This window comes from Prinia subflava, chromosome 14, assembly GCF_021018805.1.
Source record: "Prinia subflava isolate CZ2003 ecotype Zambia chromosome 14, Cam_Psub_1.2, whole genome shotgun sequence".
In the NCBI taxonomy this organism is placed as follows: Eukaryota; Metazoa; Chordata; class Aves; order Passeriformes; family Cisticolidae; genus Prinia; species Prinia subflava.
In genome coordinates, this window is record NC_086260.1 from 12,158,706 (window position 1) to 12,228,897 (window position 70,192).

Sequence of the window (70,192 nt, forward strand, 5' to 3'; positions counted from 1 at the left end):
TAATATTTGGCATTGCTGGAAATGCAAACCTAATTCATAAGCAGCAGCATTTTTAAAAATGCTGGGGTTTTGCTATAATGTGATCAAGCATCGCTTTTTGAATGTGGTTTTGTTGTAGAGATGGAAATAGCAGTCCCTTATATCTGCAGTATTCCTGAGGCCTCCCTGCCAGATAATCTCACAGGAAAGAGTGCTATGGCCAGCAGCACACTGAGCTGTGTCACTGTTATATGTGGGCATGATCCTGCTCCATTTGATGTTTCCAGAAGAGCCTTAAGAGGTTTTTCAGTCTGTTTGGGTTTGGTGCACCTTGGAATTTCATCTCTCTAATCTGCTTCTGCAGACTATTTTTTCCTTCTAATCCCAGGTGAAAAAAAGGCAGGGTATAACAAGTGGAGAGAGTGTTAATAGCTGCAGTGCTTGGTCACAGGCCCCAGACTATAGGCTCAGCACCAACACGCAGAGCTTTCTTCAGCAGAGCCAGTTCTTGTTTTCCATGGACACACGGTGCAGACCATCAGAGGCCTATTTTGGATCCACTGCCAGTGCCAGCAAATCAAGGATCTCAGCAAACACTGCTGAGACTCAGATTCACTGGGGTAATGCTGCCAGGGCAGTGAGTGGCAGGGGGTGCCAGGGCCAGGATGTGATAAGCACAAAATGACACACACAGTGTGTGCAAGGTACTTGTCTTTACCAAGTAGGCTGTGCACGTTGGTGTGTGCCACCCGGCCCTGGATAGGATGATGGATCTGGGTAGCATCCAGTAGGTTTAGCTGCAGATCGCAATGAAAACAAACACGACTTTGTGGACCATAAACTGGACGTATGTGAGAGATTCTGCTCCTGGAATATAACCGTCTGAAGAGCAGTAGATTCCGTTTGCAAGACCAGACCCAAGAGAACCAGACCGGGGTACCTGAGGCTCTGCAGGCTGTGAGTACCAGCCCGGCTGCATCGGGGACTGACGGCAGGCAGTGGAGGAGGACGGAGGGCAGGCAGGAAGCAGGGCAGGCATCGGGCAGGGCGGGCAGCGGAGCACAGGCAGCTCCTGCCCGGCGCTGCCCCATCCCCGCCTGGCCGCTCGTGGGGCGCCGCGCGGGCTCGGGAAGGGCCGGGCCGACGCCCGGGACCGTCAGGGCACGGCTCTGTCCCGGTCCCCGAGGCTCCGGCGGCGGCCCGGCTCCGGCGGCGGTGGCTCCTCCTCCCGCTCCGCTGCCCCTTCTCCCCGCCCCGCGGGTGTCGCGGAGGGGCCGCGGGGCGGGCGCCCGGCGGGGCTCCCCGGGACGGGCCGAGCTGTGCCGCTCCCCCCGGGCCGGCCCCGGCGAGGGCGGGCCGAGGCGGGCGGGTGCGGCGCACCTGCCGGGCGGCTCGGCGGGGCTCGGCGGAGCCATGCCGGCAGCCACCGCGCCCGGGCTGGACGCGCCGCGCACTCCCGCGCTAGGGCGGGACGGCGGCGGGCCCCGCGGATACACAGGTACGAGCGTGGTCCCGCATCGTTCCTCGTACGAGTTCCCTCCTGCGTCGCACCGGAGGGGCGGGAGGATGTCAGCGGGGGTAGCTCCAGACCCCGGTCAGGGTGCAGGATCCCTCCTGCGCAGGGATGCGGGGTGACCGGGGCAGGATGCGATGCCCCCGGACAGCGGCGTCCCCCGAGAAGAGGCGCGGGAAGCCCCAGCCGGGGCTGCGTTACCTTCCCACCCAGCTCCGGACCCCTGCGCCGGGCAGGGGCCCCTCTCGTCCCGCTCCGAGCCGCCTCCGGCCGGTCCCTGCAGTCGCGGAGCGCGGAGGGGACCGTGGTCCGCACCCTGAAGTTCTCGGGCACGCAGTGCCTCGGGACGGGTGTCCCGGAGCCGTCCCGGAGGCAGCTCGGGTACGGGGCGTCCCTGGGACGGCTCTGCCGGGGCTGCCCTCGGGGCGCCGAGCGGGGCCAGGCCTGGGCTGCGGGTCGGGCGGAGGCGCCGAGCCCCCCCAGGGCTGCCGAGAGCAGCCCCACTCCGGAGCCGTCCGAGCCCCTCACCCGGGGGGCTGCTGGAGCCGGGGGAGGTGATTGCTCCCGGAGAGGAAGCGCTGCGGTTCAGTGATAGGAATTTGGGGTTCAGTCGCTGGGACGTCCGCGGGCAGAGAGGGCATGGAGGCAGAGGGGAATGTCTGGAAAGATGGAAGGTGCTGATTCTCGAGAGACATCGCTCCTAGGCACGTGTCGCCGGACTGGGAAGGAAACGAAGATATCAGTGTTTTAATGGAATATGGTAATACATTGAGGGGTAGAATGAGAAACCAAAGTTTTTCCCTTCTTATCTTTCTATTCCCTTGGGTTTTGTTACTCAAATCGATTGCATAGACTGTAACATCCTTACAAAACCTCTTTGGCTTAAGTGGGTTCAATAATTTGGGGGTAATGTGAGGTGACAGAGGGCCTGAACTGGTGGGACATGTGCATTGCACAGGACTGTGACTTTGGTGGGTGTCTGGGCCTGGAGGGAGCGGAGCCGTGGTCTGCATCTGCTGGCCTGGGCAGCAGGAGATGCTTGTTCCCAGCCACAGCCACCTCTGGAGTCCGGGAGCAAGGTGAGATGGAAGGATGCTGGAGCTTGGTGTCGCTGCGGTGAGTTGCTGCTTGCCAGGGTTTCTTCCTCTGTTCTTCAGATCACGGGGCAGATGGGCTTTTCCCTGGCTTCAGTGCAAGCAGGGCTTGTGAAAGGGCAGTGCTCCTGAAATCCAGGGACCTCCTTCTCATGTGCAGCCTGTCCTCTCATATCCTTGTTATTTGTTCGGCTCGTGAAGTTCTAACAGACTTTATTAATGATCTGATTTTGTTGTGCCTGTAGGAATTGGCAAATGTATTTTGGCTACTAACATAGCAATGCTTTAAATTGTATCCTCTGAATGTGCTTGACTGTTTAATTTGAATTTAATAGCGCAGTTAATTTGAAAATGCAAAACAAGTTCTGGGAAACCTGCTTAGAGAATTAGCTCAAACCCAAGTATAGACCCTGTTGCTCTAGCCTTGTAGTGTTGACTTTTCTCTCTTTTAAAATCATGTGTATTAGGCAGCTTTTATATGTTGTGTCTAAGTCTTGTGGAGCTGGGTTTGCCCACACTAAAAGGAGTTTTGGGAGCGGCATGTCCTGTGTTACACTCAGCCTTTCTGGTTCTGTATAGGTTAATCTTGCTCTGTGTAGATCTGTGACAAAACACTGGAAATGCCAATCTGCCAAAAAAATATTTGGTGTTCAAATTAGAAATCCATCCTCAGTTAACCTCTCGGAATCTATAGACCTGGCTCTGCTCGGCCATGTCTCCAGTCTGAACAAAAAAGACCATTTTTTCCAAGCAAACTACACCAAAACCGTGGAGCAGGGGTTCTCAGTAAGATGCTAAACTGGAATATGCTGGGTCAGGGCTTGGCTGTAGGACCAGCAGTGGTGCTTGAGCACACGAGGCTTTGCCATGCCTTGGCTGGGTGTCTGTTCTTCATGCTCTTCACTCTCACTGCGGTTTCATGGGGGTTTGCCATGGTGCAATTCCACCTTCACAAACACCCATTTGAAACTATGAAAGTTTTGAGTCAGGTGGACATATTGCTGGCAGCCCTAGGCAGTTTAGATAGCTAAAATGATGGCTGTTGGTATAATTTTTAATTAAACTCTTGCTCATTTAAATGTAGCCATGCTATTTATACATCAGTGTTTGCTGCCGGTTCTTGTACAGCACATATACAATATCTGTCATTGCATCGTGTCCTTATTGGTGATCCTTTTTGAAGCTGAGTGCCCCCTTACATTATTTCAGACCATAAGCAATAGGGTGATAATAAAGATTTGCACAGATAAACTCCCTCACATGTTCCTTTTGAGAGGATGAAAAAAATGTGGCAGGATTTCCATTTGAATTAACACATGAATGAGAGAGAAATTAAAGGAAGTTCCTTAGCACAGCCCCGATGCCTGTAGTACTTAGAGGCTCTTAGAGCTTCCTGAGACACAGCTGTGAGATTCGAACACCCTGTGCTTTTCCTGCTCTTGCCTTCTTTTGAAGGCCTGACAGGAGCAGGAAGAACGATCCCACCCTGTATTTGGGGAGGGTCAGCAGGGTGCTTTCCTGAGGAGCTGTGGGAGCCTGGCTTACCCCAAGGGAAGGTCGGCGAATGTGCAGGGCAGGAGCACAAAGAACGTCTGGAGCTGAGGAGAAGCCTCCTGTGCTGTGGCTGTAGCGCTGTCACAGGGGCATTTGCAGCGTTGCTGCCGTGCTGCCCTAGCGTTCTGTGAATACTCATCGACCAGCGCTTGCCAGGCTCGGTAAATTCTCTGGAAAAGCCTCTGGGATTCTGAGAGGCTTGTGTGGGTGACCTGAGCGCTGTCCCGCCCCGTGGGAATCGCCGTGGAGCAGGGCGCTGTCGTCAGCCCGTGCCGCTGAGGTACCGGTGCCTCTGCTCAGCTTATACTGGGGCTTTGGGTGAAACAGGGAAAAGAGGAAGGAGCACAAAGGCATATTGTTATTTTCAGTCCTTATGTTGCTGTAGTAGGAGGATCTGGCCCTTGGCTATCCAGGGCCAGATACCATTGGTGGTATCTTTTTTTTTTTTTCCTGTGGTTCCTCTTATTCCTCAGTATCCTCCTGTAGCTCTTTCAGACCAGGCAGCTCATGCTTCTGTCAACACAGAGATGCATCAACAGACATCAGTGCAGCCACAGACAGAGAGACAATAAATGCAGGATCCGGCAGGAACACTCATTATGACAGGCTATAAATTAATGGGTCTCAGTGCTGGGCTGTTGTCTGTAGTTGTGGTTCTCCCTTGTCCCTCCACTTTCCAGACCAGGGAAGGGGAGAGGTTTCTGAGGTGGGAAGGGCTGCAGGCTGCAGTGAATGCTCCATGCAGACCTAGTTGCGGAAGGAATTATCTAGCAGACACCACTGAAAGAATGTGACGGGGTCTCTGGCTTAGAAGAGATAAAAGTTGCAGTTTGCTGGAGGATAGGAGAGGGACAGCACATATTGGCTCAGTTGTAGTCTGGATGTTGGGGGCCATGGTGGGATGCTGGCCAGGGGGGGTGTACCTTTGGTGTGACTTAAACTGTCTGTTCTTCTGTTGTGAGCAACTTTATTTTTCTGAAGGGAGTTTCCTTGGCAGTGCAGAAACTGAAATTATGTTCCTAAGGACTTACAGTTTCTCTTCCAGGACAGCAAAAAGTTGTTCTTCAAAGCCAGGAGTGCTGCAGCTCTGCAGAACGGATGCGTGGAATTTTATCCTCAGATGTGGTTCAATTTTTAGGCTGCAGAAGAAAACAGGGATCCCAAATTTCCATTTCCACGGGGCAGACAGGGATACAACCTGGAATATATGAGCTTGCAGTTTCTCCAGGGTTATTTCTCGTTTCTTGTTCTTCCATGACCTCAACGTCAAACCTTGTATTAAGTAATGTAAAAGAAGGGACAGTTGCAGAATGACAGCTCATTAGCTTTATCTCCTGTACTGCAAGGTGTTAATCTGGATGGTTAGGCATTTGCACGAGCCATTGATACTGCTTTGAGGGAAGGATTTTTGTGCTTGTCATTAAAACCTAGAACAGTACAAAATAGAGAAGGAAGATTGGGTTTTCTGAGTCCTCCACAGTGCAAGATTGTTCCCTGTGGTATTCTCCAATGTTTCCTCCCAGCTACTCTCAAATTACCTATGTTAGAGAGGCAGATTATTAATAGACTTCTGAATTTTATCTAATGAATGAGGTGAGCTGAATGCTTTGGATCCAAAACACTGACATTTAAAAAATCACAAGTCCCCAATGACAGTGGTTAACCCAGCATTTTCTGGGCAGTGTGGTCTATTTTAAAGGTCTAAACCACTGCCAGTTTTACTGTTCCCACTGTGGCAGAGCCAGGACATCCTTGGACTTCTCCTCTGGAAAAGCAGAGCATCCCCGAGCCCCAATCTCTGCAGCTCTATAGCAAAGAGATTTGTAACTATGCTGGAATTGGCATGATTTCATTTATTAATCATGATTGCCTCTGACTTTTTATGTGCACTGTAGAGTCTTCAATATTACGATGGGGATAAGCTAACACATAGGACAATTGTTAGTTTTCATTTAGGCATTTTATTGACACACTGTCTTTGAAATGCAGCTGCAGATGAGCAAGCATGTTGTTCTAAAGAACAGTTTTGACTGGCTGAGTGGATGAGGATTGGCAGAGAGGTGATTTTGCAGTCTGCATGAACGTCTGCTTCTCGTTTGGTTGTCAGATGACACAGAGAAATACAGAAGTTGCAGAATGAGCAACTGCTCCCCAAAATAAATCAATTCCTGTGTCTGCTGAGGGTCTTAGGGATGGGGTTGAGCTGGTGCCTGGGTTACAAATGAGCCTTTGCAGCAGAGCAGAGCCCCTGTGGCCCAGCAGCATCTTTAGGGGGGTCTGTAGCTGCCTGGGGGGGCAGCACTCGCAGCTACCTCAGCCCAAATTGGAGTGGTGGTGGCTGGTAGAACCAGTGTTGGGAAAAGGATGGGTTAACTGCTTGCCTTTCCTCCAACAGACCTGGGAGAGATGATTCCGTTATTATTTCTGGAATGAAATAAAACCAGTCACAGTGCTGCTCATGTATTCCAGACTCCTAAGCACAGTAGCTTTGACTGGGAATGGATTTGAGGAGAGGTAAAAATGGGGACAGAAGCTGAGTAGGGTGAAACGATGATGTACAAAATTCCCTGAGCATATATATGGTCTGGGGACAGTGTGTGGGAGCTCAGAGAGGTGCAAAGGGCAAGTTTTGGGGTTTGATTTTTCCTGTTCAGAAGAGCAGAAATTTGTGCCTTTGTGTAAAAGCAGAATTACACCCAGGAAGGTTTCTGCTAACAGCCAGTTATTTCCAAAATCTTTGCTAGCTGGTTGGGTCAAAAGAGGCCTCTGGACTGGACACAGAGGTTCTGTTTTGTTCTAAGAAGCTGTGCCCCACAAAAGTAAGGGCAGTTTTGCACAGGCAAGAGAGCTCTGGTGTTTGGCCCATTATTGTTAATACCTGCAGAAATTTAGATTAGGACTAAGGTTTTCACTCATTTTAATCCGTTTCAGCCCAGAAGCTGAATTCTCAGGTGTAGCCCTGTGTTCCCTAGCCATGTACAAAGGAAGGGCAGGGCATAGGGCTGCCTTGCTCTGCTCTGCTCTCTCGAGCTGCTTGTCATTTGGTGCATAACTCCCCTGCAATTGTTGACTTTTTAAATGGGAAAAAGCAGAGTGCACTGGCTCCCTGTCCTGGTTCTGGCATTCCTGTCAGTCTTGGTGCCATCTTGCACCAGTTCCTGTGAGCAGGGAGCCGAAGGCAGATGCGTTTCCTGACCTGTGCTGTTAACCCTTGCCGTGCCGGCGGGTCTGGCAGGATGCTGTTGGCTCTCACTGCGCTCTGGTGGCCATGGCCAGGCTGCTGGCTGCATGTCCCTGTGCATGCAGTCCAGAATAGGATAGCTGAACTGTCAGGAAAAGAACTAGCCAGGAGAGAAGATAAATAGAAAGTGATAAAACCACGGAGAAGGGTTTTAAATCTGGCTGTTGGTTTGGCAGCCCATGAACGACTTCTATCGCCATCATAAAAGGCATACTGTTGCTAACTTTTTCAGACTGGTGTCTAAATCAATTATTCATAGAAATTCTTGCTGACAGTTGTGGATGCCAGCTCACAGCTCTGTGGTGTGCAGGTCACAGCTCAATGCAGCAAACCAAGGACAGAAGCAGCTTCAGATTGCTCTTGGGAAAGACTTAGGGAAGCCAAAGAGGGTCAGCCAGGGGCAGGGAATACAGGTATGGTCTGTAGCATTCAGGCTGGTTTTGCTAAACAGGGTAGTTGGAAATTCCCCATGAAAATTAAAAAATCTGTGTTCCATCATGCATTTTAAAACAGGCAAGTGGTTTCAAAGAGAAAAGGTTGAAAAGTTTCTATATTCTTTACATAAGTTCTTTGTGGAAATGCAATTCCTATGTTTTCAGCTTTTGGGCAAAAAATTAATATATAACCATCAAGTAGCATGCAGGTCTGGTCCACCTAAAATGTCACGTTGAGAATGGATTTTTAATGACTGAGGTGTTATTTGTCCAGTTCTGGACCCTTCCTCCTTGAGAATTTTTTTGGTCAAGGTAGGTCAGTGCAATGTGGCCCCAGCAGTGGGGATTTCTGCCATCCGCAGAGGTTGGGCCCAGGCTGGGGAGTGTGGAGCATAAGCAAGAGGCCCTTGGCCACATCGTGCAGGCACATCTGCTCTTATCAGCCCTGTTCAGTACCCCAGCGTGTGCATGTTGCTGTGCACAAGCCAGATCAAAGAGCTGGTGCAGGCAGATAACCCAGAGCCAGGCAAGGCAAACATGCAGCCAGGCTGAGCTCTGTGTCCTGCAGCACCCAGAGCACTGCAGGAGAGTGGAGCGCGTTGAGGGTGGGCAGTGACTGTGCAGGGATGCTGCCCTTCCTCCAGGGATGCTGCAGGAGGCCTCCCATGGGGCAGCACACAACCTCTGTCCTGTCCACTTTTCTGGTGGGGCATCCTTCATCCTTCCTCTGTCCATGGCTCCTAACAGACATGTACTTTCCCCGTGGAAATAAATGTGGGGTTTCTTTTGGCTTCTCCGGTGGCTGGCTTTCCAGCTAGTGGATCTCTTTGCACCCTCTGCAGAAATGTTACAATTGCTTGCACAAGGTTTAATGAATGAGTGATTATTCCTGAGTATTGGGGAAAAAATAATGGTGAAACTTGAAATTATAAACATACAGACTTCACAGGCCCAATGAAGGACACCAGCAAGGATGAGCCCACCAAAACCTGTCTGAGAACAGAGGGACCTGGTGGCAGAGAGAAAGTGCACACTTGTTCTGGGACTCCTGTGTTGCAGGTCCCGTGAGAGGGTGGGCAGGCCCTGGCACAGGGTGACCAGAGAGGCTGTGGCTGCCCCTGGATCCCTGGCAGTGCCCAAGGCCAGGTTGGACAGGGCTTAAAACAACCTGGGCTAGGTTGTTTTAAGGGAAAGTGTCCCTGCCCATGGCAGGGGGTGGAATGAGATGAGCTTTGAGGGTCCTTCCAACCCAAACCATTCTGTAATTCCATGAAAGCAATGCTGCCCAAAATGTGATGGATGTGGGAGTCTCAGCATCTGAACCCTTGCATGTTGTAAATTACATGTCTGAAAAATCAGTTTTACCTACAAAACAGATCACAGAAAAAAATGAAGGAAGTGGGAGGGGGTATCTGCTATAACAGAGTGGGAGCAGAGAGCTTATTTGAGCATGGATGTGTAAACACAGAAATAAACTCTCTTCAAATATGTTTTTGCTCTCCTTCTTAATTGCATGGAAATTACATATTAATGGGAGAACAAACTTTTCTGAAAAAGTATTTCTACAAATGTTTAATGGTGACCTGTAAGAATCATCAGATACTGGGTTACCTCTATCACACTTAAAAAAATAATTTTATCAATAGAAATACAGAATGTTTTATGGGGACTATTTTCATTTGGAAATGCTGACATGAGGCAGGTGCCAGAACCACATATTAATGAGCTGCATTTCTTTTGTCAGGTAATGTGCTGTGACAGATGTGTCCCTTAGGTACCTGCAGGTTTTACCTTGTGCAGTTGTCCAGATGTTCATCTATGCAACTGACCCAGAGGAACAGTCTTGCGGCTGCTGTTCAGTTCTTGCAGGTCTCCATCAGAATTGGGGGTGTGAAGCTCCCCAAACAGTGGTGGCCAAGCCTGGCCCTGCCTCTGAGGTGGCCCTTGCAGTGCTGGGTGTGCAGAGGGCTGTGTTTTGGTGCACGTGGTTTGTGCCACATCTGAACCTCCAAAGCTTCCCTCAGGGAGTAACTTCATAGAGCCAGGCGTGTGTGTTGGAAGGCAGACAGGTCTGTAAGAGCTTTCCAGCATCTCCCTGGGGAGCTGGGAGCTGCTTCCTGGGGAGTGCAGCACGCCTGGGGCCCTCAGTTAAGCTCTGCAGCTTCTATAGCCTGGGTCTCGCCCTGCTCTTTTACTGTAGGTCTGGTGTCATGTTTGACGCTAATTTCTTCAAAAGCTGTGCCAGCATCTGGATTTTCTCGTGGGAGGATCCAATCCTGGTGGGCATTTGTTGGTTTAAAAGCCCAGCCCTGGCAGGACTCGAGGGCAGCTCTGCAAGGAAGCAAAGGCATGGTGGCGAGGAGACCAATGCCAGGGCCAGTTTCACTCTATACAAGATGCTTTGCTACATCTGCTTTATTTCATGTTTCACTTCTAGCTGCTTCTCTTTTCTTTTTAACACAATGAGCTCTTCCCAGAGCTCTTCTGTGAGATTTCTGTGGATACTTAACAGGCCTGTGATTTCAGAGGCACCAATTTCCGAGGCGTGCTTCTGTAGGAAAAGAGACTTGCAGCAATAATATTGATGTGTTTATTTTCTACAGGGTTGATAGAGCCTAGTGCTGTCTTGCTTTCTGGCATCTAGTTATTCCAGCATATTTTAGTGATATTAAATCGCCAATAATGAGCAATGCAAAGGTGTGAGCTTTGTGTGTCTGGGAATAATGAGGTGAAGGTATGAGTCGCTGTCTTTTTGCACAGACAGCAAGTGGCAGCCTTGCTGTCATGCTTCCAGGTAACTACTTCTGTAGTTTAGATCATTTTGGTAGATACTTATGCAATGTATTTGATTTTAGTCACTGTTTTGCTGTGGAAGGAGTACAGGAAATGTTTACCAGGCAGGCATGCCTAGGTTGCTGTCTCATTTCTTTTTTCTTATCAGAAATGTAACCCAGCTTGCTGATGGTGAAACCATATGGTTCCTCTTTTGGACAGATCAGTTTTGTAATACAGATAATCCTGGCTGTACATGAGAAGAGATATTTTGGATTATTTTAATTCTTGCATTACTCTCTATTTTTCACTGCCTGGAAATTATGTATGTGTTTATTTCTGAACCTAGAGGTTGGGGTGCATTAAGAGTTTATGGAGGACACTGTGCTTTAGTGCCTGTCTTTACTTTGAGGACAGTTGTTTGTCATATGCAATAACCTGTTGTAGCCAGTGCCATTCTGCACTGCCAGGCAGCAGCGTCAGATTCAGAGATTTTCTGAGCACTGGATATCCTCTCAGCGTGAGGCCAAGCTGAGAATTGCATTTGTATAAATCAGCTCCTGCTCTACAAAAAGCTGCAGAAATAGCTGCAGAAACTGGTATCATAGAACTGTAGAATCACAGGAGATTTGGGGTTGGAAGGAAACCCACCCAGTGCCACCCCTGCCATGGCAGGGACACCTCCCACTGTCCCAGGCTGCTCCAGCCCCAGTGTCCAGCCTGGCCTTGGGCACTGCCAGGGGATCCAGGGGCAGCCACAGCTGCTCTGGGCACCCTGTGCCAGGGCCTGCCCACCCTGCCAGGGAACAATTCCTTCCTGATATCCTGTCTAAATCTACCCCGCTTCAGCCATTCCTCCTTGTCCTGTCCCTGTAGGCCCTTCCCCAGAGTCCTTCTCCAGCTCTCTTGTAGCCCCTTTAGGCACTGTAAAGGGCTTTGAGATCTCCCCAGAGCCTTCTCTTCTCCAGGCTGAACAATGCCAGTGCTTCCACCCTGTCTCCAGAGCAGAGGGCCTCCAGCTCTCTAATTAGGGCATTTATTCAATTTTACAGTTTTTCATTTTTACATTTCTGGGTGCCAACAGTTATGCAAACCAAGACATTTTCTAGATATTACTGAACATGATATTTTCTAGATATTTATAAAAGAAATACAAATCAAAATGTAAATCTGCTCAGCACAAATGTTTGTGTTTTACCAAGCAGCAATGCAGCCTCAGAGACCAGTCTCAGTTGAAAAAATAAAAATTATAAAATTACAATATTAATAAAATCATTATTCTTGATTGTAGTAGATTTAGTGTGATAAACATGCCTGAAGAGTATTCAAAAAAGAAGTCTATATGGAACATCTGCTTATGTAAGTATAAGGATGGAAACTTACTTAAACATGATTCTTTGGAGATGTAAGGGTAAAATTAACCCAGCAGAAAAGTGAATGCCATGGCTCACTACAAAAACATTACAGTTTGTAGCTAACATTACAGTCAGGTAGCTAATAGTGAAGGACACTAGAGCTAGAAGGAAAGTTTTCCAAATGTGTTTTTAGAAGACAATAATGATTAAAATTAGGGAACATTTTATGCAGAGAAGCTAAATCTCAGCTTGGATGAAATTCAAAAAATCATTCTGGCAAAACTCCATCTGGGCATTTCAATAATGGCATTTTAAAGCATTAAAAGCAAAAAGCAGTGACACATTTAAGTTTTTGGCTTTAGCGGGAAGAAATGGTGTTGAGAAGCTCCTAAAAGAAGAACAGCATTTCTCCTCTGCACAAGTGCAGGTACACAAAGTTGTTGATGAACTTTCAGCTCAGGTATAGAAGGTTTTGGACGTGTAGCTCTCATTGAGAGGCACCTCTGTGGTTCTGGCCCCAATTACATTCATATGGGAATAATCCTCTGGGAATGATCCATGATGCTGTTGCAGCCCAGGGCAAAGCATGGAAATACCCACATTTTCAGGGGTAGTAGTAGCTGGCTAGTAGACATTTCTGTAGAGCTCAAGTGGAGCAAAAATATTTTAAAGCCCACAGCTGAGGAATTGTGCTGGCAAGGTCACTGCCTTTCAGAGGCTTAACCACTTGGCAGGTACCATCGTGGGCAAGGACAGGAAGGTCCAAAACAGCAGCTGCAGCTGCACGCGTTACTCAGGATGGTCAGTTCTGGATTAAATGAAATGTATCTTGAAAGAAAGGATCCGGTGCCAAATTATTTGTTCTTTGGAGAACAGAGAGTGAACAGTGAGTCCAGGTGAACTGGCAGGTGTACTGAATGCCTCTGCTGAGGCTGCATGTGGTGCCCCAGCAGGTGTGCATCAAGTCCAGTTCAGCTCTAATTACTTTTTGCATCTTGTGCAGCTACAAGAGTCACCAATGTGAATTCTAAGAATGTGGTCTGATCTCTAAAAATAGCCTTGAAATTGTAAAATAATTTTTTTAAAGAAGTATCTATATGTAAAATCTTTATTTTGCGGTTTAGGACAATGTTTTCTCATGGTAAGCCACAGAGTGATTAAAATAAAAAGAAAAGCTCAAACTCATAACAGTCATCTGGAAGAAGGAGGAAAATTGTCCAATACATCCTGTGAGTTCCAGGAATGGGATGTGGGCAGGAAGGACAAGATGTGAGGAGAAACCAGTTGTATAGAAAATATTTGCTCTCATTGAGGCCAATTGCTGCCATAGCGAGTGGCTGAAAAAAGTGCCAAAACAAACAGAAATAATCTGCATGGAATTAAAGAGCTGTAGTTTTGAAAGCTAGTGCTTGGTGCATATTTACTCAATAGATTAGCCCAGCAATTGTCACTGGGACTTCTGTTTGGTCTTTTGCTGAGATTCCTTTGGGACAGGGAGTTTAAGAGCATGAATTGGAGATAGATAGGTGGGATGCCTGCCTGCTGTGGTATGATCTAGGGGCTTAACAACAAGTAATGACATGGGGGGAGTTTTAGCATTAAAAATAAAATAGATTTACTAACAACATGTGGTTCTGACAGGATGTTTTCATGGAGGCTTTAGTTCCTTTTTGCCTGTAGATGTGGAAAATATATTTTCCCTCGTTTAATATTTGTGTGTGTGTCATCATAGTGCTTGCATCACTAAGCCTCTGAGTTTTCTCAAGTCATTTGGAAATCTGGTGAAAAATAGGGAACTTGGGCTCTGATGCAAAGGCAGTGCTGGTATTTTGTAAATGTTAAAGAAACCAAGTTTATAGATTGTGTCAATGCACATGTACAGACCTAGAAAAAGTATTTGTTACCTTTGAAGTTATCTAGATGTTATACATTGTCTTAATGATCTGACACTGAAAGTTTTGTTTAAAATGACTGTGAACAAGGAATGTTATGACAATAAAACTTAGTGTATGAAGTTAGTGGCTGACATTAGGTGGACAAGCGGAAAACAGCTCCACATCTCAAAGAGCAGCAATATAAACAACAAAGTAATAGAAAAGCAGAATGAATAAAAATGTATTAAAAATTAATTATTTACTGTAAAGCAGAGTTTGTCTCTTGAAAAGGGAGTTAAGTGATATGTGTATGTTTTTCTATGCTCCTCCCTGTGGTTTTGTCCCCCTTGGCCCCTTTCAGCCAAGCCAAACAGAGATGCAGTGCTTGTAAAGGTAAGAAATTTCAGTCAGATCACGCCAGGATGCTACTGAGTGGGCTGAACTGCATGATCAGTCCAGCAGATCTGGGAAATTTGTGTTTCATGCGTAATGAATACTCCTAGCCAACCTCAGTAAAAAATTAATCAGAATCCAACAGCACAGGGATCCGTAGGGGACCGTGCCACTCAGAACTTACTTCTTTTAGTGTTTTAGTGCTCAGCGTGTACCAGTCTGAGCAGATAATGTCACAGCAGTAGCTTTGTGCTGGGGGTGAGGGCAGAGGAGCTGTTGAATGGCCCTGCCGGAGGGTGGCCGTGGGCTGGTGCGTGGCAGAGCAGCCAGCACCGGCCCCCCGAGCTGTGCTCTTTGTTTTGACCATCAACTGCGGCTGATTCGCGGTCTGGTGTGGGCAGAAGCTCCGTGGCCCTTGGCTGCTGTCGGCGGCGCTGCACTGAGTGTGTGTTCGCTCTGCAGGGCAGTGCAGCCGCCTCGTCCCACCCCAGCTCGGCTCGCTCCAGGTCCTGCAGGGCAGCGGCACCGATGTGGGCACCGTGGTCACCTTCCAGTGCTCGGCCGAGCACCAGCTGGAGGGAGCGGGCATCGTCACCTGCGTTTGGAACGGGAACAGCACGCAGTGGACAGCCGGAGTGCCCTCCTGCAAGCGTAAGGTTCTTCCCAAACCTGCCCCTCCCTCTGCCCTGCGCTGCCTTCGCTTTGCCCTGCCTGTCCTGCAGCCTTAGGATTCGTTCTAGATACCTGTGCAAAGAAAAGACAAAATCATTTTTCTTCAAAGTTGCCCTGCTGACGGTAATTCCACTCCGTGTGGAATGTGTGTTCTGATGTGCCATTATCAAGACACAGAGAAGACTCTGTTGGATTCATCCCTGATCTCATGTCTCTGGTAGCACCTGGAATAACTGTGGCTGCAGCTGAAGCTGGTATGCTTCTTTAGAGAATGTACGGGTGTCTCGGTTTAGAGACAAATTTAGGAGAAAGACACTCTGGAATGGGTGTTTCCTCTTAAAAAAAGGGTTCCAACAATCCCTTTTCATCAATGAGGAATTAATACTAGTGGATGAAAGTGAAAAAACCCAGCTGTTTATTGACAAACAGACTGCCCACACGGCATGGGAAAAAAGGTAAATAAATGCCAGCTATTGAACTGTCAGACCTTGAAACACCCCACCATTCCCCGGAAACAAAACAAAACAAAACAAAACAAAACAAAACCCCCAGAAACAAAAGCAGAGCAAAACAAAAAACAAAACAGAACAAAACATCCACCAACCCAAAGGCCAGGGAAAGATAACTCACAAGGGCCAGCAGCCGGGTGGGGAGAAGGATGGCCCCAGCTCCTGTCTCAGGGAAAAACCAAAAAGTTCACGCAGCAGCTCGGGCAAACAGATGGGAACCCGGTGACTCTCAGGTGTTGGTCCCTGTCCAAGCCACAGCAGGGGAAGCAGGAGTGCTCTGCCCCCGGCTCGGGACTTGTCCGAGGTCTGGGGCCGCAGCCCCTCCCTCCCGCCCCTTCTTCTCCTGCCATTTGTTCTCTCTGGTCTCGGACCAAAACCAAACCGTCCAATTCACCTCGAGAAGCTGCCAAAGGATTGCTGCTGCAGCCTCTCCAAGCCCAGGGAAAGGAAACAAACAACAAATTTCCTCTTGGGCTAACAAAGCCCCCCAGGCTAGCCAAGCAAAGCCCAGACCGCAGTGATGCTTCAAAAGAGCCCAGCAAAGGGCCCCAAGGCTCCCCTTCCCCCAGACCCACTGTAAAGATACAGCAACCATGTTGGGGCAAAAAGCAGAGGATCAGGGAATAGGCCATCATCATAAATCACCCCAACACTCTGGGAATGACCAACTGATGTGCAAGCATATTTGTGAAACTCTCATCTCCTGGCAGTCTTTTCTTTTTGCTGTAAAAGAAACACCGTGATATTTTTTGAACAGTTCTTGGTTGTTGCCTGTGGGCAGCTGCATGGAAAAGTTACCATATAGAGAAATATTGTCTGAATGGCAGCAGCAATAGCTATCTTTTAGCTATGTTCCTGCTTGTTTATTGTGAGGTTGTTACTAGGTTTAATCAGAAGTAGACCCAAGCAAAACTTGGTACCTCTGAGCTTTGAGGTGCCTCAGACCTCATGTCATTTCGAATCCCCAGTGGATACATTGCTCTTACAGACACTTTGTGCTCTCACACACTCAACTATTCTTACCTCTTGTTTGGAGATCCCATAAAAGAAAAAGTGAGAGAAATCCTTCCCCCTGAAGCTGCAGAAATATAATGCTTTGTGTGCAGCTCAGCTGAACCATTTGTGATGCTGGTCATTGTGACACTGGGAGAACTAGCTGAGTTTTGAAGCAAGGCATGCTCACTGCTCCAAGTGAGTTGGCAGAGGTCTGCGTTAGCTGTGCCACACCACATTCCCAGTCCTTCCTTTGTCTGGATAACTCACTTCTAGCACCAGATCCCTGCGAACACTCAGCCCTGCAGGTCGCTTCTTCCATCCTGCATCCTTCCCCAAACAGAGGAAGACCTGTTGTTTGCTGCCTGCCAAAGAGGATGCAATTACATGGAACTGTCCTTGCTCTATATGGCTTTTTAAAGCCCTGTTAGTATTTGTTTTAGCAGCTCCAGTCCTTGATAATAGAGTCTGCAGCTCATCTGCATTTGATCTGCCAACAGGGCTGTGCTTTTAAGCTGCTGCAGTCCTAAGAGCACTGCGTTTAATTTATTGCAGTGGTGAGATGCTTGTGAACAATTCATTAGTAACTTATAAACAGGAGATTTTTACACAGTCCAATTTGAGGCTTGCATAGGTCTAAGCTGAAGCCAAGATACTTTGGTATCTTGACACATAGTAATGTGAAAGTCCTCACTGAGCAGAAGTGTGAAGCAGGTAGATTTCAGCAGGATTTAATGAAAATGTGAAAGATAAATTTGTGGACTGATCTTAGAAACGTCTCTGTGTTTGCTTTGCTGCAGCCATATCAAAATACGAGACTTTTGGCTTTAAGGTCGCAGTGATTGCCTCCATTGTGAGCTGTGCTGTCATTCTGCTGATGTCCATGGCTTTCTTAACTTGCTGTCTGATCAAGTGTGTGAAGAAAAGTGAGAGGAGGAGAACTCAAAGGTATGTCAAGAAGACAGTTTTAATGCAGTGTAAGAGTGTACATCATATGGACCCCATTGCTGTGATAACATCTGCTTCAAAGGATTTACTGTTTGCAGCACTGCAATGATGTTAATTACTTAAAATCCTGAATTTTTAGGTCATACTTTAGGCATAGAAAGACTTGGAATTCCAGAATGTTTAAATACGTGATGCCTTTTAATATCAGATAACCTCAGAAGGCCTGGACTGATATGGATTTACCCAGGATTATGCAGAAGCTGAACACACAAATCATATTTTCTGGCACAGCATTTCTCTCCTCAATTTATTGAAGATTGGCAATGTTTCCCCTTCTCTATTTCTTTCCTTTTTTCCTTTCTTTCTTTGAACACATCTGGAGAAATGGACTCTCCATGCGTCAGAACCGTCCAAGCCCTCACCATCTGCAGAGCATCCCCCAGGCTGTCCCAGTGTGGGGCTGGAAGGATGGAGGATTTTGAGTTCTGGCTTGGAGCACAGATTGGTGGATTATAAACATGAATAGTAAGAAGTCAAATTTTCAGTCCAGCCCGTTATAAAAACTCAGTGTGGACAGTGTCAGCGGGAGCACATTTGCCTGTAGGCCGGAGCCAAGCTACTGTTGCTCACAAGAACACCCACTTACAGTCACTGCTGCAGAAAGCTTTCCTTGGGAACTTGGTTTCCCTCTCACTTTTCTTGCTGGTTATTCCCACCAGGCCCTCCAGTGGAGGGGAGGGAGAAGACAGTAGTAAAGGTTTCTGTGCTGACCTGTGCTTTATCTGAAGCTGCATGGGAACCAGCTGAAGGGGAAATTTCTGTCATTTGAAATCCAAATGTAGCCAAAATGGAGATTTTCTGTTTCTCTTGAAAGATTTTTTTGTGTCAAGAAATGAAAGTCCTTAGTGTCAGTCATAATATTAGGTACTGGTGGCATGAAATAAGTTGCTTTGAAATGAAATTTTTTGGAATTGCCACTGTTCTTTTTGATAAGACTATTCATATCACAGTCCTTGTTTTTCATTTATTTTAAATGAAGTTTTGTAAAAACTAGGCACTCTCATTCTTGTGATGGCTTGATTTTTTTTTTGCTTACAAAAGAAAAGCCCTTCACACTGGACATTATGACCTGATTCTGTCATCAGGCTGTAAGATTATTCCTTTTGCTGAGACCTCAGTTCCCTGCTGCCCCTGTCTCCTGAAGGAGCTGCTCCATCCCATTGGATGTGCCCAGCTCCAAGGGGAAACCCGGGGGCAGTGCAGGCACTGTGTGTCTTATCCCTTCTGTCAGAAAGAATTGAAGTCGTGTACAAACTGTCCATGTCATGGGAGAAAAAGTAACCTAACCCTGTGTGAAACTTGTCAGGTGCAGTGGCGACGTCTCTGTTGGTGATGGAGGTGGAAAAGTGGTTCGATTTCTGCATGCACAAAGCATTAATGTGACAAAAAGCTGCAGGCTTGATAACTTCATAAAAATGAGAACTCTTGGGGGGAAAATAATGAAACAAGTGTCTCTTAGACCATATCTGAAAGAGGAAGTAATCTGTGCCCGTGGAGCAGAGAGGATGTCCTCGCCAGTAGCTCAGGTCTGCCTGTCTGCTTCTTTTGCCTCTTAGTTGGTCACCTGAGAGATCACCTCTGCCTACAAACCTGTCTTGCATGGAGTCTAATGATCTTTGAAGTACTATCTTGTGTTTAATAGAATCATAGAATCATTAGGATTGGAAAAGACCCTTAAGTTGAACTGTCAACACAGCACTACCACCATATTCACGACTAAACTGCCACATCCACAGGGGTTTTGAAGAGAAAAGGGACAAAGGCTGCTGAAAGTCCTCACGCCATTCAGCCTCCTCGCAGGTTTTTTCCCACTGAGGGAGCATGGCTTCTGTTTTCTTTGGAAAGAGCAGGATTGTGTCCCAAGAAGACAGAAATGGCACCAAAATCAGTGTCACCAGTTCTCACAATTTGATCTTGTCCCATCAGCCAGTGAGAGTGTCTGTGTTTCTGTGAATCTTCGACTTCTTTTAAAAACAAGAAAAGAATTTTTTTTCTCGCCTCAGATTTGCAGAGAGCAGCATGAAAACAGCCCTGAGCATTTCCAGAAGAGAATTCTGACAGTGAGGGAATATGCCCTACACTTAACAAAGGCAACATTACCTGTCTCCTCCATTTTTAAGTCAGTATCTTTTCAACCTGCCTCATGACTCTGGAAACCTTAAGAATAGCAGTGATGCAAAAAGTCACAGAAAATTTTTTTTCCTGAAATTATGTATCCCATAAAATGGAGATGATCTGAAGTCTTTTCACACACAACAGAATGTGGCCTGATGTCACTGATGAAGGTCCATAAGAACGCTGACACATCATCCCACCTTATATGACTTTTCTTATTACCTGTATTCTGGAAAAACACTGAATCAAATGAAAATAATTCTTGAAGGTTATTTCCTTTGAACTATCCATTGGTGCTCATAAAAAAATTGCCCTCATTTTCTTGTTTGTTTTCTTGTTTTTAAGGAGTGCTGGACAGTACTTAAAATAGCACTATTTTACACAATAACATTTATGCTATTGAAGAACTCCCTGTCTTAGGGTGTTATTTAAATCTCTACAAGTTTGGCTTACACATGGAGTTCAGCACGTGCTTAAGTGCTTTCTTCAATAAACCTGGAATGAGATTTAAGCTCTAGAGAGTCAGGTGTGTGGTCAGATAACAGCTCAGCTGTACAGCCATGTATCATAATACTGTTTCTACTGCTTGGTATATTCACAGAGAAATGCAGCTGTGGTACCAGCTAAGGACTGAAGAACTAGAGCACATGCAAGCTGCTTACTTTGGTTTTAAGGGAAGAAACAATAACAACAACAATAAGAAACTCAGGAATACATCTGTATTTGGTGATGTGACTAACATGGCATATGATAACCAAGGCTTCTACAGGTAAGGCTGTTAAAATATAGTAGGTTTGAATGAGTTGATGGGATCCTGGTTAATCACTAACCAGAGCTAAAACCAGCTATGAGAGCAGGTATATCAGCCTGTGCACCCTTAGCCAAAAGTCTAGCTGTTTTGCATATGGAGAGTGGGCACTGCTTCTAATCAGAGATGGAAGTCAATTAAAGGTGATTCTGAATAAAACTGTCTTGGAATTGCTCTTGGAACAGATGTGACCCTACCTTGTTCTCTTTTTCCACTCAAATAAGAGCTGTTTAATCAAGTAATTAGTAAATGATGCTGATTTCTATTCTTTCATTCTGTAAAATGAATAGACATGCAAGGTGAGATGTGGGAATTCTGCTAACAGATTTTATGAAGACAAAAAATGGCCTGTCAGTTTTGTATTTCACTTGCAAGGCTTAATTTCTGTGTGTGGCAAATTAGGCTAAGTTTCCTCATCCTGTGTTCATCTGGCTTACTGGGAACAGGAGGACAGTGCAGGCACTGGGAGGTGCAGACATGGAGCTGGGCTGTGCTGGGAGCACCAGCAGGAAGGACACGTTCCCTGTCCGGGTGATTGCTGTGGTACCGCTTCCCCTCCAGTGAGAGGTGGGAATGGTGGCAGCCTGTGCCTGGAGGAAATCTCTAAACCTGTGGGTATTGCTGGAGTGGTAAAGCTGTTACAGCATTGATTGTCCAAAGAAATAAATACAGGCACATGGCATGGCTGGAAAACAGCAGCAAAACTGAGGGCAGGCAGTCCCAAAGGAAAGATTCCATATATTTCTGCATTTCCGTGGTCAAGAACAAACCAAGAGAATTTAACCAAGGCTCCTCAGGGAAGGTTCAGGCTTAGCATGAGTAAGCATTTGTGTACCAAAAGGGGAGTCAGACCCTGGAACAGGGTCCTGGAGAGGGAGTCAGTGTTAGTGGCCCAGACTGGCATTGCTCAAGGGGCATTTGGACAATGCCCCAAATAATGAGCTTTAGTTTTTGGTCAGCCCTGAAGAGGTCAGGCAGTTGGACCCAATGATCCTTGTGAGTCCCTTCCAACTGAAATATTTCAGTCTAGTCTAGTCCAGTGTAATCTACTGTACCCTATCCTATCCTATTCTATCCTACCCTATCCTCTTTTTGTGGTAAGGTTTCAGACATTTGGAGGAATTGCCAATGCCTCACAAGATCTCTGAGCACAGCAACTATCCTGCTTGGCTTTCCTAGGCAGGAGCTGTCTGAAGAAGCACAGGGGATGAATCCTTTCCTTCCTGTCTCTTCCAGGGCTGTGGTACATGCTGTTTCCTGCAACCCAGCCATGGGAAGTGGCTCTGCAGCCCACTTGAAAGGGGAAGTTGAGATGAGTGCTGCCCATGTCTGACAAGGGAGTGGGTGGAGGCCTCACAAATTCAGTCATTTTTACGATAGCTTTCTCTTTTTTTAAAGAAAACTGTTCTGCTGTAGCATATGAAGTATCTGGAGGAGTAAGAACTCCTCCACCCTTGAAGACGACTCTCTTGAGTATATCTTAATTTATTTTTGCCTAGAAAAGCATGTAGGTTGTGCTACTTTTCAGACTTAATAGAATAGATTTAGAGATTCACATTTTCATTCAGTACTTTAGGATCAAAATACTGTAAGAAGATAGAAAATAAAAAGCCAATTCTTTCAGGTAAGGCAATATGAAATAAAAATTCAGTTCTTTCAGGCAGGTGAGGTATTTCTTAAGGATTAGACAAATTTACAGACACTCTAGTCAGTTTGAGCTGTGCCTTAGTATGCTGACGAGATAATTTTGGCTGCAATGAGGTGACACGATGTGGGTGCAGAATGCTGATGTGTAGTTATAAATAACAGAGAAGCCCAGCTGTGTGACAGCAGGGGCTCCTGGTGCTGTTCTTGACCTGGCTGCCACAAAATGACAACTTTTTCTCCTCATGTTTGAAGTATAGAACAAACATCATGAATATGTAGTTTTGCAGGGAAACATTGAATTTTAGTGGCAACTGCTTTAATTATAATAAGCCTCATTCTGACTGCCTTGCTGGTTGCATAAATTGCTTTAAAATGATAAGAAATATGTGTACAAATACCCAGGATCATTAACTACAGTGTACAGTCACTCGAGATGCTACCTCTTTCATTTGGATGTAAAGAATCGTAATGAGGATGAACATAACCAATTTTTAGCAGGTCTTATGTGCATGAGCTGCAAGTATTTACAGTATATTTGCTCTCTTATATTATTGAAAACCCTAAATAATGTTGAGCAGGGAAAAACAAGTTACAGATCATGGTGCTGCTGGGAGGGAGGTGTTTCCCCAGCGTTGCTTCCCAGAAGTTTGGAACAGCAGAGATAGCAGTTTTCTCTGTGGTGCAGAGGTTTGAGCCAGATTAGCTGAAAACAAGGGTCTGTGTCTAGGGAAGGGAGATTAGCTGCAGCCCTGGGCCACGTAGTTAGAAAAAACAATGTCCATGAGCCTCCAAAGCAGTCCCCAGGAGCATTGCTGGGCAGAGGGCTTGTCGCATGTTGGGAATGGCCTGACTGCAAAATATACCAGGATGTCTTATTTTTGAGTCAGTTATTTTCTAATGAAGAATGATACCTGACCCAGCAGTAACTCTTCTCTGGAGCACTCGCTTGGGCACCCACCACCCGAGACAAACAGGCCTCTGCCATCCCAGCAAGCAGCCACGTGGGAGAGCTAGGATCAGGCAGCTGCCCGAGAAGGCAGGTTGTCCTCTGCCCCGTGACAGGCACAGGGTAAAATATCAGTAAAGAGATACTAAATGGCAGCTGTCCTTCCTCTGTGCCAGCTGCTGGTAGTGTTTGAGAGACGGAGGTGAAGGTCACTGAGTTATGGTAAAGAAATAGGTATCCAAAAGAAGAGTGAGATCAGCTTAATGTGGGCAGGGGCTACGCTCACCCACCACTGCTGCCCACCTGCTGCTCCCCAAGTGAAGGTGTTCCAGGGATTGACAACTCTTTCTGTAAAGAATTTTTTCCCAATATCCAACCTAAATCTTCCCCAAACTTACAGGGCTTAAAAAGTGCCTTCAGTTTTCAGCAAGTAGTCAAAGCTTCACGGCAAACTAGTGCAACAGCCCCAGCAGAGCTGCTGCTCTAGGAAAACAGGTTTAAAATACAGGATGAGGAAATACAAATAAGCAATTGCTCCGATAAACATAACTGCCAGTTTTTAAATCTGTAAAGAATTATCCTGTCCTGCTGTAATGTACATCAATTCAATTTTAAGCATCCATGCAGAGAGGGGACTGTCTTGTGCTTGTTTAAGTAGTTTGCAGCATTTTCGCTTGTTCTGTAAGAGAAGCCATCAGTTCCATAAACACAAGGAAATGCAAGTGTTCCGTGCCAGAAATGGGAGCCTGAATCCAACTGGAACCACTTTTGGTCTGGCAAAATTCACACAACCTAGTTTAACATATTGAGAGCCATCAGCAAACCCTTCTGGCATGAAGAGACATGAAAGAACCAGGCACTCCTCTTTTGGAACCTATTTATATATCAGCATGTGTAGAAGATACTATCCCAGGAGCAGCACAGATAGCCAGTGTAAAGAAAAGAGTGTAAGAGCTCATTTCAGTTTGGATCAGCTTCCTAGTGATGGTCAGAAATAGCCACACCTTGGCTCTGTTCCTTTGCTTTTCAGTGCAGAAGTCCTGTAACCTGTCCTGGAATAGATATTCCCTTCACTCAAAGGATGTGCTGATTTTTCATAAGGGAGGATTGATGATCCAGCATTTTCTACACTCAGGAGAACTGAATGTAGCTGTACACTAACTCCTTTTCACTCTCTGTCATCTAAGATGACAACCAGAAAAAAAGTAGTCCAGCCCAAAAATGCAATCTAAAGAGAATCAAATTTGGTGTGGGTTTTTTTTGTCTAGTGTGGAAGCATTTGGAAGAAGTTGGAGATTCCAAATTTGGACTGTTTAGAGGTGAATTATTTTTCACAGCTCTAAGTCAAGTTATAAAACATTCTCTATAAAGCAGCTGATCTGACTGCAGGAGCGAGTGAAATGGAAAAGCCCATGTCTCATTAGGCCTAAAGTCCTCCTTTCAGCTATCCACACAGCTGGAGCATATTACCAAGAAGAAAAAATCCTTCTGCAGAGAAGCAGGCTGCTCTGTTCTCTCACAGAAGATATTTTTAGTAGCTGAAATTTTGGTACCAGAGCCCTTTCTGACTACAAGATGCTTTTCTTTGTACCTGGCAAAAAGCAAATAAGGGTAATCCAGCAACAAAGAATTCCAACTGAAAAGGTTTTGTAGAAAATCCCAAAGCCAGCATGCTATTAGGAGAGGCAGCTCAGCATTTTTAGCATCACTGTAGGGTTTAATACTGCATCACATAGAGCATTCAGAAAGGGCTGCAAAGGGCAAATGACCTGTTTGATACAATCGTATGGAACTGATACAGTTCCCTACAGGAAATGTTTGATTGCATGGCACCAAAGACTGAAGGGGAGGAGACCCAGCATAGGAGAGGGGCTGATTTCCTTTCCCTGCTTTACCCGTGACTGGACCAGCATTGAGCTTCTCTGTTCATAGAGCTGTTCTTTTTCCTCTTGTTTTTCCTGTGCTTTGTGTTCCCCACCACCACCTTTTAGAGGCTCAGATCTTCCCAGTACCTTTTGACATGCAGGTTTCAAAGAAAGCTGAGACAGGGGAAGCGAGCTGTGGTTTTACCTTGGGGCCCTGTTAGAAGGGTAGGATAAACTGGCTTTTAAGTTACACCCATTTCTGAATCTCAATCTTAACTGTCATCACAAGAGCTCGAAGGGAGCATGAAAGCAACATGTGCTTTCAATAGAGATGCTATTATTGTTTTCATAATGCTTTCCTGATTACCCCAGGGTCTTGTACAAAGCCACCAGGCATACAGCAACAAAAAAATCCCCTCCCATCCTCTAGTATAAAAGCTGTTTTGAGAGGCAGTGCCAGCACCAGGCAGCTTTGTGGCTGTGTTCTCACACATCTCGGATGTCCTGTTAACAGTATTTTCCCTCCAGCAAGGAACAGTTCTCAAGTCACACAGAAGAATTCTTGTGAATCCTCTAAATCCCATTGACATATGCTGTGATGGCTATTCTCCTCCCCTGATGGGACCTCCGAATTTTATGTCAGATAAAGGCTGTCCTTGTCAAATGCATCATGCACTTGGCTATGCAGCACCCAGGGTAGGTTTATATTGCCAGGTAAGGGTGCAGAGAAGAGTTCTGATCCTCCTGCTGTGATGTTTTGAAGTAGCCCAGTTGGGAACTGGAGTTAAGGAAAGTTGAAGTGCTTGAACAAACAGTCACACTTATTCAGGACAAAGTACAGAGCTCCCAAGGATGAGAGAGCAAACTGAAGACTATGCAACTGAAGGCCTTACACGCAGAGCAAAGCCTACTGTGTGCACAGTTGTCCCTTGTGACACTGCAACCCTCTAAGTAGCTTTTCTCATCCTCTGCTGAGGTGAAACCTCACTGGCTTCACTGTCCCTGATGTCCTCAGGGTTTGATCTTTTGCAAGGAAGAGAGGTGCCTACTGTCTGATCCTACACTTATAGAATCACATAATCATGGAATGGTTTGGATGGAAAGGTACTGTAATAAGTTAGCCAAGGCTCCATTTTCTTCATGCAGAAAAAGCCAATTCTTTATTCACATAACTTATTTTATACAGTTTTCACAGACCTTTTGCAGACTATGACTGCTGGTTATTTCCTACTAGAATATGAGTGCAAGAATTTCCTTGCTGCTTCTCACTGCAGGCTTTCACCCAGCTCAGCTTTGCAAACTCTCATGGCAGGGCCCAGCTGCAGACCCAGACTGACCTCACAGCAGATTCCTCACAGCAGTAAGTGTCTCTCCCATTTGGTCAGTCTTCCAAAACTGGTTTTTCAATACTTTCAGTCCCTTTTTCCCCAGGATCTTCCCCTAATTAGCCAACCCATTCTTTTATCATGCCCGTAATACAGCTGTGACTTATCAGGGGTGAGGTTGTCTGTAACTTCTTCTCCTAAAGATGTATCAATCATAACTATCTGAAAAGGTTGACATAATATATTCCAAACATTCATGTGTCTATATCAGTAAAATGAAACAAAAGAAAACACTGAATAACTGAAAGCTATAATAACTCAGATTAAATAACACTTAAACCTGGTATAAACTAATTAAGCAATATAGCTTAACAAAATGAACTCCATAGAACTCTGCCCTAAAAGGACTTTATATTAATAAAATGTATTTCAATTATTACCTCAGTAAAACAGAAGGTACATTTAAGAAAACTCAAAGTTAATCATTATTAATACTGAATACAACTGTGATCTATATAAAACTGGAATAAAACTGTCTAAATTTAATAATACTGAAACTTAGCAGACATGAAATCTACAAAATTAACTTAATAGAACTTAGTCTTGCTCAACTTAACAGAAGGTAACAGAGCACTATATTATTGGACCTTAACTAAACATAATTGCAAATTAGTACCTTTAAAAGTTATAGATAAGACAAGATGTAGCTTATTCTACTGTTATTAACACAAAAAGAAAATGAAAAAGTGAACAATCCGTAAGAGAAATAACAGCATGATGGTGTAGAGGAGGGATAAAAGTCCCAACAAGCATATTAAACTTATAAGTAATTTAGTTATGAGAAAAACCCATGGCAACTGCAAATTTCACACAAACAGAAATTTAGTTAAGACTCTTTAGAGTGCAGGTTACTGAAAAAAATACAATAATGTGTAGTTTGGCAGACTGCTGAACAGCAGAGTAACTTCTCGCGGTTGTTTTTTGTGTAATTTCATCTGACAAATTTGTTAACGTTCTTGTTAAAGAAATCAGACCACGTTGAAAGCTTTGATAGGTAATAAGGCACTGCATTTACTGCTTTCTATCTGTCCAGCAACTGTAAAACCATAAAAAATTAGAATTCAGTCAGGAAACAAATTAACTTAAAAATCTGTATCATTACGTTTTCAAGGCATACAAACACAATATGTAAAGCTTCATTAAACAGAGGCAGCCAGAACCCACTCCGTGCTGGGGCGGGCCGGGCTGCGCTGCCCGCAGGGAAAAAGGAGAGGGAGGGAAAGAGAAAGAGAACTGCGGCCGCTGCCACCCTGCAGCTGCGGCCGGGAAAGCGAGCACCAAACGCTGCCGTGCCGAGCTGGGCTGTGCTGAGCTGAGCTGTGCTGTGCTGAGCTGTGCTGTGCTGTGCTGTGCTGAGCTGTGCTGTGCCGTGCCGTGCTGTGTTGACCTGTGCTGAGCTGAGCTGTGCTGAGCCGTGCTGTGCTGAGCCGTGCTGTGCTGAGCTGTGCTGTGCTGTGCTGTGCTGAGCCGTGCTGTGCTGTGCCGTGCTGTGTTGAGCTATGCTGAGCTGTGCTGTGCCGTGCCGTGCTGAGCTGAGCTGAGCTGTGCTGTGCTGTGCTGTGCTGAGCTGTGCTGAGCCGTGTTGAGCTGTGCTGAGCTGAGCTGTGCTGTGCCGTGCTGTGCTGAGCTGAGCTGTGCTGAGCCGTGCTGTGCTGAGCTGTGCTGAGCCGTGCTGTGCTGAGCCGTGCTGAGCCGTGCTGTGCTGTGCTGAGCTATGCTGAGCTGTGCTGTGCTGTGCTGAGCTGAGCTGTGCTGTGCTGAGATGAGCTGTGCTGAGCCGAGCTGTGCTGAGCCGTGCTGTGCTGTGCTGAGCTGGAGGGAATGGCGCTGGAATGTCAGCCCCGGGAGGGAATGGCGCTGGAATGTCAGCCCCGGGAGGGAATGGCGCTGGAATGTCAGCCCCGGGAAGGAGCCGCCGATCCCGGCCCGGCCCGGCAGAACCCGGCGCTGTTGCAGCCCGGGCAGAGAATGGCGGCGGCACCGTCAGTTCCGCGGAGGAGCTGTGTCGCAGGGAATGTACTCCGGCTCCTGACGTCTGCAGAGCTCGCGCGTTCCGTATGCAGCTGCGAACCGATCGCGTCTCGGGGGTTTCTGGAGGACAAAACCGCGCGGAGCCACCGCGGCCACCGCCCGCCACCGCGGCCACCGCGGCCACCGCCCGCCACCGCGGCTTTCCGCGGAGCGGACTACCCTGCGCCGCCGGGGACACTGTGTCCCCCCGGAACCGTTTTGCAAGGCGCACGCACACAGGTCCGTCCCCTGGCTTGTGTCCAGTCCCCACGCGGTGTCTCACGTGGCTGAGACTGAAGGCAGTTTCAAAATGGATATAACATTTTTAATAGTCTTTCCAACATGAAAAATAGGATTAAAAGCTAACTTATCCGTCATCCGTGAGCAGAGGGAACAGAAACGGACCAGCAGACACAGGAGGTACTGACCGAGAGGTCTCTTGAGCCCGCGCAGGAGCGGATACCGCAGCAGCTGCGGTCCCCTCAGCAGACTGTAATTTTTTTTACGAGATTCTAATAAAATACCATGTAGGTAACGATTTTGTGGCTACCATATCTTCCCCTATGGTCGCTGCCCACAAAAACTGCCCCAACTCGTCCCACCTTTCTACACTATAGCAATAAAGTTCGCGATTTCCTTTTATCCTGTTCTCTCCTCCGTTTGTGCAATACAAGTGCCCCCACACGTATAATCGCCGTTTCGTCAGCTGAAATTCGCGATATGAGATTTCCCGTATTTTACCCCCTTTTAAAACTCTCGGTCTGGATGTTACCCCGCGGCCTCTGTCCGTGATTTCGCGAGTGTTGCGCTCCGCCGCGCGGATCTTCCACAGCGCACTTTTCACGACTTCTTGGCCGCTGCCTCTCCCACGATTCTCGATCGCATCTCCGCGGTCGCTTCTTCGTATCTCCCGTCCTATCTCCGCGGTTCTCCAGCCCGCGCCTCCTCAGCCGCGATCTATTTCGCGGCTCCGGGCGTTCCCCCGGCTCCGGCCGTGCTCCCCGCGGTTCCAGAGCCTGTCTCCCGCATCTCTGCCTCTGACCGAACACCGCACGGGTTTTGAGACCGCCGTCTCCCCCGGCTCAGCGGCCGCAATGCATCTTTCGGTCTGTGCTCACCAGCCCCCGGGCGGCGCCTTCCCGGGAGCTGTGTTTGTCTGTTCCTGTGTTTGTTCCTGTGTTTGTTCCCGTGAGCGCTTCTCTGTTTGTTTCTCCCGCTCGGGTCCTGCTCCCCCGCCCGGTTCTTGTCTTTGTGGATTTTGTGCCGTCCCGCGGCCGGCTGTAGGCGGAGCTTTTCGCTATTTTGTGTATTGGCCGCTTAAATTTCGTTTAGCTGGTGGCTGTTCTTTCCCGGCTTTGTATTCCGTCCTGGCCGGGCCCGCCTCCTTTTCCGCGGCAGGCTCGGCCGGCGCGTCCCGCGATCGCCTCGGGTCATCGGATATTGTGATAACTTAGCCGAGACTCCATTTTCTTCATACGGGAAAAGCCAATTCTTTATTCACATCGCTTATTTTATACAGTTTTCACAGACCTCGTGTGCAGCACCTGTTGGCTGGTGCTTTTCCTTACTACTTCGTGGTTTGGTCAGAAGCTGATTTGTGTGCACGTGCTAAGATTCAGGTTGTTCACATTTTTTTCTTTATGGGTTGTCATGGAACAGATCTTATTGTTTACACAGATGCACTTATTTTTCAACCCAAGAATAGGTGGCTGTGTTAACGAACCTTTCATAACAAGATTGGTTTTGCATGGGAACTTGCAAATTCCTTAACTACACTTAGAAGAGATGACAGGCTAGCTATTAATTTAATAGAGCAGGCCTGATTTATGAGGCCTTTCTTTTATAATTCTTCTACCTGTCACAACGAAAGGGGCCTTAAAGACTATCCCATTCCACGCCTTGCCGTGGGCAGGGACACCTCCCACTGTCCCAGGATGTTCCAAGCCCCAGTGTCCAACCTGGCCTTGGGCACTGCCAGGGATCTGGGGGCAGCCACAGCCTCTCTGGGCACCCTGTGCTGGTAGATGTCAATGAAAGCTTAATAGTTCCTGAAATGGGAGGAATGAGTTGCTAAGGCAGGAGCACCTCTGTTCTCCAAGTTCAGTTTTAGCCAGTTTGGGTTCCTGAGTTGGTGGTGGACTATGGGTAATTGCAGTGTTTCACAACATAGAGCTGTGTAGGGCAAAACATCAGAGGGGGATGGAAGTGAAAACATCACTTCTGCCTAGGTAAGCTGTATTTATTGCTCTATAGTCAGAATACCTAGACTTGAGCTATAATCCTGGCAGGGCAATTTGCAAAGACTTTTTTTTCAAAGGTTGTTTTGCTGGCCCATGCAAAACTTTATTCCAGTCCTTCTTTGTGTATGTGCTGTTTTGATTTGATTTTTATTTTGACCTGTGACTAGCACCTCAAGAAGATCGAACTGAGTTCTTTATACTATAAAAAATAAATAGAGGCACAACAGCAAGTATCTCAGAAGATTTTCTTTTGGTGGTGAGGTGTGCAGCATTACCCCATCTAGCATCTGTTCCCTCATGGCAGTTTGCAGGGGTGCTCAGTTGGTACCCAACAAAAAGGTACTTGAGGTCTTGTTGAGGCTTTTACACAATTATTTGCCCCACTGTTACCAACTGGTTTTGGTGCTGGGAGAAGCAAATCCTTATGTTACAGCACAAGTCATTTGCAAAACGTCTGATGTGCCAATAAAATGCACAGATTCTCTACCTTCACCAGAATTAATGGAACTTCCCTTTGTGCTTCCAGGTCCCAGGAGGAATGGGCTCGGGATGTGGTAGTTCCTGGGTGTTGCAAAGACAGCAGTCACCTGCTGGAGGCAGCCAGGAGCAGCGGTGGGACACACGCGGGGCCCAGGCACGGCGCTGCGCTGCAGACCGTGAGCTCCTCACACCTTGTTGAAGTCTACAGCCATAAGGAAAGATACAACAAACCAACCTGTCAGATACCTGGATAGCTGCTGTCTGAAATGCAACTGCTTCTCTGGACCAAAATGAAATTTTGGTATTAATATGTGCCTTAATGACAACATAGAAAATTCGTTATTCATATGAATTGTAAGTTTTCTATATTCCAAGATGGTTATTTAACAGAAATGCTTGAAGGTCTGATACAAATAAAGATATGAATGTTAGGGCTGTCAATCCAGAGCTGCTCTCTGCAGTGTGCTGTGCAGTGTGACCGTGACAGAAGCATAATGTCCTTCTGCACAGCTGGAGAGGTGGAACCCAGTTTGCATATTTGCCTCATATGAAGTTGCTGATAATAAATGACACCCCCTCAGATTCCAGTCTTCTCTGAACCAGTGGGTTTTGTAAGAATTTCAGAAAGGAAACTCCCCCATATTTTTACAAACTAGCATGACAGAACTACAAAAAAGTCTGGTTTTAATTAAATGCCCCATTATTTTATATCAGGAAGGTCTTTAATTCACCTGCTCTGTGTTTAGAGAGCATGTGCAGCAAAGGCCCGTCTGCAGGTCTGCCAGCCTGTGGGAGAGGAGATGGCACATGGAGGGATGGGATGTTGTGCTGTGGTGCACCTTGGGCCCCTACCAGTGACCTCCTGTAGCTTCTACAGGTGTCCCAGTGCGAGATGCAGCCTTCCTGGAGCAGCCAGCTCGGGGTCGCTGCAGCATCGTCCCTGTGAGAGCTCTCTAAAGGGCTGAGGTAGCTTTTGAAAGCCTGCCTTCTTTTCCTGTTGTTAATCTGTTCTTCATGTGGGGAAACAAGGTGGGTTTTTTTCTTGTTTTGTCCCTTTTGAATAGTTAAGTAACTGATATGGCTCTTTTTCTACTGTTTATATGCAAATAGATGTATATCCTACTTATAATTATTTTTGTTCATGTTGAAGCCTTACTTAATACTGTCATCAGCTGTTTAATGGGTATCTCTCTCATGGATAGAAACATGACCTTATAGCAAGCTGCAGTAATTGTTTTATGGTATATCCTCTTGGTATGAATCAGGTGTCCTCTCATGACCTGCAGTTCTGAAGCTTCAGTTTTGAAATTCAAATTACTGTAGCTTGCTGGCAAATGCCCTCTTCTATCCTGGTGATACGCTGCAGAGATCAAAAACACGTGCTTGAAATTCAGTAACATGGAAGTTGGAGCAAAAGAGCTTTTTTCTTATTTCTAATAAGCTCAGTTCTGCTGTACCATACACCAGGGTGCACCTTGCAACATGTTTCTTGCTATGCACTGCAAAAAGGAGAAGGGATGTACTTCCCATCACTCCACCCAGTTAAGTTTCAATTCATCCAATTAATACTAGCCAGGGTTTATCAGGACATAGTTGTGCTGTGAACTATTTTGTGTGCAGTTTTCTGCCCCCTGTCAGACCCAGACAGCTTCTGTACCCAGCAGTGTGGGCAGCAGGTCAAGGCAGGTGGTTCTGGCCCTCTGCTCTGCTCTGATGTCATCTGAAGCGGTGTCCAGCTCTGGGGCCCCAGCATAGGAAGGACATGGAGCTGCTGGAGTGATCCAGAGGAGGCCACAGAGCTGCTCCCAGGGCTGGAGCCAGGCTGGGAGAGCTGGGAGTGCTCACCTGGAGAGGAGAAGGCTCCAGGGAGAGCTCAGAGACCCTTCCAGGGCCTAAAGGGGCTCCAGGAGAGCTGGAGAGGGGCTGGGGACAAGGGAGAATGGCTTCCCACTGCCAGACAGTTAGATGGGATACAGGAAAGAAGGTCTTGGCTATGAGGGTGGTGAGGGCCTGGCCCTTAGGAAATGGGAAAGGGCAAATCTAACTTTAATAAAGGGAGAGAAGAGTGCCAGAATGGAAGGGTTTCTCTGATCCCCAGATACGCAGGACAAATGGTTAAACAATTCCTTCACGAAGATACATCTCAACCTAGGATTAAAAAGTTATAGGCATGGGAGGGAGATATTCTGTCCTACTGGCAATATTATGCTTAAGGTACACATGTGAAGGGTGGACAAGATATCCTTGATCCTGCCTCTCTGCAGCTCCTTTGAATTTCCTTCTTCCCATCTCTGTGGGAATGAACTAAATCATGAATTCCATGATTTAGTTCCCTGGTGTATTAATTTCATTATGTGGCTTTAAACTGCAATAGTATGACTGCAAGTGAAATAAATTTCCTGTTGGGATGTTTGGGTCAGCAGTTTGTGTGAGCAGACAGCCTGGCTCCTGTTCTGCATGAGGTGAAGCTGACTAATGTTGGATAGGACAAAGTGCACGCTGGAGCTGCCAGGGATGCTGGCAGCCATAGAAAACACTCCTGAAGGCAGGTAAATTCACTGTCCCTGTGCCGGAGCACTACATGACTACCATTTATTTGGGCAGCTAAAGCAAGAGGCAACAAAGTTACACCAAGATAAGGATGCAACACCCAAACTGTTTGTATGAGATTTGTGGCTTGTTTCCCTCTGGGACTGTGCTTAGTCCTGATGGCTGCGCCCCCTGGGGTCAGCTTTATTGCCAAACATAACATAATTTATTGTCAGAAGGGAAGTAAGTGCTGTACAGGAAGTAGATGAAAGCAGCTGAGACTCTAAAATAGACATTTAAAACCTTGTAACCCTTAAATGATAGCTAGCCAGTGGTTCCAGCTGGATTCAAGCTCCTATTTCTGCTATAGAACACTTGCATTTCCTTGTGTATTTTATGAAAATAATGGCTTGCACACTGCTCACAGAAGTGTTTTCCACAGGACACATGTTGTCATTCAGGTTTTGAAAGGCAGAGGATCTAAGGGAACCTCCCTTAGAATGGAGAATACAAACCCCCTCCCTCCAAATTATTATAATTCTGAAATTAAGGGGGCTTTCAGGCAAAGATATGGGAATAGGAAAAACAGTTCTTTACTAGGAATATTAAAAATACAAATGTAGTAGTACCAAAAACACAAGCAAACAAAAAACCCCTAGAAATACTGACAGTCAGAATGTGAACTGACACCCTGTTGGTCAGGGTATTGGGAACAGCCCAGTTAAGCCCTCCTGGTGTGACAGATGTGGTTCTGTTGGAGTAGAGATGATCCTGTAGAAAGGGTCCAGTGGTGGTGAGATGGGTCCAGCCTTCCTCTGGGAATCCAGTGCAAACAGGCTGTCCTGGTGTTCTGGATCTCAGGTTTTAGCCAGGTAGGAATGCTGGGCTCCTCCCACTGGGTGGAGCATCTCCACAATGTAATTTTATCAGTCATGTGGTGAGCATTATTGGCCCATTAACAGAAGATATTCCCCCTGGATGGAAGAGGTAAGGAACATTGCTCCACCTGGTTTTAACAGCTGGCCCATTAAGAGAAGGCACCCACCTCCTCCCCCCTGGAGTTATGAGGAATGGGTTATACAAGACATAAAGAAAAACACTTCCCAAACCGCTTTCAACAGATGGCAAATAGAATACACATTTTTAGTTACATATTGCAAGCCAAGATAGTTGTATCTATGAGCTTGAGTCTGCAGTGGCTTCTAACCCGTGCCCAGTATTGGCCTTTACTTCACACAGGCTGTGGGTTTCATGCTAGCTGCACACCATCCTCTCCATCATTCCCGACTCTGGGGGTCAGATGGTGCCTGGAGCTGGCACAGGGATGACTTCCACGTGAGGACTTTGTTCCCTTCCCACAGCTCTGCAGAATGTCAGTTTGCCAAATCTGTCAACTATTTATTTACTCACCTATTTTAAGGGGAGGATGCTCTAAAAGCTTTGCTTTCTGTCTTCAAAGAATTCAATTGTCTGGATTTAAAAAAATAATTAGTTGAGTATTTTTTCTCATGTGTACAATTTGATTTGTGCTTTACAAGGCATAAGATAAGGAGCCAAGTGCAGTATTGAACATGTTTGTGGAGCTGGCTGTTCACTCTCCAGAATCTCTGCAATATTTGCCAGGACTATTTGTGATCAGTGCACATTGACCCATTCTACATGCCCATTCTTCCCTTGTGCCAGGAACAAGAGATATGCAATTTTTCCATGATCTGCCTCATCTTCTTGTTTTACTAATGCTGTTAAAATTTCTGAGGATAGGGTATCATAGAGCAGCATCAGGGGTGTGTAATTCACCAGGTACAAGGTGAATACACAGGAAATTAAGACTGACCAGGGGTTCCCAGACCTATGGATGTTCCAGGCTATCGTAGAATATCCTGTGCTGAAATGGACCCTGAGGTCCACCCCCTGTCCCTGCCCAGACCCCCAACAATCCCACCCTGGGCACCCCTGGCAGCTCTGTCCAAAGGCTCCTGGAGCTGTGGCAGACTCGGGACCGTGCCCATTCCCTGGGGAGCCTGGGCAGTGCCAGCACCCTCTGAGGGAAAATTATTTCATCCAAGTCAGTTCTGTTCCCATTTCACAGTTTGGCTCAACTAGTTGGGAATAAAGACCTGGGAATTTGCAGCACAGCTTCTGCTTTTGTGGTTGGGGGTCAAAGAACTTTTTTCTTCATCTCCTTCTAACCAACAAAGTAATCGTACCAAAAATCACCAGCAAGTTGCTGCGGATGGGCTGGGAGGAGCAGCCGCCCATCTCTCCGGCGGGGCTGTGCCGGCTGTCACGGCCGGACTCGCTCCCGCCCTGTTTGCTTTCGCTTCTCCAAGCTGCCCGTGACCTCTGCTTATCCCGGCAAGGAGGATTGCCCGGCGCGGGACGTGTGCCGGGCACGGCACACACCCACACTGAAACCCATGGATGATGCTCTACAGAAGCTGTAAGTGCACATTTGTAACGAGGAACGTGGGCAAAACAAAGGTCTGAAAGGTGCAAATCTGTGGGAACAGGAATTCAGAGCCACAGGGGCTGTGGCTCTGACGGGAGTGGCCAGCCTGTCATTGCCTTCACATTTTTTCTCCTTCTTAGAGCTTGTTTTCTTAAATTATCGACTACAACTTGCCGAAGGGAGCTTAGTGTGCAATCTGAGCTTTTAAGAAATAGTTTATTGTATTTTCTTAAGCACAAAGAAAGCCTGTTAGAGGAACTCCTTTGGCTATCTGGATTCAATTTGTTACTAAAGAGATTCAGTCCTCTGGCGGTGGGAAAATAACAAAGTATTGTTTTTCAACAGTTGACAGATAAAACACTACATGATGATGTTGCCAGGACAAGGGTGGCATTTAGTAAGTCGAATAATTCACTCAAATAAACAAATCGGTCGGTTTAGCGGCGGGGGAGGACAGTACTGGCTTTTGAGATTAGCTAAGCAGGAAATCAGTCTGCTGGGAAAGAAAACATTGTTTTGCAGGTCACTTCGCGTGGCCACTAAATGTGGAGGAAGGACTCTGAAACGAAGCCGAGTTTTGGCAAGGCTGTGTCGGGGAGCGGGGCTCGCAGCGCGCCGCTCGCCCCCGAGCGGGTTGAGGGGCGCGTTCCTCGCCTCGGTGCTGGCGTCCTTCCCCGGCTGCGTGCTGTGACTGTCACGGGACGGGACTGCCACCACGGGAGGGCGCTCCGGGCCAGCCCCCCCCGTGCGTCCCTCCCTCGGCGTGCGGCCCCGCAAGGACCGGTCCGCACGGCGGGCGTGACAGCCACCCTGCTGCAGGGGTCTGGCGTGCCGCCGGCATGAGGAGGAGATATGTTTAACCTCTGCTTCTCGTGTATTTATCTGAGTCTGCGGGACAAAAATATCTCCAGGCAGTGTGGCACTGTGCATCGCAGCATTCCCGAGGGATTGATTTTCGCTTCCACTTCACTCACTGTGCTTGGAATCACTGTGTGCTGAAAAACATTTAGATTTATGTGAGAGATTTCAGTCCATCTGAAATCTTAGTCACACTAAGGTGACCAGAGTTTCTGTTTAGTGGTTTAGATTCCAGTGGTTTCAAAAGTCTAAAAAAGTTCTAAAAGTTCTAAAAGTTCTAAAAGTTTTACATTTAAATTTTCTAAAATTTCTATAAGTTTCCAGGGAAATATTTGAACAGATCAAAAATGCAATGAATTCAAAGAGGTATAAAGGGATCACAAAAACAAACCCCCAGCATAGCATTCTCCCACTGCTTCTTAGTATTAGGCAGCTCCTCTTGCTGTAATGTTTTAATATGCATATGAAAGTGGATTGTAGCATACAAGAATGGTTTGGGTCGGAAGAGACCTTAAAGATTATCTTGTTCCAAACCCCTGCCATGGGCAGGAACATTTTCCACTGCAGCAGGTAGCTCAGCCCCATCCAAAATGGTCTTAAAAATATATGACAAAAAGAATTACAAAATTCCAAGTTACTTTTCACAAGTTCCTGTTTCTTTACTAAAATACGTTGCCAAAATCACACCAATACACGCGTGATCAAGGTCCCCATGTGCAATAATAGGAATAATTAAAATATATATTTTCACGCTGTTAGGAAGATCTGGATTCCAGAGGGTAAATAGCATAAACTCAGGACTACGTACTCTATACTCTACTGATCGTCTCAAGGATATGCACCATGAATGTCACAGCATCCTCTGAAGCATTTATCCACAGCAAGGCATATTCTCTTCCATTCCTTGCTAGGTAATTAATTGTTGATGAAATTTAATGCAAATGGCAGGTTTTACATCCACAGACTTGCTTGTACCTTTTGCTTCAGGTAGTTAAATATCCCAATCAATTAGATGCTTCACTGCAACCTTTTCTATGAGAAAAGTTGTCCCTGCTCCTTGGGCTTGAGTCACCACCTGCTCAATGTACCCTACGTGTCCAGCTGCACTTAAACACGTGTTGTGCTGCAGCACAAGGAAAAGGTAAATTCTACATGGATGCTGTGAAGATGTAGACATGGTATTTTGGAGAGTGTAATTACTTCTGGAAAAGGAAATCACGGCTACCATGCACTAATTGTTTAAAAACTCGTGGCTATGCAAGTGTAAATTCATGCTTGTGCACGGGACGGCCTGGTGAGCACAGACATTTGATAACTGTTTTATCTTGAAGCTCAAGGCGATGGAAACGCCGGTGTGGGCTCGGGGGGCCCGTCCCGGCTCCCCCGGCTCCGCTCCCCCGGCTCCCCGGGCACCGCCCTCCGTCCTCCCGCTCCGCGCTTGCCGCACCGCCCCCGGGCCCGGGAGGCGGTGCCGAGGGCCGCCCTGCCCCGCCCCGGGGCGGCCCGGCCCGGCCTGGCAGGAAGGCCGAGGCCGCAGTCCGAAGGCCGCAGCCCGCGGGCCGGGCGGGGTCGGCCGGGGCCGGGCTGCCATGGCCGGTGAGTGCGGGACGGGCAGGGGCCGGGCTGCCATGGCCGGTGAGTGCGGGACGGGCGGGGCCGGGCTGCCATGGCCGGTGAGTGCGGGACGGGCGGGGCCGGGCTGCCATGGCCGGTGAGTGCGGGACGGGCAGGGGCCGGGCTGCCATGGCCGGTGAGTGCGGGAGGGGCAGGGGCCGGGGGCCCTCGGCGGCTTGGGGAGGCGGGCCGCGGCTGTGGCGGTGTGTCCGCGCCCCGCAGCGGCCCCGCCAGCGCGGTTCGCCCACGCCGCGGCCCGGCCGTGGGTCGGGGTGAGCGGGCGGGGCACGGCCCGGTCCGGCCGCGGGGCCCCGCAGGGCCGGGCCGCTGTGACAGCGCGGGCGGGGCTGGGCTCGGGGCAGCCGGGCCGTGCGGAGCCCCAGCCTGGTGTCTCCGGTGGAGCCGGGCAGTGCCACGTTTCACACCCGGGCACACCGGCTGCGTGTTGTGTGGCAGCGAAATCTGCCCTTCACCGCCGGCCTCCGTGCAGCTCGCTGGGACTGTGCCTGTGCACCTGCGGAGCACACGGGTTATCCCGGTGACTCGGGGGGCCCCTTGCTTTAGCCATCGTAGGGAGCTTGGAGGACTGGGACTATGTGTAACCTAATGCCGCACTCTAGTGTCAAATGCTTTTTAGTGTTTTGCTCACTGCAGTTTTGCTACGTTTTCTTCTTCTCTTTTTAAAAATATTTCCAGTAAAAATGATTTACTGAAGTCTACAATTCCCTGAGAGGTGGATGTAGCCAGGTGGGTGTCAGAGGAAGTTTAGATTGGATATTAAGGAAGATTTGTGAAAGGGTTGCCCAGACCTGATACAGGCTGCCCAGGTGTTTCTATGCAGCCAGTCTCCTTCTTAAATCCTTGGCATCCCTTTCTTGGGCTCTTGAAAGGGAGAAACCAAAACTAAGTTAATATAAAGCTAACATTTGATTGAGAGAGACTTTTTTCTCTCTTTCCTGAGATGTTTCTGAAAGGAGTTCTCATGTACATGTACAAATGGTTTGATCATCAGATCCAAACCTTCCAGGTTTTGGTTGCAAACTTCCTGTATCGTTTATGAAAATCACCCAGAAGTTTTGCAGGAAGTGGCAGCTCGTGTTTGCACTGCACAGCAGACACCACTGAGGTTTCTGGAACGGATGTTTGCAAGTTCTGTGTTTTACAGAGAATGTTGAAGAGCTGCATTGGGTTTTTTGTGTCTGTTGTATTTAAATATATCTCCTTAATGATCTTTGATAAACTTAAGAAGGCTTTTAAGGGGAAAACAAACCAAAAATGAGACCATAATAAAGACACAGTGGTATCAGAGACAGTGTCCAGAGTCCTTATGTATATATTAGTGGCATTATTAATTGGGAATGTGTAGCTACCTGACTAAAGGTGTTTGGCAGCATATATATGCTCCCAGGTGTGGATGAGAGTGCTGGCATGTTGCAGTGTGGCAAGGAAGAGCTCGTCTCAGCCTACAAATTTGAAATGCAGCTGTATTTATTAATTTACTGTGATAAATATGAAGTGGCAGTCCAGCTCCGTAGGGCCCTGCGGCTTTATCCAGGAGGGCAGTGAAAATAGACCATGAAGAAATTTATGCAGGGGATTGTGACAAACAAAATCCTGTTTGATGTGCCTTGTACAGAAAGCAATATGAGTTTTTTTATGCTAAGAATAGTTAAGCAGAAACAAAATTACAAAGGACTTTTTGGCAACCAGTATAATGTGAAAGTTGTGTTTTGTGTTGTGCCAGTGGCTAGTGACAGCTTTCAGGGACCACACACCTCACACAGGCATATGGAACAGGAGTGCAAAGGTTTGTCCAACATCCTGGCATGTCCCTGCCTCGGTTAGGAATTGTGTCTGGCAAACTCCCTGTGAACACTCTGCTAACAGATCAGGCAGAACTTAAGAAAGGGTGTCCCTGATGCTTTTTCTGCAGGTGCCCTAGTGGACAGTCTGGCACCTTATGGTCACGTACGTTTAGTTTTTTAGGAGCCCTGTTATGTCCAAGAGCAGAATCAGAGTATCCCATTGGATGGGAGAAGCATCTTGCAGGTGCCTTAAATGTCATCATCTGACTTTGTATGGGATAGAGAATTTGTCTTCAGTGATTCATTAAATTTAGGGCTGTATTTGATTACATATCCATCAGAGCTTGACTTCTAAATGATTTAGGGCCTTCTCCCTTTGGAAAGAGAGAGGCAGTGGGAGTGACCAGCCAGAAGATCGGATTTGTACAATTTCAACTGAATGGGTCTTTCAAAGCACGTGGCAGTGTTGTATTTCCCTAACAGATAGTTCAGCTTTCTAATATTAGGTGGTGGTGATAATATTATTTTAGCTATTTAATCACTGGGAAAATGAAATCTGTGGAATTTAAAAATGGCTTATTAATTACCTGGTGTGCTTTGTTCTGTGTTATTTTATCTCTAGATCAGTCGTATTGCCATCGGCTGCAGCATGACATGTATTTCCTTACGAGCACCAGCCGTCTGAATGAGCAAGTGGTCGATAAAATTGTTCTTCAGCTTAACAGAGTCTATCCCCAAATTCTTACCAATGAAGAAGCAGAAAAGGTAATTTGAGGAGTTTTTCTGTTCTCTGACTGTTGCGTTGCTTTTGCAGGTCACTAGTCCAGTTGCCCTCTTCCCAACACAACTCTTGGTTCCACATGCAGCCAGTCCACCTCACCTCCTGCTAATAATTTTAATTACCAATTAATATTTTTAAGAATTAGTAGGGAAGTGGGGGGGTGTTAGTCCCACTGGTAGGAGTGAAGCTGTGGGAAGTGGATGGAGTTAATTATTATCTTGGAGTGGTGCCACCACGTATGGAGGAAGGCCACTCTCCCTGATGTGAAGCTTTCAAAAATGGGTAGCTCTTTTTAGGGAGAAAAAGCTTCTAATCTTGTATGGAGACAAAATTAAAGTCACCTAAGAGCTTCCACAATCCTACTTATAATAGTTTGTACTTGCCCTCTGCTGGTTTCATGTCTGCACAGGGTTTTGGTGTATCAGTATTTTAACATTGGGAAAAAGAGGTCCAATTCTGCCATAATCAAGCTCCATGGGGCCTATTAGTGTTTTGTGGTGTAGAACAGAGCTAGATCACATTTACTGAGCCTGTCTTGCCACTTCACTCAAGAGCTTCCAAATACATCCATTAAGAATCTGAAACATGATTTGTGACTTCTGCACTTAGGCAGAAATGAACTGCTTTTTTATGGGTGCAGGCAAGTTTGTGTCAGCTCTACTGAGTGTTTAGGAAGCTTATAACCTCAGCTGTATCTAGTAGACCCTGTGGGAATTTTGTTAGAATAAGGAGTGTTGTGTAAGTTCCCGTCCCCCTCGAGCAGCAATTGTTCCTGACTCAGTATGCTCCAAAGGTTATCCACTGTGCTGCTATGAAATATGATGCTTTGCTGAGAATGGCTTTGGATTTTTCCCAATTAAACTGAAATTAGTTTGATGTGTAAGGCTAGGGATGCATTTTCCTTCTCTTTGTAAGGTCTCTTAATACTCATCACATTTAGCACTACAGGAAAAATGTATTTTCCTCTGAAGCTATTTGCCAAACTGAGTAATGGGAATTTGTGCCTGTTGAAGTGGGTACACAGCAGTTAATTGTGCTGCAAACAATAAAAAACAATGAAATACAAAATCTTGGGATAATGAACACTCAAGTATTGGGACTAGGATAAGCAGTATAAAGTGCCTTTTCAGGGATCATTACTGGGCAGCTAAGGGCAAACTTGAAAAAGCATCAAACTTTATTTCAAATTATAAGATTTGCTGAAATATTATATCTACAGCTGTCAGAATTAAACTGTAGAACAGCAAGTACTGTGTCAGCTGAGATGCAGGGGAGACATGAAATGCAGAGTGTCTTTCACCTGATTGGGACAGAAAAAAGCAGAAGGAGAGGCAGAGGGAATATGATCTCCATCAGACAGTGCTGACCACATGGAGCTCATTGCTGTGCAGTGCATGTATATCCCTTTTTGACCCATTCTTTTAGTATCAAAGAAGCCCTATAACTTTGTTCACTGGCATAGTATTGTAAAATTGAACTTTTAATCTCTCTTCTGTTTTAATCTCTTTTCTGATGAGTGCTTTTCTCTTACAGTTCAGGAACCCAAAGGCATCACTCCATACCAGACTCTCAGATCTGTTGAAACACCTCCAAAAGAAAGGAGACAGACACTGTCAGGAGTTTTACAGGGCTCTGCAGATCAATGCTGAACAGCTGTTTAATGACCTGCCAAGCAGGAAAATCTTGAGTAAGTTGACTTGTAAGTTGGTTGAGTTGTGGATTTCCTCACCAGTGTATTACAAAACCTCATTTCAGATGCAGTGTGGGTCATTTAAACAACCCCAACAGGTTATGAATAATATAAATAAACAAGTTACTTAAATAATTTTTGGGATATAACTTAATTCCTTCTGACTTGAGTTTTCCAAAAGCTGTAAGAGAATTTTGTAATGTAAAATTGTAATTACCTTCATTTTGTCTTTCATTTTGAAAGAGGCAATTTGTATCTACCCAGCACAAACTGGTGGAAGACCATTTTCTTGCCTGCACAGGGAGGCTGCAGTTACCCCTCATCTATACCTGAACCCCTGTGAACTGGGGAAGTCTGGGCCCATCCTGCCTCAGAATCTCAGATGAGCCCCAATCCCAACTGACTGAGCCTAGCAGCAGCTTGGAGGCAATGTTTTGATCTAATGTTCACCTTGCAGAAGTCGTGCACTTTGGGGAACAGGCTCTTCAATCAAACTGGCTTGGATCTATCAATTTTACTTGGGTAGAGCTCAAGAAATAGTTTTTTTTCTGCCAGGCTGACGAGCAGTTAGCAGACAGCCTTTATGAATTAGGAGCAGTTTGAGAAGTCTTGCTGTAGTCACTAAGAATAAAATTTCATGCCTGTTTTGATGTTTAAGAGTTGAAGCTTTTTTTAATATTCAATAGCACATTCTACAAGCCATTTTTGAGAATGTATCTTTACAATACTTGGATAGGGTCTGTGGGATGTTTTCACTTTTAACTAGAGCAAAAATGTGCTCATTCTTGGACATGATCTACGTGGTGACTCTGAGCTTTCCTCAGGTAGCCATGAGTAGGCAGGGTTAGGGTTTATCATGGTCAGACTCTGCATAGCAAATACCTGTGCTAGAAGAGCTTCATGCTAAACGTACAGCTCCTTGTGGCACCCAAAAACTGTTTTGCTGCTGCTGCAAACTGCTGACTTCAGTAACCATCAAAAGTCATTAAATGTCTGTTGTCTTGGTACACTCTTTCATGTTACCATCCTCGGAGAGATGAGGATTATTTAAAGAACTGAGTTAAAACATTATTGTTTGCCGAGGTTTGGCAGTTTCTTTCTGTTAACCTAAGAAATAAATATTGAGATGATTGTGTTAATATGCTTGCTGCTTCTTAAGAGTTCTGTAATTAAAACAAATGTCTGCATTTTGGAGTGAATGGTCAAGAAACATCTGTGCAGCTTTTTAAACTAAAACCACAAACCCTTTTATGCTTCAGGAAAAGCTTCTTTATCAATATGAGGAGTAACTTCTCATTCTTCTCATTCAAGTGAACTTGGACATTTTATTAAAGGCATTATCCTTCAGATGTCCAACACCACAATTTGTGACTCGAATGTTACCCCTTGGAAGGGCTCAAGGAGCGTTCATGGCCAGGAGCTGTGGGGTCCTGAGCACCTGGTCAGTGGAGGGTGTCCCTGCCCACGGCAGGAGGTGGAACTAGATGGTCTTCAGGGTCCCTTCCGATTCAAACCATGCTATCATTCTGTAAGGCTCTTAGCAGTAGTTGTTAAATTTAGCAAAAGCATTTACAGAATTGCCACTAGAATTTGTAAAGGTGAAGAAAAAGGAGAATCCCTAACATGGGGATTTTCTTCTAAATGCAGGCTGAGCTGAAGCAAGCAGCATTACAAGCAGCTGGAGAAATTATTGATGAGGACATAGATGAACCATGGCCAGGATGGAATTCTTTAATAGATTACATGCAGCTATACACAGGACAGATTCCTCAACAGAGGAAAGCCTTTCAAATATTTATTTTTCATTTTTAAGACAGCTTTAAAACTTGTGCTAGAACAAAATTTCTTTGCCTGAAGTGTAAATTGCTAGTGAAGTGTCGGGTAATGTCGAACATTCCCACTAGAGGGGGGTAATGCACACGATGTGGGCAGCCTCCGAGCTGGAGCGAACGGGAGTTTCCAAGGCACTCAAAAATGTTTTTATTTCTCTCCGTGCTGTCATAGACTAAAAGGATAAAGGCTCGGATCAGCCCCACGCAGCGCTAGAAGTGGCAGAGATTTGTCTGTGCTCTGTGTGCGGTGTGAGGATTCCCTGGCTGGAATTCCTGGGGAGACGTCAGCCCCTCAGAGGGGCAGGCTGGGTGAGGCTGCCGGGGCACACCGTGCCCACGGAGCTTTGAGCCATCCTCGCTGCTCCGGTGGCTCTCAGGCGTCACAGCAGAGGGCTCCGGGCGCTTCTGTCCGCTCCAGGGCCCTGCCCTGTCCCCCCACGGGGAGGGACCTCCTTAGCAGGGGACGTGGATGTTCCCCTGTCGCTGCCTGCGTGGCCAGGGCAGTTTTCAAGGCCCCTCTCCTAGATCCCGGTGTGGTGTAAGAGAAGGAGAGCAGCTGAAACCGATCAGTCTTGAATTCTTCCCTATTCACAGCCACATTCGGAGCTCTTACTTTTTTTCCTTTCCTTTTTTAACTCTCCTAATCCTTTGACAGTTGGATTTGGTGATCGTAGAGGTCTTTCCCAACCTTTATGATTCTGTGAGTCTACAGAAAAGGTTTGGCTAACACAGCGTTGCAGATTGGTGATGTGTTATGGAAAGTCACTCCTCTGCCGTGCCTGGTGACAGCTGTGCATGCCCCTTCTGCAGACAGCGTGATCTCCACATCAAAGGCAGCTCTGAAAGGGGTTTTCTGCCCAGACTGGAAACTGCTGAACACCGTGTCTAAGGCCAACCTCCTTTTCTACTAGAATTTGCAGAAAGATGGAGGCCAAAATTCCTTGTGCCAAATGTTAACATGTAGAACCTACAGAATTTTAAAAAAGCTGGGCATGTCTTCAGCTGAGACCTGCATTTAGTAAATAATCTGCACCAAGTTTTATTATATGCTTTACCTGCTAAATACATCAATGCCCAGATATTTGCTCAAGAACAAAGAATGGTGATACATTAAATTATAGAGATGTTTTCAGATTAGTGCATCTATTAACAAAGAGTTTGAATGTGTTACAATGAAAATACAAGTTGCTGGTATTGTGAAGGATTATCTCCTGCTTTCCTAACTTGGGAAACAAGTGTAGTGTTCTTTATGTGGTCAGTGCTTAAGCAGATCAGAGGTGGGGCTGCAGCTATCTGTAGTTGCATTCAGATGACTCTGTGCCTGTGTCTTTTGGTCAGTCCAGCTTTAACTCTAGCAATCATTTACCACTGGAGGGGTTAATACTTAATGTCAGTATTGGATATTTTTCTGAAATATGTTGTTTTGTACCATTTTGCACGTGCTGATTATGTTTGTTTGCTTGAGCTGAGTACTAACTTTTCATGTGTTGCTTTTATTTCTAGAAACCTCAGATCCCACAGAGATAGACACTGACAAGGAGCAATATATGCTAAATGACAGGGGTAAATAAATCATACAGTGTCACCGGATGGAATGGCTTTGCAGATTATGATGCAATTTATTATATCATGTAATTTGCACTTCATGTAACAACTACTTTGGCTTACGATGTCTTTACTGTCACAAGTTAAGTAGAATTAGTGGAGGAAAATATACTGAGCTACTGTCAGGGAAACCAGTGCCAGGAAGTTGAAGAGACTGTAGAGTTTAATCAATATTTACAATGGTATTACTTACACTATTACTGCTAAACTCGTAATTTCCTGTGATTTCTTCAATGCCTGAACAGTAAGGTCTATTCATTTTGCATAAGGCCATCAATAACTTTTTGATCTGACTTTCAATTTTTTTTCAAAATTTTTTAAGCTCTCAATTTAACTACAAATTATTTGAAAGCAGTGACAGAAAGGAAGGAAAAGGTTAAGTATATTTTCCTTAGGAAAACATATTATTTATTTTCACCTTCCTCTGTTCAGTGTCAGATTACAGAGGGCAGATAGTTTTTTCACAGTAGGATATTTTGAAAGGGAAGATCTGAAATAATGATGAAGAAATCACACAATTTATAATGAATTGTTGTATCATTTAAGTTCAGTATTTTATTTGGAGATTTAGATACAATAATGAGAGATTCAGAACACCTTCTATGAATTATGCTTTTATTGCAGTTTCATGAAAGAAAACTGAAACAAGTAGCAAAAACACTGTTTAACTTGATGTATGTTTTTGTCTGTGGTGGTGGTGTTTCTCTGAATATTGAACCAAATTGCTGTTCAGACTTCCCACATTGCTGTTGCTGTCTTCAGCATAACAGTACAGGATGAAAAGAGAAAGTGCTTGAAAATAAGAAAATGAAGTAATTTTTTTATTATTATTATTTTTTTATTTTATTTTATTTTTTCTTACTACTTTTTGTTTTCTAAGCTGGCCTCAAACTAGAGCTTGTTTGGCCACTAGCCACTCTCCTTGGGAGGTTACAGGCCAAGGAGCAACCAAATCCTTGCTCCTATGTTGTTTCTCCAATGTCCTTCTCCATGCAGTCAGCTCCAAGAGTTTGTTGATGCACTACATTTGTCCTTAAATTGATAGTTGTAGCTTAATTGTATCTACAAATAGAGGTGTAATTTAATTGTATCTCTGTTTCTAGTGAGATAGTAACTACAAATAGAGTATTAGGTAATAAAGAAGCGGATATAAATCTTTATGCTGTTTTGTCAGGGCGTAGTCATGAATTAGAAAGGTTTTATTGAACATCAATACTGACCATCACCATTAAACTGTGTGTAATTCCAGGCAGGCAGTTTCCAGGAGATTTGGTTGGGAAACTTTTCCTTAAATGCCATAGGCTGTAGCTAGATGAGCAGAGGGGAACAGGGAATGGTGGCAAAGCAACTGTAGTAAAAATTAATTGCAGTCTAGTGAATGTGCTTCACAGCACATTAGCTACAGAACATGCAGAATTGTGGATATGTTAGCTTCATTTGAATGTGCTCAGTTATGCATAGATAGCAGTTGGTGGTTATGAGCTGAGCTCCTGCTGCCCTGCCGTGTCTCAGCGTGTCTCCTTGCCGTTGTCTGCAGGCCCAGTGTTCTTCCTGGCGTGTTTCAGCGTGGCTGCAGGCCTGGCCCTGTGCTGGTACTGCTGTAACTCAGGTGAGCTGCTCAGGGCCTGCTCCTGCCTGCCCTCCCCAGCAGGGATGAGCGAGCTGGGCCCCTCCTCTGACAGGGTGGGCCAAGGTGTCCTCCTTCATTAATGAGCTCCCCATACAAATTGCACAGCAGACATGCAGAGGTGTAAATAATGGATATTTTGCCTACAGAGGATGCCACAGACAGGGGCTCTTTTTAAAGACAGTAGTCATGTGAGCTCCTGTTGCTATAGAAATGGGTCATGATTCTCAGCAGCCACGAGACAGACCCAAAACCTTCTGGCTCCCACACCCCTTGGGAGCTGGTGGAAGCCTGGCCAGTGCCAGGGCTGGGGGATGCTGGCTGGATTTGCTGCAGCTGCAGCTGTCCCCATGCTGCTGGCTCTGGGTGTTGGCTGTACCTGCCACCCAACTGTCACCTGCTCCACACCATCCACGGCTGTGCTCAGGTGTGAAGCTCCCTTCCCTCACTGTCCAATCTCCTCTTCCTGTCTGAACTTGCAGCAATGAATCTGAACAGATTCCGTGTTTGCCTGTCTTGGCAGTTGATTTCTACAAATTGAAGGAAATGGGCTTTCCTCTAGAGTTATTTTCAATTGGTTATTTTTTACAGATGCTGCTTCCTAGCTAAAATGAAATTTAACTGTGTTCACTTTCTCTTTATCCTCTCATCATTCCGTTTTAGAAACGCAAGTCACAGGAAGAGCCAGGAGAGTCTTGGGCTTTTCTCCTATTATCATAGGAAGACACGTTAGAAATATTTGTTTGTTGTATTTGGAAGACATATCAAGAAATTAAGGACGAGCTCTTTGCTTGTCTGTACAGTACACCGGCCAAAGGAAGCCAACAGTGCATAAAAATGTCCTGTACTCATACCAAAGATTTTATTAACTAGCTTCATCAATAACTGCCTTGCCTCCAGATGTATTCAGAATTTCAGCTATAAATGTCCTTCTTTATGGGAATGGACTGTTTATTTTTGTAAATGCTTAAAGTATTTATCGTTTGTATAAAATATTTTTATTACAAGCTTTAAAATGATCTCTTAAGTGAGCATGGGTCTGAAGCCATGTTTGCATATGTGTTTTCTATACTGGAATGAAGGATCACAACTGTTTGAAGAACTCTGGCCTGTCTTCTGTGAGAATTAATTTAAGAAACGAACTTAAACACATGCACTCAAAGCCTTACTAAGAAATGGATCTCCATCTCAGAACTGTCTGTTTTGTCTAGATCCTTTATAGTCACTGCCTGAGCTCAGGTGGGCACTGGCACCTGTGAAAAGTTTATGGGGGCCAGTTCCCTTTATGTGTGCCTTGTATTCACTGTGTCTTCTGCTTCCGTGTTGGTGCCTCATCCCAGCCTTCCTTGTTCCCGGGCACACTCAGCTGCTGGCCCTGGTTTGGATGCCCTGGAGCTGGTGCAGGCTGGTTCCCAGCCCATGGGGTCTTCCAGCGAGTGGAATGTCTGACCTGAAGCATTTCAGACTACCAAGAAAATGTTCCAGATTAATTTAGCTTTCCCTTTCCCAGTGAAGTGAAGGGAGGCTCTGCAGAGAGACCTGGACAATCACCATCCCAGTGAAGTTCAACAAGGGAAAGTGCTGGATTCTGCACTTGGGATGGGGCAACCCTGGGTGTGCAGACAGGCTGGGGAATGAGATGCTGGAGAGCAGCACTGTGCAAAGGGACCTGGGAATCCTGGTGGATGGAAATTGGGTAGGAGTCAGCAGTGCCCTGGCAGCCAGGGGGGACATCCCTCTCCTGGGGGGCACTGGGCCCAGCATGGCTAGTCGGGCCAGGGATGGGATTGTCCCACTCTGCTCTGCACTGGGGCAGCATCAGCTCGAGTGCTGGGGGCACTTTGGGCTGCACAGTGTCAGAAGGATATTAAACTGCTAGAGAGCTTCCAAAGGACACTTCCAGGGATGGGGCAGCAACAGATTCTCTGGGCAACCTGTGCCAGGACTGGGGGAAGAATTCTTTCCTGGTACGGTACAGGAAAGTTTACTGTGGCTAGGGCTGTATTTCCTTGCGTCCTGAGGTTGCTTGAGATGAGGATGTCTCTCAGGGAAAAAAAAATGATCCAGAATGAGCTATGCCAAGGGTTAGAGCTGGAGGGAGAAAGAAAAAGTGAGTCTTGGTTCATTCTAGTGATAAAGGACCTAACAGCAAAGAATAGAAAATAATCTGTTCCTTCATTAATGCCAGTTACTGATTTGAACAGTGAACGTCAGGTTGCCTGTAAAATTGGCATGTGCATAGGAGACAGTCTTTTTCTTGGATTATTTTTCTTTCAGGGGCTTGCTTCTCTGCAAGCACATCTATGCAGCACATATGGACAGTGATAATTCCATTTTCAGCTCCTGGAGGAAGCACATGTGCACCTGCATGGGAATCATGTCCTTCTGGGCAAACAGTGTTAATGGAAATAAATTGTGCAGGGTCTTGGATGAAGCTGTTTAGCTGCAGAATTCTGGTTTCTCTGGGAAGTCAAGAATAGCTTGGCCTTCGCTGCTGAAACTGTGCTGGTATTAATTTATAAACGTGCTTCACTCTTTGTGCAGGGAAGTTGTCCTGGCTGGTTTCTAGGTGGTTCCATGGCGAGGGTGGAGGCCACCCTTGTGAACACTGTGGCTCCTGTGCTGCAGGCAGGATTGTACAGGAGCTAAGGAGGTCAGGGCCTGAGCCCTGGAAATGGTTCAGGCCGAGTGACAGGACTGTCTGTGTGCAGAGAGCTGGGAAGCAGAATGATAGATCCCACAAAGAATTTGCACAATTCCATTTAAAGCTAGACTGCTATTTAAAGGACTTGGTGAAGGATGATGTGCCTGATGAGCTGGAGTGGGAATGAAGTGATGATTCAATCTGGGATGCACTGGGCTGCTTTACAGTTGCTGGATGGAGTTTGCAGTTAAAAGTGCCTTTGCTGAGGCAAAGTTATTCCTTTTGTTTCTTTCGTTTGTTGTTATTTTTCTCATACTGTAATAAATTGAAAACACATTTGGTCAAAATGTGCTGTTGTGGATGCTTTTCCCTGCCACTGTGTATGCACGGATGCTACTCCATGTTATGCCATGCCTTGGCTGTGCTGCCAAGAATCAGTTTGCTGCACTTCACAGGGCCTGTGCCCTGTAGTAATTCCTCTGTACATCTTGAATCCTGTAGAAATTAATGTATTTCTTTTTTTAATGGGATGAAGCTGGCAATTAAATGGAAATAAAATCTGAGAGAACAATGCTGCTGTTTCTCTTGTGATTAGTGCACTGCTCCTTGCAGAAGTGCCCCTTGGTTGTTGCCCTCCCATGGCTGCTGATCGACCCCTCCTGGGCTCTGGCCTCTCATGGTTAAATTTTTCTGGTTAAATTTGCACCAGGATTTTTAACATTTTCACTGATTTCAAAATCACAGTTTTTCTACTTCGCTTGTTTAGAGATCTGGCGTTAAACAGGACTCATAGTTCAAAAACTGGGTGTCTTTGGGTTAATCCTTGATTTTTTGTCATTTTGGGAGTTACAAGGGTCACTGCCTGTGAAGCTTTGGAGGTGCACTGGTGCTTGCTGTAAAGGGACTTTGACACACAGTTCATTTTAAGTGCTACTTTGACCACCCAAAAAGGGACTTCATGTAAGGAAAAACCATGCAGACAGTTTTGTTACTGGCCTGTTCCTCTGGATAAGGGGAAACTGCTGACCTGGGTGCCTCCATGAGCAGTGATAAGAATCCCACCAAAGGAACTTGTTGCTGTAGCAGGAGAATTGTGGGATCACAGGACTGTTAAGGCTGGCAAAGGCCTCAAGATAATTAAGGCAGAATCTGGCAACACCACCGTGTTCACCACTAAACCATGTCCTGAAATGCCACATCCACGTTTTTTAAACACTTCCAGGCATGGTGACTTCACCACTGCCCTGGGCAGCCTCTGCCAAGGCTGGACAGCCTTTTCCATGAAGAAATATTTCCTAATATCAAACCTAAATCTCCACTGACACAACTTGAAACCTTAGGTGGAGTCTCTAACCCAGAGCTAGGATTGCATCTGCTGCTGCAAGACTCTCTTTGAGGACAAGAGGAGCCCTAGAGCTTGGCATTGGATTGTCTTGAAACAGGGCCTGGGTGATGGTGGGGGAGGATCTCTGGGATAACTTCATCAGGAGGAGAGATCCTTTTCATCCTGTGCCCTTCTGTGGACTGATTCCCTGATGAGTGGGACAGGACTCCCCCGTGTTCCCACTGGTTTGTGGCCCTCTGGGGAGAGCAGCAGCTGCGTTTGTGGGAGCTGTGCTTGTGCTGGTGCCTGTGCTGGGCAGTGTGCCCCAACCCTCTGCCTCAGCTGCAGCAGCCTTGTGCCAGGTGAAGGGACCAGAGCAGAGCATCAGGGACATCACCAAGGTGTGGCTATGACTGAAACAACAGCCTGATGAAACTACAAAATTATAGAATTAAGGGGTGGTAATTTTCTTTCTATCTTCATCTCACCCACTTCATAGGGCTGTTATTAGAGCCAAATAGAAAGAAATCACAGGACATGAGACAGATATGCAGCAACACTGCTCCAGTTAATTCAGTAGCATTGCTTTGGCATGAAGGAGCATTTTGGGTGAATCCTGAGCTGCCCTTTCTATTTTGGAGCACAGGCCACAACACACTGTGGTCACAAGGAAAAGCTTTCTGCCGCAGTGCTGTTGATAAATCTTTAATAACACTGTGTCTAGTAAAGCAAAAACCTTCAGACCCAGTCTGTGCTTCATGCACCCGTAACAGGTGAAGTCGGGGGCCGGCAGCCAGAGTGCCACTGCACCTGATACCTGCACAAATCACAGGCAAGACGCATTCTCACGGCGCGATTTACAGCAAATCCTCTCTTTTCCACACCAAATTATTCCATCACACTTGGGTGTTTTTAGGCCCCGGGTTCAGCTCCCCCGGGGTATCGCGGTGCCGCAGCCTGTGGGCGCTGTCCGGAGCGTGAAGAACACTGACCCACACAGGCCCACTGCGGCCCAGTTAGTGCACTTCACACAGTTTGTGAAGTTCAGTCACGCTCCCAAGTCACGTTCCCAGGATTTGAAACTCTGCAAGGGATGGAGAGGCCTGAGGGGGATACAGTCATTTCTTTCCTGAGTGATGCTCTCCCTGGCATGCCTGGTGAATCATGTTTTTTGACACAGAAAAAAAATAACTCCTGTTTCAGGATAAAGACACATAGCTGTCTCCCTCCATATCTTCCACAAGTCCAAAACAAATCTGAAACATAAGGCCTTCCCAACAGTTTAGATTATTTTCATCCTTCATGCCAGAAATCTGTGGTAATGTCAGGTGGTAATGAAACCGATCTATTCTCAAGTATTTTTAGCACCAGTGAAAATGTTTTGCAATATTTCAGTTGTTCTGGTGTGGTGCTTCCTAGCATGGCATCATATTTACCACTCACCTCCCAACTAGTTGAAACTTGTACCATTAAAAAGGGGGTGGGGTGATTTCCAGGCTGGAAGACTGGGAAAAAGAGGAGTGAAAAACCTCAGGAAGAAGACTGAACAAAAAAGGAACCTGAATTTTTGCCATCTCCATTTCTGACAAAGCCTGACTTGCCTGATGAAGAGCCATTGATAAGTCTCTTTTCTTGGCTGGGAGCTGTGGCACTCCTCTTGGGAAGGCAGCCAGGTCAGTAAATAGTGCTCTTTACGAGAACCCAAGGGGGTAAAATGAACCATGAAAACAGACTGTGGAGGAAAACTGAATTCAAAATAACACTTGGCATCCAATAGGAAGGCAGGTAATGTTTTGTCACCACCCTGCTAAGAAACTGGATAATCTTTGGTTAGATATTCTTTTGAAAAGATTGTATTCTGTGTTTGACAACCTACCCTGCAATGACACGTCTGGGACCCTGCCACTGGCACAGCCATAGACTAAGAACATCAGGAGAGAGGATGAGTGGGAGCATTTACAGACAGAGCCAGTCAAAGGTTGGACTCAAGGATCTCTGATATCTCTCCAGTCCTAAATGATTCAGTGATTCTGTGACTTTGATTTCATACAGTGAAAATAATTCAATCTGTGTGAAAATAAGAAATTCCTGCCAACAGCTGCAGCCTTTATATACCACATTTTTTCCTGTCAATCTCTTTGCTGTGGATGTACTTCCAACAAAATGTGTTTGCTTCCTGACATGCCCAATGTCTGCTGTCAATCAGCTCAAGTTGTTGGGTCAGCTCTACCCGTGCTTCTGCCTCCTCTGCCCTCCCACTGCTGCAGGACGTGTTCAAATATCAGGATGGGAATAATTAATATGGGGAGGGGGTGAAACTCCGGGTACAGCAGACACATCACCCTGCAGCACCTGGATGCAACCCAGCCTCTGGTGGAAACTGCTCTAAGGCCTGCTGTGGCCATGCTGTTATTTATCTGTTCCAGGAGTGCTTTCTCTCATTTATTTCAGTTTACTTCTTTCTCCTGGGATGTCTCGGCTTCTGTCTCAGGTTTGGCTTTGTTGACCACCTGTGAATACTGGAGGGCTCTGGCAGGACCTCTGCATGCTCTGGGTGGTGGTGCCTTCCCAGCCCCTTTTCAGGCTGCACCATGATCTGAGAAATGCACGGGACTCTGCTCCTCTTGAGCCTACCCGAAACGCCGTCTGCTCCAGGAACTGGTGCTGTCCAATTCCTCCCAATGTGCAACCTGAGCCTCCCCCGGCGCAGCCTGAGCCGTTCCCTCTCCCCCTGTCCCTGTTCCCTGTTCCCAGAGCCTGACTCCCCCGGCTGTCCCCTCCTGTCAGGAGCTGTGCAGAGCCAGAAGCTCCCCTCTGAGCCTCCTTTTCTCCGGCCTGAGCCCCTTTCCAGCTCTCTCAGCCCCATCCCCAGCTCCACTGCCTTCTCTGGACACACTCAGACCCTCAAGCTCTTTCTTGTTGTGAGGGGCTCAAAAGTGACCCTAGGATTGGAGGTGGGGCCTCAGCAGTGCCAGCACAGGGCATGGGCACTGCCCTGGTCCTGCTGCCACCCCAGGGCTGGAACAGGCCAAGGTGCCCTGGCCCTTCTTGCCCACCTGGGCTCCTGTTCAGCTGCTGCCACCAGCACCCCCAGGACCTTTCCTGCCGGGCCCTTTGCAGCCCCTCTGGCTCAGCCTGGAGCTGCAGGGGCTGTTGTGACCCAAGGACAGGACCTGGAGCTTGGCCTTGTTCAACCTCAGACCACTGGCCTCGGATCCAGCCTCTCCAGATAAACCTAGGGAGCCTTCCTGCCCGAGAGCAGATCAATACTCCCAGGAACCTCACTGTCACCTGCAGACTCACCGAGGGTAAAGAATGTTAATTAAAACACTCGAATGGCAGGTGAGGGGATACTCAAGATGGTGTTTTGTCCTTCAGCCTATTTTATGTAAGACTCAGCATCAGAATAAGCTCAGCAGTGACCTGGTTTAGAAGACAAATACTTAAGAGTCAGTTCCAGTAAATCTGGTTGTTGTCACCTGCTTCAGTAAGTAGAGCTATGCTGAGAATCCCAGCCCAGGCTGTTCTGGCTGCTGAAGGGACTTAATTGGAAGGACCATGAGCAGTGCTCACCCTGCCCAGAGCTTATGAAACAGGAGCAAACGGCTGACCTGGCACGAACTGCTCCCCACACAGCCTGGAAAATTCATCTCGCTTCATTATTGATGACCTCTTTTTAAAAGAGATATTTGCCTCCAACCAAGAACTCTGAAAAAGCACAGCAAACCCAAGAACGAGTCCAAGAATGAGTCAAACCTATGTATTTGTTTGCTGCCCCTCAGAGACACTTGCCAGGATTTCAATGCCGCACCTGACTTGAAAGAATAATAATCCTGTGATTAAATTATTTATACTTGAAACCAACTTGCAGATGCTTATGTCTGCTAAAAAATACATGAACTCTGAAGGCTTCAGAGACTTAAAATATAGATTTCATGTCTGAGAACGTTTTGCAAATCTTACTTAATCACAATAAAAGACATGGGAAGCAGCCTCAGAGATGTGACAGCCACGAGTGGGCATGAAGAGTCCTAGAGCAGTTGGTGGTTTGTAAAAATCAAGAGAGGAAGCTGACCTGCGTGCCTCATTCAGAACTTGTTCTGAGTTACGTTTAAATTAGTACAGCACACACAATTAAACCACTGCCTGCTGGATACTGGTCAAATACATGTTACACTGGAAATGAGGCAACAAAAGACAAATCAGAAAATAAAAAATAATGTCTATTCCATTACTAATCACACAAGTTTGATTTGTTTTCTGTTAGTAATTCTTACAGAACATATACCTGAAAGTCTGGTACAGCAATGGGCTTTGAGACATAACCAAAGACAAAGGTCAGGAATAAAAACTGTAAATGACATGAGACATATGAAGTCAAATTTCTGTTCTTGATTAATTGATTAATACAAATCTGCATCTACATATAAGATTTTTCTGATTGCAGTTATGATACTTTCAAAATAAAATGACAAAAATGTTTTTCTTGAAGAAGTTCTTGTAACCTACACCATTACTAGCAATAGTGTATTTAGAAAAAGTGTGAGTCCCTGAGCCAGCAGGTAAGAGCCTAGAAGATAATTATATCTCTCTATATATATTTAAAATTAAAAAATTTGTTTTGCTTTTAGCCATAAATGCATAAAGTCACAAAACTGCAGCAATCAATGATGGGAGGAGAGAGAGGAAACTAGAGAGAAGAACTCAGTTCTGCCATTTGAATTGCTGCTGACAGGCACTTGGAACCAGTTTAGCAGGTAAAGTTCACTCTGGATCCTCCAGTTTACCAGCTGAGCCTAGAAAAGCTGGCATTCCTAATAAAGTTTCCAGAAATTTGATACGAGAAAGAACCTTTTACAATGAGGGTGGGCAGGCCCTGGCACAGGGTGCCCAGAGCAGCTGTGGCAGCCCCTGCATCCCTGGCAGTGCCCAAGGCCAGGCTGGACAGGGCTGGAGCAGCCTGGGACAGGGGGAGGTGTCCCTGCCATGGCAGGGGTGGAATGAGGTGACCTTTACAGGTCCCTTGAATCCAAACTACTCTGTGATAAAAATAAATACATATAATGCACAAAATACACAGAATAGCAGTTCATGGTAAGAAACCATCAACAATTAGGTTATTTGTGTCTGTGCATGATGGACAGGAAATTTTAACTGTGTCCAGAAGAAACAATACAAATGATTACCTGTGAACAAAACTGGACAAAAGCACACTGCTTGTTCCTGTTTGTCTCATCTTTGCTTTAGCTAGAGTGGAAAAAAAAGACAAACAAGGCACAGCTACCTTTACACGCTGCAAAGGAAGAGCCCTGCTGGGCTACAGAGTATATGGGCTTGGTGCCAAGCTGTGAAATAAAGGACAACGTGACCACGCCAGAATCAAAGGCCTGACATTTCTGAACATGGTGGAAATGAAAAATTGCCACAAAAACCAAAGGCATGTAAAAAGAAAAGTCCTGTAAAGTGCAACCAGATGATATTTCCTTGTTTCATAGTTTAGGTCACTTCTCTGAAAAAAAAAAGTTTCTTCAGAAATTGAAATGCCAATATTCCAGAAAAACAGGGTCCTCGGGGCAAAACCAACCTTTTCTTAGATGCCAAACAGTTTAAATATTAACACATGGGAAAATTTCAGGTATACAAGTTTGTTGGAAGCTTGAGAAAGCTGCTTGGTGTGTCCAGCTTCTTCAAATTATTCTTCCTTCCCCACTGTGTCCAGTGTAGCTGGCTCAACTGCAAATGGCATCTAACATGAATGTTCCAGGTCTCTGAAACACAAAGATATTGATATTTTAGCAATACAGGAATTATAGTAAATGACACATTTGCTTTAAAGGGGGAATTAAGTTTTCTGTGGAAAAGGGTGCATAATAGTAAAGGTGAAGCCAGAAAATGGTGGCCACCCACTTCTCTCAGGGTTTTGAGGAGACCGTGACAACAGACTAAAAAACACTTATTTTTCAAGTTACAGTTGGATGACCAGATGTTTTCAGCAAGGGCAATGGGTACAAATGAGCAAACAACAGCTGCAATGTTCCAAAGCAATACAGAACTTCCACATTTAACTGCAGCAAAAAATTGGGTCTGGACACCACATTTGGCTGTTTAATTAGGGAACTGTGTGAAAGCACGGAGGCACGAGCCCACAGCTGCTGGTTCTGTTCTGAGCTTCCTTATGCCTATTTCAGATCCTTGCATCTGCTTCTGTCCCTGGTATTGTGCATGCTTTGTCCCATGAAGGCAGCTAAAATTCCAAGAATCCTTCATGCAGCCCTCTTGGCTTTGCCAGCGTAATTTTGGGGTTAGTACTTCAGTCCTGCTTTAACATGTACTGCTGAAGTCAACATTCTACCTGTATTTCTGATAATAGCTCAGATAATCTATGTGCTTTTTACTGTTAAAATTAAATATTTATTAGTCTGTTTGTAGCAACTGTGTCCCAAAAATGCAATAAAACGATCTTGTTTCACTGCCAGAATTTCACAGGTTTTGGTTAAAGCAGAAAATTCCACCCACACCTTGAGATAAATTAATGTAGTTCTTCATCTTCCTAGCAATTTTTTGCACTGATTTCCCCCCATGCTGTTTTGACTGATGATAAATTTTGGGTTGACTCCCATTCTTGTTACACTGTTCATCTACAGATTAGTGGTTTAAAGGCCTTGTGTATTGTTTTCCATGGAGAAAGGGTTTCCTGTAAAAGTTTGCACGAAGCAGTAACTTTACATGGGCTGTCTGTGCAGTCCAAAGTGCACTGTCAGCCCCGTCATGCCCCCCTCAGCAGGTCTCTGACCCTGGGCTGAGATCTGGGAGACCAAGAGCCAGAGCAATGTTGGCACACACAGACCTAGCAGTGCTATTTTAAAGGCAGATGTTGACCATGGTGCTTCTTGTGTTACAAGCCTACAATTTAGGTTTATCTCCTCCCAAACTGCTCATCACAGCTATGATGCTAGGAAGATCCCCAGATTGATCCCCACAATTCCTATATTTATCTTTCTGTGTAAGAAAAGAACAAAGTTGAAAGTGCTGGTAGAGGAACGATGTTGTCCTACGTGGCCACACGTAAAGTGACAGAGCTCACCTGCATGGGCTGTGTCTCCCCCAGAGCAAATCTCTGGCCTGTGGAGGACACAGGAGCCACACAAACTGGAGCCAGCTCAGGAACTGAGAGGCTCCAGCATGTGCAGCGTTACACTGTCAGATCTGACAGCCCTAGCTACTGGGAAACAGATTGTCTTCAGTAAGTAACAGACTGGATGCAAACCTTCCTTAAAAAAAGGAGAGGCATTTGGGGAAAGCAGAACAGCATTACCTCCCTTATTGTCTCAGTCAGCAGTAAGGAAAAGGAGTGGCTAGGCCAGGACATTCCTTACACTTCCTATGGGTGACATGTGCTGCCATCAACTTTTGAACTCCACATTCACAAACACACTGTAATAACTTACCCGTTCCCTGCAGCTTCTGCTTTTGCACTGATGGCAAGTGAACTCCGGTATTGCCAGAACGTGAACAGCACAGATGAGCCCGTGGCTGCTCCTAAGGTGCCCCAGTGTGCCCTGCACTCCTGGATGCCATGCCCTGCTACCTCATGCTGCAGGAGACCACACTCACCTGGTCCTTACTGTCGTGATGCTGGCTCAGCAACTGGTTTCTGCACTCCAAAGGCAGTGATAAAAATATTCACAACTACTATAATGAATACTAGTCCAGTTGCAAGGTTGTTGAGGAAATTCAGCTTTCCATGTTTTGCAGGGTTGTTAAGGTCATATTTTACTTCAAAGAGAAAGGAGAAAAAATGTTTTAATGATATGTATATTTCAAAATCCAGAATAAAAGATTTCATACTGCTGTAGTTAAAGAATTTATCTTATGCGATGCTATTTGGATCAGTCATATTTAAAAGGGAAGTCAGATTCTGCAGTGTTAGTGGAAGTGCTAAGGGGAAGGTCTGTAACCACAAGGAGCCTATTAACTTCCAGTAATTAGCATCTAATCTCTGTGGAGACACATGGGAAGTAATGGATGCACTAACACCACTAGAAATCTTTTGAGTTCTTGATATTTTGAAGCCTAGCTTTGTTGCAGACTTTAAGCATTTAAAAATTATTTCAGCCTTGAATGCATTTAGCTTGAAGTCCTGACAGGCTGAAGCTAAATTTCCTAGTTAAAATGCTACAAATCTCGTTACCAGTGCTGGATTTTTTTCTGTACTGTGCCCTTCCCCAGCTTGTACTCCCTCATACTCCCTGCTTTTGCCCTGATTCTGTTTTCAGAAAGCAAGGGCACTCTATCTGTTAAACAGAGGGAGATGTCAGAGCAGTGTAGCTGCAGTCCTTTCGACAGAGAGCATCTGCTGTGTAAACATTTTCCTTTGTTTCTTGCAGCTGTCTTTTGGTTGAACTGCTAAAAGGGAGCAAGGGAGGCTCACACAAGGGAGATAGCATTAACACAGTGTAAGCTCTGATTCCAGGCCTCGAGATAGCACACAAATTAGTTACACTGGGCTGATAATAGGTTTGGTTTAAGACAGTGAGAAGTCTGGGGCATTTGCCTGGCATCATAGAATCACTAAGGCTGGAAAAGACCTCCAGGATCATCAGGTCCAACTTTGACCAAATACTATCATGTGCACTGAAACACCATGTGAAAACCTGAGAGCTTCCTGTCTCTGATCTCTGGTAATAAGGGCCCTGCAGCTCAGACCCTTGGCTACATTCCTTTGATGCTGGTGGAGTGAGTGCTGATTAATTCTGGAGCATATTTTGAGAGTGGGTTTTGTCTATTAAGACTCCCAAGTTTTCAAGAGCACAGATCACTGGAGGTTGTGTCTGCATGTGCACACATGTGAGAGAAAATTTATAACAGACAAGTTTTTACAGCAACATAAAACCTAGAGCTCCTTCTGATAGGCACATACATAGACATACAGCTTATGACTCTACCACACAAAATAAACCTTGTTATTTGCTTTTACCATCATCACTGTTCCATACTGCAGAAGTGAACCACTGAAGAAATATCCCTTGTTGCTGAAGCAGTTAAGTGGTTGCAAGCACACTCGTGATGCTGAAGTGCAAACAGCCAGGTTCACCTGGGGTCCCTAATAATGCTGTTTTGGCTTCAAGGAATTCTGGGCACCTGTTCAAGCCCTGTTTGCTAAGGCAGTGTAGTCAAACATCCTAGGCCAGGCAAAGCATGGAAGAACAGGCTGGGAGAACTGCCCTGACACTTTCAGAGCTGTCTCTTTGTCCAAAGGAGGGTCAGAGAAGACAAGTAATGCTTGCCAGTTTAGGAAGAGCTCTAAATTTTGAAGTAGAATTGCAGTAATCCTATTTTTGTAATTACAGCATTTAAGATGAGGGTGGTTGTGAAAATGTTCTTAAGAACAGGTTTTTTTAAGTATTTTATTATAGTGGATTACTATGATTTCATGCCACTGAAACTATTTCAAGACATTCTTTGCTTTTCTTCCAAAAAATTAAGGTCACCAAATCACTTTCAAGGACAAGTTTGTTGAACATTTCTCACTTTGTTTTTGTGAAAGGCTCTTTAGAAGGAGGAAAAACCTTTAACACCTAGTGGAAACCGTGGGAACTGGTAGCTCCCAGGATAAAACCCTGACTCAAGGAAAGAGTCCTTTGGATGGTGGGGTGGGACAGACTTTTGTTTGGCCATGTGAGAGCTTAAAGAGACAGAACTTCATGGCTGGACAGAAGCAAACTATTCCTGCAAGCCAAAACTATAAAATACACACTGTGAAAAGCAAGTTCTTGCTCTGATGCCTGTATCTTCATAGCTTTGTCTCCTATTTCCTGTCTTTGACCTCAGCAGGACTACTCTGCTCCAAGAGTGCATCACCATCAGCCAAGGGCTCTGTCACCTCCATGTGATGAAGTTAAAATTGACAGCAATTTAAACCATTTTAGCAGTGTCTTGCAGAAACAAGCATTAAAAAGCAGTATCTCAGCATTTACTGAAATTATTGCCAGCAGAAATACAGGCAGCTTGTTTAAGCCCTCAAAGCCTGCTGAAACAACCAGAGAGATGCCTCCAACTGAGGAACATGAAAGTATTTTGCTGATTTTTCCATGACTCGCTTCAGACACCTCCCAGCATCAACAGGTTGTTTTTTTTTCCAGTCCCCTTCTGGAATCTCCTCTGATGCAAGACCTGGATTCTGCTCTTGCACCAACTCTAACAAATGCAGAGACAGTTGTATTCCATCTCTTTTGTAAGAAAGAAAAAAGCCGCATCAACTGTGAGTAATACAAGCCATGTGTATCCTGGATCCCTAGGAACTTTCTCCTTGAACAGAACATTGTTTTTTCAGCTGTGATAAGAGAGCAGAACACTGAAAGATTGACAGGGATGCCAAAGGTGGCACCCATAGCTCATTAAATGACATGTGCCAACTCTGCCTTTTCATTTACATTAGGCCCAAGGTCAGTTGTCTAGTTCCCACTAAGGTAAAGGGTGAGATTTGAAAAACATTATGAAAATAAATGATCCCATATCACTAGCAGAAATGATCCACAGCTGTTTCCTACCAGTGGCAGTGTCATTTATTCCAGGTGGGCAATGGTAGATGCAGTTTGATTGCAACACAGCCAGGCTAAAGACAACATGCCACACCAACATGACCACGGACATTTAGACTTTCACTTCCCTTTTGAAGTTCCACATTCACAATATTTTCTTATATGACTGATATGGAAGAAACACATTTCCGTCATAAGATTAAGTAACAGGTCTTGCCAAAAACATTATTATGAAACTGAATAGACTGCATTATCCTATCTGGCCTACTGATGTTTCTTTTACAATCTTTCATAATTTTCCTTCCTCCTCAGGCTTTCTGGAGAAAAAAATATTCATGGTATGGGCAAATGAGTAGGAAGAAGTATAAAAATTGAAGATTTCACATGAAGTTGCCCTTCCTCCCTTTGTTGGATTATTTCTATGGTTTCAAGAAAAAAATCTGTATTTTTTGCATATTAGGAAAAATTTCTCCACTGAAAGGGTTGTCAAGCATTGGAACAGGCTGCCCAGGGAAGTGGTCGAGTCACCATCCCTGGAGCTAATTAAAAGATGTGCAACTGTGATGTTTATGTACATGGTTTAGTAGTGAACAGGTCAGTGCTGGGTTAACTTTTGGACTAGATGACCTTAGAGGTCTTTTCCAACCTAAATGATTGTATGATTCTATCCTGAATCAGTTCTGAGGCAAAGGCTTTTTAAAAGCAAAGTGTATGTTTATTCACCATCTTTGGGCTGTAAGAAAAGTACCAGTCAGTGGTTCTTGCTGCAGCTACGTACCAAGGAATATCAGGAGCACTCCCACCATAACTTGCAGGGTGAGTGACAGACTGATGAGAATGATCAGAGGGACGTAGAAGGAGAAGGAGGGCCCCTGCTCCATGACAGCTTTGAGCTGGGAGGCGTTGGCCATCAGCAGGGCGATGTCCAGCATGCTCTCGGCCGCGCTCTTCTTGTTGGCGTAGTGGTTGATGTTGATGGGTCTGTTCCTTTGGAGCCACTGCCACCTTCTGCTCTGCAGCCAGCAGAGAGGAAAAGGGTTATTCATGCCTCTTAACTGCTGGTGAGTGAGACATCACTTGGCCCATCAAATGATTCCTGTGATCATATGGGCAGAGCCACAGCAGTGCTGAGATTTTCTGTGCAGCTTCCCCACTGTTACCCCTGTCCTCCAGAAGGAGAGCAGCAAACAGTGCCTGCCTCTACTGCTCTTTGGCACTTTTTCCAGCTTGCCTATAGGATCAGTCTAAACAGCCAGCATGTTTCTATCCTGGGAAAAGGAGAGACTAGAAAGGCTGAAAAGTTTGCACTAAGAAAAAGTTGGGAGGGAAAAACCAGCAAACAACTGCTTGTTGTGACTAATTTACTCCTGAAGGCACACTTAAAAATACAGATATTTATTAAATTCACTTTCTCTCATCACACACCCAAAAAGTTCCTTCATTACTCATGAGTCTTATTTTAAGGACTGATGTGAAATTTGCCACGGTGTGGGCTTTGCTTGCCCTCCTTTCCTTGCTACTTCTTCCTCCGTCATGCCAATGTCCAGGGCCATCCATACACCCATACACAGATGTTTTTCCACTTAACTGTCATATGATCTGTTGTTGCCAAGAATTGCCCAATTACAAGGGAATCTTTTTTCCCCATTTTCACTTCAGCTGGTTTCTGTTTGGGATTGTTTTTTGTTTGGGTTTTTTTTTGGTTTTTTTTTTAATTGCTCTGCAAACAAACAGGAAAATTAAAAACCAACTTCAGGGCAAACCTAGGGCTAGTTAACCCAATAGGATGAATATATGAGTGTTTCCTGATGAAGATTCATGTGACCTGACTTGAAATTCGACTGCTTGTCTCCCAGAGGTGCCTATTTCTCCATGGATTAGATGCAGCTTAGGGTAACTAGGTTAGACTCAGCTGCCCAACTCTACGGGGAAGCAAGAGTAAGTGATCCTCTATCCTGCTGTCTCTGAACAGGTTAGGAATTTCATTCTTGCTGCTTTTACTTCTAGACTTCAAAAATAATAGACAAATATATGAAAAGTAAGCTTATTCTAGCTGACTTCTTTAAACCTACTTCTTAGAGACTTTTTTACTGTCCAAATGTGTTCCTGCTTGCCAGAAAATCCTGTGAAAGAAGTCTGGCTTTGCAGGTCAGTTCAAATGCAGAAGATACCCTCTAATTACTCTCCTCAGCAACACTAAACATGATCAACTCCCAAGCCAGGCTTGCCACAGTCCAGACCTAAAAGCCTCCTTTTAAATAGGGTAGATATTCATGTACACATTGCCAGTTTTTCCAGGGCATTTGAGCACCAAACTTGACCTATTTTCACCAGACATGTTGTCATCCATCAGAAGCCTAAATATTTGACTGAGTGTAATTTGTCAAAGGGCAGTAGCAAATACGAAAGCTTTTCCTCAGCCTGTGATCTTGCCTTCACCGGGAAAAATGACCTGTAATCATGAAAACCCCAAAAACATTCACTTCCTGTCTCCTGACTGATGCTGGAAAACCATAAAACATAACCAAAAAAAAACCAGAAAAAAGAGCAAATTACCCTTGTCTTCTGGCAGTAAGCTGATGGCCACTGCCAGAGGCTCGGAAGCTGAGGCAGTCAGTGCTGTATGGGCACTTTTTAAGATCAGACTGTGTTACACAGCAATATACAGACAGGTAATGAAAGAAGATGTTGCCTTAACCCCGGGAGGCTGAGTCTGTACAACAGAAATGATAGTAGAACTTGGTTATGTGGCTGTATGGTTTCAGGGAGATTCCAGGCATGCAGCACCGTGAGCAGCCCACAGCACCAAACAACACTTACTGGGCAGTGATCACCCACAGGGCTGCACAGAGGGACAGTGGAATGTCAGGAGATTTTCTAGGGTGCAGGTAAAGGAAGGCTTTTCCTGCAGGTGTCCCTTGGCAAAAGAGCAGCACGTGACCTCCTTCAGTCTCAGTGCAACCAAAACACCTCCTCACACACATTCAACATTCAAATTCCTTGGCAGAGACAAGCTAAGCCCTTGTGTTCATGTCTCTGAAGGAGTTTGACCAAAGCCAGCACATGTGTTCACACGTGTGTAAGTGCCAGGTGCATCTGCGACTGCATTCCCTGCAGTATTCCCTGCAGTATTCCCTGCAGTATTCCCTGCCTGCCTTCAGGTCCCCAGAGCTGCAAAGCGTCAGCCTCTCAGCACAACAGCCTGCCCTGCTGGTCCGTGCACAGTTAGACAAAGGACTCTCCCTCTTGCTCCATTTGTGACTGGAAGAACGCCATGGAAAGGCTGATTTTCACAGTGACATGGTGCTGTCCCCACAGGCAGCACCACTCTGGGTCTCCTCACAGGAGCAGGGGCTGTTTGCTTGCCCAGAGCACTGCACTCTGCAAGGATAAAGCTACGCCATGTCATAAACAGACACGGTTTTGGTTCTGTAAGACAGAACCTTCGCTCCAAGATGGTATGGTACAGGTTCACAGTCTCCCTGTGTTAGTGCAGACTTTACCCCTGCTTTGCTTCACTCCCCAGTTCAATGGTACACCCAGAAGAACTGAGTCCCTCTGAAATATAGAAAGGATTGCATTGATTACGTTTATTAAAAAGCAAATACAAGAGGCTGTGCAGCAAATGCCCTTAGGTGTTGAGTTTCATGAATCACAGCTAAGCCCCACCTGGTGATTCAACAGGAAGGAAACAGCACTGAAAATGGAAATATTTGAAAACAATAAAATATCTTTGCTAAATACAGTAAATTGTTATAGTAAGGATTACAGCAGTTTTCTTTCTATTTGGGGTTAGTTATTAATGCAATTTTATGGGCCAACAGCCTTGATTCAAAATGAGAATGGACCAGAGTGACCTCTGGTTTGTAATGCCATAGAGCAAGCTTCCTGAACATCTCGTGTTTAGCAATAAGTCTGAATTATAAAACAATGGAAACTTGCTACATAATAATGAAGCTGTGCAGAACTAAAGCTGAGCCACACTGAACTTAGTGGTGCTGCTCTTTACTGTGTTCTACAATATTCTTCCCAATCAGAAATGTTAAAAAGATGTTAAAAAGCAGTTTTGTTTAAGAAGCAGTTTACTACAGTTTTGAAGTATTAATCTTTCAGAAAAATACCACATGACTAATTTTTCCAGATCTTTGAGGCGAAATTTCGTGTTTGGAAAAAATTCCAGTTAAATCAAACAAGAGACAGATCAGATAAAAAAGAATAATACAGGACTAAAATAGAACACCATGTCAGAACTTTTATTTTTTTCTACGATCCAACCTACAGTTATAAGATTGAACTAGCAACTTTACACTAGTATTTAATAATCCTTATAGTTGTAGAATTTCTGTCCACATCTCCATCATCTACACACTGAAATTGCAAAGGGCCATATATGGCCATTCTGAAGTCAGACTTCCCCTCCATCTCAGAGATCTCACTGACATAAAAACAAACAGGAGAGATACTCTACAAAGAAAAAAGTATTCTTCCAGCAAAAATATTTTAAGCCATGTCAGTCATATAATGGGTGATTACAGAATCACAGAATAGGCTGAGTGGGAAGGGACCCACAGGGATCCTCCAGCCCAGCTCCTGTCCCTGCCCAGACCTCCCAGCAATCCCACCCTGTGCACCCCTGGCAGCGCTGTCCAAAGGCTCCTGGAGCTCTGGCAGCCTCGGGGCCATGCCCAGCACCCTCTGGAGGAAGAACCTTACCCTGAGATCCACCCTAACCCTCCCTGACACAACTTCAGGCCATTCTCTGAGGTCCTACCCCTGGTCACCACAAAAAGACATCAGTGCCCCTCCTCTGCCCCTCACGAGGAAGTTGTTGACCCCAGTGAGTCTCCCCTCAGCCTCCTCCTCTCCCTGAACAGACCAAGGCTTCCCCTCCAGGCCCTTCACCATCCTCGTGACCTCCTTATCTCTGAGGGATCCTTTGTACACCTCCTCAGAAGATATTCTGTGGTTTTTCCTTCAAAAAAACATTAGATCACTTGTTCAGCTTAGCACTGACTCAAGAGAGAAAAACCCCTACCCCTGGCTCCGGAATGAATCATCAGTTTCATTTCCCATGGAAATCTCATTTGGAGGGGAGATGTTCACCCAAGTACCAACCCAGTGCAATACTAACTAGTCTGTGGGAATTCTGCAATCACATCTTGACACGCTGTGGTTGCAAGCAAATAGAAAAAAAAAAGGGAAAAACCCAGCATGTCTTTGTATTTCATAGATATCATGATTTCCTAGCAGCTTCAAAACTATGTGTTTAAAGAGAATGACTTTTATACAAACAAAAAATGCATGTATGACTACATTAGGAAAAAAACTGTGGCAGTCATGTTGACTCCTGAGAGCTAAAAAAGTTAATATCAAAAAAGGGAAAAGGACAGTCTGCTGAGGGCCAAGCACTGTTTTCCTAAAGCTGGACTGGTTCCAGGATTCAGTTAGAATACTTCTACTTCTTAGATTACTGTAAAATAATCAGCACACCTCATGACTAAATTTGTGGAATAAAGGAGTAACTTAAACTTGTTCCCACAGTTATTTAAATAGAAGCTTGCTCCTGTATAATTTTTTTCTGCCTTGCATTATTATACTCATTCCAGTCATTTGGTCTTACAATACTATTTCTCACAACTGGGCTGTGGACTGTCTATTTCGTGTGGTTAACATGCTGTTTACTCTAGCTTCTTTAAAAACATGCAAGCAAATACTTATCACCAATAGTATCAATATTTGGAGTATATAGAAGACTCCAAATTCAGTTTGAGTAACAAGAACATACCATTTCAGGCTATAAGCAGCAAAATAATTTCAAGTTCCTACAGGCTGGTTACTTGCAGTATGATGCCAAGAAACCACCATGTTTCAAAATACTTTTAGGTTCCAAATTACTTCTGAATTAATATACAGACTTTAAACACATTTTTAGGAATAACATGATTAACGCTATTTCTACTATCCAAATCTTGTTCACCTTTTTCATAGCTCTTCTTTAACTCCTTCATCTTGCACGTCCTGTTATCTTGGAAACACTAAATTAGATTTTTGCAACACAGTGGATAGAGAGTGTTTCAATACAGACTACGAACAAGCAAAGCAACTAGATGGATGAAAAAACTGTTACAATCTGCATTTGTATGAACAGATCCTTTGAAGAAGAGAAGATATGTCTGCCAGGTGTAATTACACACATTAGTCAGTGAGGTGTGCCACGACAGCCCAATCCTAGAAGCAAGGAATTTCTTACTTCTAAAAGCCTGACAGCTGTTAAAAATGTATCCAAATGAATTCTGAAGTAAAAACAAACCACATCAAACCAGTGTGACCACTTGTTCAGAACTACCAAGAGCTTAACTGGTCTTTTTTAAATTTGTATGCTTTGATTGCACTGAAAGTAACAACGACACCTGCATTTCAGCTCCTCTGTATGAGAAGGCAGTGGTCTGTGGTGAGGATGTGCAAGAGAGTCTGTTTTGAGGAGAGGACACATGCTGGGATGGGCAGCAAGGAAACCAGAGTGGCCCCTGTTCTGATGCTGTGAGCATTCCTCAAAGCAGACACAGCATGGACTGTGGACATGGACTATGGACATTCTGACTCCAGTATGGAACATCCACGCAGCTGCAGATGGTCTCTCCAGGTTTAGCTGGCTGCTGAGCTGGGGTGTTCTCGTTTGTGTGAATTGTGAACACTGGCAGATTTTTTTAAGGTATCTTCTCTTCAGAGCTGGGTTTTTGAAAAATCTGTCCCCATCTGTTTTACCTTGCATATCCTGTGTTTGTGCATGTGAAAATTAACACGTTTATGAAGTTCACTGAAGTGCTACTGTATACATTTTAAACAATGGAACAGCATGTCTCACTGCTTATTCTTTATATGGCACTCACTGAGAACCTGAGTTTTGATGGGAAAGGTGCAACGAAATGAGGGTTGCTTGTAACTGAAGATGAAGTAAAACAGGAAAGTTGCCGAAAAATTCTTGGAGCAGACCACATTGGGAAACCCCCCCATGAAGAGTAATTGTGATGTAATCACAAAGCTGTGTCAAGGGAATGAGAGAAGTCAGAGGTTTAAAGGAAACCACTCCAGACTACCAGTTTGACTTGCATATCCCAGCCTTGACTCACTTTAGGTAGGATTTCCAGGATTTATTAAAAAAATATTTTTATTTTTCTTGGTTTGATGTTCATGACTCCAAGGGTCTGTCAGGGAGGGAGGGATGGAGGCAGGACAGATGTGCTACACAATCAGCCTAGTCTGTCTGTAACCAGAACGTTTCACCAGTGACACAGAAGAGGGTTTAGTACAGCGGTTTCTGTGTGGCAGACTTAGTGAGAGCTGCCTTTAGTGTTTAGTCCTTTCCAAAACAAGATAAAAGACACTCTTCTGCCAGTCTGCTCTTTTCAGATAAGTAGCATGCTCCACAAACATCCTTTACACTTAACCAGAATATGGGATAAATACTTCCCAGTGAGGATGTCTGGTCATGTTTTGACTACTCAGAGACGAAAAAAGCTGCGTATTCTTCTTTTTATTTTGATTACTGCATGGAAATTAACCATACAGATGGTACCACTTCAGTAATTCCTCTTAGTTTTGTAATTGCCTATTCTGCGTGGATCTGCGCTCCCAAGGCAGCCGGGCGGGCAAAGCCCTGCAGGTGCGGGAGCTGCGGGCGGGTCGGGGCGAGGAGAGCCCGGCTGACAGCTCTGGGAGCGGGAGCTGCCCGGAGCCCTGCCCGGAGCCTGCCCGGAGCCCTGCCCGGGCACACGGAGCCCGCAGCGGCCTCCCTGCAGGAGCGGCAAGGAATGCGGGAAAGGCAGCTAAAACCCAGCAACAACCGAGCAGCACCGAGCAGCACCGAGCAGCACCGCACCTCGCGGAGTGCCCGCCCCGCCAGGCACCGGGATGGGCACTGCGGGACGGGCACAGCATCGGGCCCGGGATGGGCACTGCGGGACGGGCACAGCCCCGCCAGGGCCCGGGACGGGCACTGCGGGACG

The 70,192-nt window shown here is 45.7% G+C and overlaps 3 protein-coding genes across 10 annotated transcripts in view; 2 read left to right on the top strand and 1 right to left on the bottom strand.

The window, feature by feature from the left end:
* The first annotated feature begins 1,257 nt into the window (after positions 1–1,257).
* On the top strand, positions 1,258–35,080 carry SUSD3 (sushi domain containing 3). The gene is made up of 5 exons (XM_063411482.1): positions 1,258–1,477; positions 14,672–14,860; positions 17,184–17,331; positions 20,108–20,275; positions 30,934–35,080. Exons 1-5 carry the CDS (start codon positions 1,393–1,395, stop codon positions 31,139–31,141), a joined length of 798 nt encoding a protein of 265 aa, XP_063267552.1. The 5' UTR covers positions 1,258–1,392; the 3' UTR covers positions 31,142–35,080.
* A 616-nt stretch (positions 35,081–35,696) lies between these two features.
* CARD19 (caspase recruitment domain family member 19) lies at positions 35,697–50,892 on the top strand. Of its 8 annotated transcripts, none has more exons than XM_063411896.1 (6): positions 35,697–35,856; positions 40,765–40,907; positions 42,457–42,610; positions 45,949–46,008; positions 47,588–47,659; positions 48,341–50,892. In XM_063411896.1, the coding sequence occupies exons 1-6, from the start codon at positions 35,838–35,840 to the stop codon at positions 48,451–48,453; spliced, it is 561 nt and encodes a 186-aa protein (XP_063267966.1). In that variant the 5' UTR covers positions 35,697–35,837; the 3' UTR covers positions 48,454–50,892. The 8 variants fall into 8 exon arrangements, with proteins under 8 accessions (XP_063267966.1, XP_063267964.1, XP_063267967.1 ...); XM_063411894.1 differs by lacking the exon at positions 35,697–35,856 and adding an exon at positions 38,135–38,358; XM_063411897.1 differs by lacking the exon at positions 35,697–35,856 and adding an exon at positions 38,135–38,319.
* A 4,955-nt stretch (positions 50,893–55,847) lies between these two features.
* Positions 55,848–70,192, bottom strand: part of NINJ1 (ninjurin 1) — a 14,746-nt gene continuing 401 nt past the window's right edge. Inside the window, exons 2-4 of the mRNA XM_063411903.1 lie at positions 62,965–63,199; positions 59,260–59,421; positions 55,848–57,413 (exon numbers count right to left, since the gene is read on the bottom strand). Of these exons, the coding sequence (XP_063267973.1) occupies positions 59,267–59,421; positions 62,965–63,199 (390 nt within the window). The 3' untranslated portion in view covers positions 55,848–57,413; positions 59,260–59,266. The remainder of the gene's footprint in view (positions 57,414–59,259; positions 59,422–62,964; positions 63,200–70,192) is intronic.

Coding starts and splice junctions, on each gene's coding strand:
- CARD19 (XM_063411894.1), top strand. CDS start 38,313: ATGGCCGGTGAGTGCGGGACGGGCAGGGGCCGGGCTGCCATGGCCG. Junction 40,908..42,456: donor CCAATGAAGAAGCAGAAAAG/GTAATTTGAGGA, acceptor TTTCTCTTACAG/TTCAGGAACCCAAAGGCATC. Junction 46,009..47,587: donor ATATATGCTAAATGACAGGG/GTAAATAAATCA, acceptor CGTTGTCTGCAG/GCCCAGTGTTCTTCCTGGCG.
- SUSD3 (XM_063411482.1), top strand. CDS start 1,393: ATGCCGGCAGCCACCGCGCCCGGGCTGGACGCGCCGCGCACTCCCGCG. Junction 1,478..14,671: donor CGGGCCCCGCGGATACACAG/GTACGAGCGTGG, acceptor TTCGCTCTGCAG/GGCAGTGCAGCCGCCTCGTC. Junction 14,861..17,183: donor CGGAGTGCCCTCCTGCAAGC/GTAAGGTTCTTC, acceptor GCTTTGCTGCAG/CCATATCAAAATACGAGACT.